Source organism: Pongo abelii, chromosome 6, assembly GCF_028885655.2.
Source record: "Pongo abelii isolate AG06213 chromosome 6, NHGRI_mPonAbe1-v2.0_pri, whole genome shotgun sequence".
NCBI lineage: Eukaryota > Metazoa > Chordata > Mammalia > Primates > Hominidae > Pongo > Pongo abelii.
The window spans coordinates 96685088-96757176 of NC_071991.2; positions in this window are offsets into that span (position 1 = coordinate 96685088).

Genomic DNA, 72089 nt, shown 5'->3' on the forward strand with positions numbered 1-72089 from the left:
CTATGTCTTTTGATTGGAGAATTTATTCCATTTACATTAAATGCTATTATTTATAAGTAAGAATTTACTCCTGCCATATTGTTATTTGTTTTCCAGTTGTTTTATGGCCTTCCCTTCCTTTGTTCTTTCCTTCCTGTCTTCTTCTAGTGAAGATGATTTTCTCTGATGATATAATTTAGATTTTCGCTTTATTTTCTGTGTATCCATGTATGTTTTCTGGTTTGAAATTAACTCGAGGCTTGCAAATACTATCTTATAACCCATTATTTTAACCTAATAACAACACTATTTGCATAAGTAAACAAACAAACAAAAAGCAAACTAATAAAACCTCACCTTAGCTTTGTCCCCCACTTTTTAATATTTTTTTGTTTCTATTTATGTCTTATTGTATTATGTCTTGAAGATGTTGTATTTTTTTTATTGGATCATCATTTAGTCTTTAGCCTTGTTTAGTTCATTTGGTGAAGTCATGATTTTCTGGATGGTTTTGATGCTAGTAGATGTTCTTCAGTGTCTGCACATTAAAGAGTTAGTTATTTATTAGCAGCCATCCTTATTGGGAAGGCTTTCCAGATACTTGAAATAACTTGGGTGTTGTGATTGAACATGTTTCTGCTTTAGTGGGAACCCCAAGCTCAGTAATACTGTGGTCTTGCAAACTAGTAGAGGTCCCAGCTTGACGGTCTTGAACAAGATCTGGGAGAATTTTCTGCATTACCAGGCAGAGACTCTTGTTCTCTTCCCTTAATTGTCTCAAACATATAGAGTTTCTCTCTTCATTCTGAGCCACATAAACCTGGGGGTGGAGTGACACAAGTACAACTTGTGGCCAGTGGCCACCACAACTATTACTTTACTGGGTCAGACCCAAAGCCAACATAGTACTACATCTTTCCCAAGGCCTTCTATAGCCATGCCCTGGCTACTGCTTATGTTCACTTTACAATCAGCAGGTGGTAAAGCCAGCCAGGCCTGTGTTCTTCCCTTCAGGGTGGCAAGGTCCCCTAGGCCCAGGGTGGGTACAGAAATGGACTGACAATTGAACACAATTGCTGTGTTCTCCCCCCCGCCCAGCACCCAGGGATGCTCTCAGCACCACGCTATTATTGCCAGGGGTGGGGAAGGGGTGGCATCAGTGTTTCAGGACTGTTCTCTTTTAATATCACTTAAGTGCCTCTTTCAGTGATATGATGTTAAAACCAGGTACTCTGAGTACTCACCTGATTTTTGATTGCAATGAAGTTGTTTTTTTCTGTGCCATTTGAGAATCAGGGACTAGAGTAAAAAACCTTAGAAGTCTACCTGGTATTCTATTGTATTATGGTTGAGTTGGCACTCAACCTGCAAGGTGCAGTCCTTCACACACTTCCCTTCCCTTTCCAAAGGCAGAGGAGCCTCACCTCATAGTCACTATCACCCCTGGCCACAAGGGGTACTGCCAGTCTACCACCAATGTTCCTGTAAGGCCCAAAGTCTCTCAAGTCAGCTTGTGGTGAATGTTGCATAGCCTGGAACTCACCCTTCAGGTAGTTAGCTTCCCTCTGGCCCAGGGAAGGTCCAGTATTTTGTCCAAGAGTCAAGTCCTAAAATTGGTGTATTAATCCTTTCTCACATTGCTAATAAAAACATACCTGAGACTGGGTAATTTATAAGGAAAGAGGTTTAATTGACTCAGTTCCACATGATTGGGGAGGCCTCACAATCATGGCAGAAAGCAAAGGAGGAGCAAAGTCCCATCTTACATGGCATCAGGCAAGCGAGTATGTGCAGAAGAGAACTCCCTTTTATAAAACCATCAAATCTTTTGAGACTTATTCACTATCAGGAGAACAGCATGGGAAAGACCCACTGTCATGATTCAATTACTTCCCACCAGGTTCTTCCCATGACATATGGGACTTATGGTAGCTACAATTTGAGATTTGGTTGGGTACACAGTCAAACTATATTATTCCGCCCCAGCCCTTCCTAAATCTCATGTCCTCACATTTCAATACTAATTATGCCTTCCCAAAAGTCCCCCAAAGTCTTAATTCATTTAAGCTTTAACTCAGAAGTCCACAGTCCAAAGTCTCATCTAAGACAAGGCAAGTCCCTTCTGCCTAGGAGCCTGTAAAATCAAAAGCAAGTTAGTGTTAGTTACTTCCTAGATACAATGGGGGTACAGGAATTGGGCAAATACAATCATTCTAAATGGGAGAAGTTATCCAAAACAAAAGGACTACAGGCACCATGCAAGTCTGAAATTCAGTAGGGAGTCATTAAACCTTAAAGTTCCAAAATGATCTCCTTTGACAACACATCTTACATCAAGGTCATGGTGATGCAAGAGGTGGGCTCCCACAGCCTTGGGCAGCTCTGCTTCTGTGACTTTGCATGGTACAGCCCCACTCCTGGCTGCTTTCATGGGCTGTCATTGAGTGTCTGCAGCTTTTCTAGGTGCAGGGTGCAAGCTGTTGGTGGATCTACCATTCTGGGGTCTGGAGCACAGTAGCCCTCTTTTCGCAGCTTCACTAGACCGTGCCCTAGTGGAGACTCTGTGTGGAGGCTCCCACCCCACATTTCCCTTCTGCACTGCCCTAGTAGAGGTTCTCCATGAGGGCCCTGCCCCTGAAGCACGCTTCTGCCTGGGCATCCAGGCATTCCATACATCCTCTGAAATCTAGGCAGAGGTTTCCAAACCTCAATTCTTGACTTCTGTGCACCTGCAGACTCAACCCCATGTGGAAGATGTCAAGGTGTGGGGCTTGCATCCTCTGGGGCCATGGCCTGAGCTGTATCTTGGCCCCTTTCAGCCATGGCCAGAGCAGCTGGGACACAGGGCACCAAGTTCCCAGGCTGTATACATGGGGCTGGGCGGGTGGGGCTGGGCCCATCCCATTACATCATTTTATACTCCTAGGCCCCAGGGCCTGTGATGGGAAGGGCTGTCACAAAGGTCTCTGACAAGCCCTAGAGATATTTTCCAAATTTTCTTGGTGATTAACACTGGCCTTCTCATTACTTATGCAAATTTCTGAAGTGGGCTTGAATGTCTCCCCAGAAAATGTTTTTCTTCTTTATTATTGCATTGTCAGGCCACAAATTTTCCAAACTTTTATCCTCTGCTTCCTCTTGAACACTTTGCCTCTTAGAAATTTCTTCCACCAGATACCCTAAATCATCTCTCTCAAGTTCAAAGTTCCATAGATCTCTAGGGCAGGGACAAAACCCTGCCAGTCTCTTTGTATAGCAAGAGTGACCTTTACTCCAGTTATCAACAAGTTTCTCATGTCCATTTGAGATCACCTCTAACCTGTACTTTATTGTCCATTGCACCATCAGCATTTCGGTCAAAGCCATTCAACAAGTCTCTAGGAAGTTCCAAAATTTCCCTCATCATCCTGTCTTCTTCTGAGCCCTCCAAACCCTTCCAACCTCTGCCTGTTACCCAGCTCTAAAGTTGCTTCCACATTTTCAGGTATCTTTACAGCAGTACCCCACTCTACTGCTACCAGTTTACTGTATTAGTCTGTTCTCACGCTGCTAATAAACACATACCAGAGACTGAGACTGGGTAGTTTATAAAGGAAAGAGGTTTAATTGACTCACAGTTCAGCATGGCTGGAGGTCTTACAATCATGGCAGAAGGCAAAAGAGGAGCAAACTTACATCTTACATGGCAACAGGCAACAGAGTGTGTGCAAGGAAACTCCCCTTTATAAAACCATCAGATCTTATGAGACTTATTTATAATTATGAGAACAGCATGGGAAAGACCCACACTGTGATTCAACTACCTCCCACTGGGTCACTCCCACAACATGTGGGAATTATGAGAGCTACAATTCAAGATTTGGGTGGGGACACAGCCAAGCCATATCAATTGGGGACCGTAAGAGCCTGCTTGGTGCTCCACCCACCTGTGGTGATGTTGGTACCTAAGGTTCAAGACAAAGTCTCCTTTCCTTTTCCCTCTGCTTTTCTCAAGAAGAAGGAATTTTGCCTTGTAATCATCACAGCTGGTCACATGCTGAGCCTCACCTGAAGTTAGCAAATCTCAGATGCTCACCCTAACCCCACAGTGTAGTACCTGGATATAGCTGCTCATTATTCAGGGCCCAAGGGCTCTTCAATTAGCAGGCGATGAATGCTGCCAGGGCTTGGTACTTTCCTTTAGGATAGTGGGTTCCCTTCTGGCCCTGGGTGTGGAAAATAACCGTTTAGAGCTATGTTTGTTCAATGTGATAGACACTATTCCCATGTGGCCATTTAATTTAAATTAAAGTTAAATAAAATTTAAACCTAGTTATCTTATTTCAAGAGCTCGATAGCTACATGGGTCTAGTGTCTGCCATGTGGGACAGCATGGATATAAACATATCTATCTTTGCAGAATGTTCTAACGGACAGTGGTGGTTTCAAGTATGGCAAAACTAGCATATATTTGTAACTTGCAAAGCCATGATATACTCTTAAAATTTTGTAATAGTTTATAACGAGTTTTGTAGTGATTAAATTAGTTGTTTGATATCATGAAGGAAGTAATAGCTACTTTCATTTTAGTCTCTTTCAGAAATTGCAACAGGATTTTCTTGAGTGGAGGCTGTGAAGAACTTCAACATTAGGAAAACATCAGGATTGGGGGGCAGTAGTGGGAGGAAAGAATATCAAAAACTTATAATATCAGAAACAAATTAGAAGCCACATAAAGATCTCTCACATGACATTGTTTCTTAAATTAGTTGGATTTCCTTTTGCTTATTTCTTCATTCATTTCTTCATTAACTCCGCAACTATTTATTGAGCCTCTATTAAGTATCAGACATTATTGTAAATCTTGAGGAAACTAGACATAAATGTTGTGGTCTGAATGTTTGTGTTCCCTCAAATTCCTGTTTAAATTCTAACACCCAAGGTGATGGTATTAGAGGGGGGCCCTTGGGAAGCAATTAGGTCAGGGAAGTAGAGCTCCTATGATTGGGATGAGTTAGTGCCCTTATAAAAGAGTTTCAAGAGCTGCTTTGCCCCTTCTGCCATGTGAGGACACAGTGAGAAAAGGACTGTATATGAACCAGGAAGTGGGCTCTCACCAGACACTGAATCTGTTGACACCTTGATCTGAGACTTACCTGACTCCAGAATTTTGAGAAATGAATTTCTGTTGTTATAAACCACCAGTTTATGTCATTTTGTTATAGCATTCTGAACAATAAACATAGAAAAACAATATGTATGGCATGTCAGATGGTAATGAATGCTAAAGCATGCCACAAACAAAAAGCAAAATGAAACAAATAGAAAAAAATACAAAAACACACTAAGGAAGAAGAATATACTTAGAATTGGGAGGAATTCCTATATTATTGATCAGATTGATCAAAAAAGTCTGTTTCAGTAAGGTGATATTGAAACAGGAGAGTTCCCTGGTGCCCCCACGCAGGGCATGCAACAGGAGTGTGGCTCTCTCTTCCTCCACCACCACTCAAATCCCTAATGGGAAGGAGAGCATGTAGATGGGCCCGCCCATGAGCCAGGGCGAGCCCTTCTGGGCTCTGGTTCTATGGCAGCATCTTGGGGTGGATGCCTGCGACTCCTGAAGCCCCAGTGTTACAGTGCTCTTTTAGCTCTGCTGTCCGCAGATGGCTTAAGTGTTAACCAGCTCAGTGTCCTCTTGGTCCCTGGGTCGTTGTCCAGTGTCCAGAAAGAATCAGACCACACATGGACTTGAAGTGTGAATGCAGGGATTTTATTGAGTGGTGGAGGTGGCTCTCAGTGGGATGGATGGGGAGCTGGAAGAAGGATGGAGTGGGAAGATGATCTTCCCCTGGAGTTTAGCCATCCAGTAGCTGATCTCCTCTCTGATCGTCCCTAGGCGAACTACTCTCAGCATTCAGATGCTCCTTCTCTTTTCTCCTTCCCTGCCACCTGCTTCTTGCTGCAAAAACTCAGGGTGTGATGGAGAGAGAGAAAGTGAGCCTCCCCCCTTTCTCTTCCATCTTCTTATCCCCAAGTTCCAGTGACCTTAGATAGATGACACCCATGAGTGCCATTGTGGCTTGCACCTGTGAAGCAGGGGGGACCTAGATAATAGGAATTATTCACCCTCACCTGTGACCATGCCTCCCTTACTGTTGGCAACCTTTAGGTTCCCTGGGCCTCATTTACGTCATGGAGCATGGCCTCCTTCCATGAAGTGAGGATTTAGTTTGCAGGAATTGGTCCTGCCCATTTACATTGTGCCTGTTGCTTGGCTTTGGATCCCTTAAATCTGATTTTCCTTTCTAAGGCTTCAGCCTGAAGTCTGGAATCGACTTTGGGACAAAAAGGTATTTCAGGGGCTGCATGTATCTGCTCAGATTAAGTCTCAAATAGGTGCAGCTGGTGGGAGGAACCAGCGAGCCAGCCACATGGGGTCCCAGCAGCAGCCATGGTTATCTCCTACCCCTCATGGCCATTTGATGTGGCTTGTGCATGCTGCAGACACACCCAGCTATCTGAGCCCTGAGGGGAGTGGGTAAGGAGGGGAGGCATGGCATGCTGGATCCTGCAGCTGTTGGGGTGGGGGTGGGGGTGGGGGTGGCACCTGTAAGAACAAATGAAAACCACATTGTTCTGAATTGCACCTCTGATGGCCGAGCCGAATGATCATTCTTTTTAATATCATTGCCGTGGTCTGTAGCAAAACCCTTAACATTATAAAGGAAGAGATGAGAGTTATTTCAAAACACGAAAGAAGAAAAGACACCACAGCCACCATAGCGAAGTCTGGAGGTCTTGGCCTTCAGAGTTCAGTCTCGGAGCCTTTTAGCAACAAAAGATACCTTCAGTTGCCCCCTCTGTGAAGAGAAACAGAGAAGGAAGGGGAGAGGTGGTAGGTTCTTGGAAAAGAGGCAGATCTGACAGTTTCACATCTGTACTCACCCTTCTTTGTATCTCAGATGGGACTCCAGATGAAACAGGAGAGTTCCCTGGCTTCCCCTTGCAGGAAGTGTGACAGGGGTGTGGCTCTGTTTGGCCACCACCACTCAAACCCCTTATGGGAGGGGGAGCATGCAGATGGGCAGGTGCAGGAGCCAGTGCCAGTGCTTTTGGGCTCCAACCCCATGACAGCGTCTAAGGGTGGCTGCCTGCAACTCCTGAAGTCCCAGTGTTAAAGTATTCTTTTAGCTCTGCTGTCTGCAGATGGCCTAAGTGTTAACCAGCTCAGTGCCCTCTTGGTCCCTGCGTCCTTGTCTGGTGTCCAGGAAGAACCAGGTCACACACGGACATGTAGAGTGAATGTGGGGGTTTTATTGAGTGGTGAAGTTGGCTCTCAGTGGGATGGATGCAGAGCTGGAAGAGGTGTGGAGTAGGAAGGTGATCTTCCCCTGGAGTCAGGCCACCCAGCAACCCATCTCCTCTCCGATCATCCCAGCCTAACTCCTCTCTCCATTTGGATGCTCCTTCTCTTCTCTCCTTCTCAGCCACCCAATTCTGCTGTTTATCTGCTCGTCTCCTTCTGGAGCCTGGGGTTCGGGATTTAAATGGTTACAGGATAGAGGGGACTGGTGGGCCAAAAGGCAGCAATTTGGGTACAAAAACAAAAATGCCTGTTCTCACACAGGGTCATGGGTTTCCAGGCTTTAGGGTGTGGCCTTTGCTGGGGAACTGCCCTCTTCTACACAGTATTTCCCTATCTGCTGTCCACATCAATATTTAAGTAGGGACACGAAGAAGAACTTATGTTCTTGGCATTGTATTGAACTCAAGACTGTTTTGTTTCAGGCATTATACTAGGCTTTGGAACTACAAAGAAGAAAAGAGCTTTTGTCTTATTCTCAGCAAGGACTGAGTAAGAAGATAAGAGGAAGAATAACCTATTACATACAATGTGCTAAGTGTTCTATTACAAGTATATGCATACGGTAATGTTTCCTCATTTACTAGTTAGTATTTTTCCCCCAAAAGAATGAGCCGAGATCATGCCACTGCACTCCAGCCTGGGCGACAGAGCAAGACTCCGTCTCAAAAAAAAAAAAAAGAATATTAAGCTTTATGAACAGTATTGAGAATAATAACTCATTTTTTATTCAAAATTAATTTTTTAACAGAAAAGAATTAATCTTAAGTGAAGAATTATAAAAAAATTAGCCAAAATTTGGAGCTTGCACTGAGCCGAGATTGCGCCACTGCACTCCAGCCTGGGCGACAGAGCGAGACTCCATCTCAAAAAAACAAAAAAAAGTCAAATTTAGTCCTATTCTGCACAGTATGAAAAGCTTTTAATGACTTTTCATTTTTTAACATTATATGATCTTTCCTTTCAGAGGGATGAGGTTACAGTTGATGAAGGTCATGAACATCAAATTTAAAATGAACATCAAATTTAAAATGAACAAATAAAATTTGTTTGTCGTCTTTTTTTGTCATGGATATCTTAAGAAATAAATGTGATAAACATGGAGACTTTTTATAGTAAATCTTATCTTACTAACAATGCATTATTTTTATAACTGTTTTAGAAAAAATTAATTACCATTTTTCTGATATTTTTTCTTTTTTTCAGGATTAAATTTTATTTCACATTGATAAAAACCATGAAAAATATTTACATTTTCCCATGTTACTGCACAACATTTCAACGGAATATTTCTTGCCATAAATAATATCTTGCTGATTTGTAGAACTGAAAGAACAGTTTATGTTCTTCAAGGTAAGGAAAAATGACATAGTAAATGATTGTTTAAAATTTCTAAATCCAGACATAAACATATGGTTTCATCATTAACATCCTATATAGTCCATTACTAAATTATTTCCATTATCACTTAGCACCCATTTATAAAGATGCATTCTTAATATTGTTCTGGTCAGCTGGAATACACAGATATAAGGCATCTAAAATCTATTTATGCTTTATAGAGAAACCAGACATTAAAACGTCGTGTACTACTTATTTGAAATTACTCTACCTTATCCAGATTATTTAGTTATTAGGTCTTCAAATTATTTAGTTATTAGGATCTTCAACCCAGTAACAGGAATAATTCTGTGGTTTTATTTTTCTGTAAACAACTGAAAGAACAGTTAGATCATGTTCTAGTATGGTCTGAAACATCTTTACGACTGATCATACAAACTAATTTCTAAGGTGATTTCATCTCCTCATAGCATACATAGAGTTTACTTTGTACACATGTCTGAAACCAACTACTGTAGAAGATGAGGAATCTATTGTAATTTTTTTGCTTTATTTTCATCAGCCAGTGGACTTATTTGAAATTTTCATTCCCGTCAAATTATTTTTTGTATTAGTTCTTCATGCAAACATAAAAATAGCAATGATTTTAAATTGTCAATATTTCCAGATTACTGGGAAAAATTATTTGAAAACCAACTTATGGGTAAGAAAGGCTAGTCAGAACCCTATACATAAAGTGTAGTTACCATACAGATTAATATGTAGCAATAATGTATGCTTGATATTTTTGCTATTTTTTCTAATCATTTTTTGATAACTCCAAAAATAAAGTATAATATCAGGAAATTCACTTTTTTGAGTTTTAGTTTTCTAAACTGAAAATTAACAATCTTGAAATTAAAACAGATGCAATTTTTCATGTACTTCATGATGGATGCATGGAAAGATTTACACGGAGAGAAATAAACACATCTATTAGTTATCTCCAATTAACCATGAAAGAAATAAAAGGCAGATAAGTGATTGATTACTAAAGAGCTCCAAGTAATTGGGTAATAAGGCAAAAATAATGTTATATGTTCCTATAGTATAATCTAAGAACATGATTTTGTTTGTATAAATTAATTACAAAGTAGGTGCAATTAACTGACTTACAGGTAAGGACAAAAATATAAGGAGTTTTGCAGATAGCATCCATTTGAAAATAAAACACTTCAATCATATTATATGACACCATAAGAGAATGTCTCATTCGACAGTATATAGATTCCATTCCTTGTTCTAAATGAGACTTATAAACAAAATGTATTTATTTAAAACTTATGTTTTAAGGAAAGCTTTCAATGCAAATTAATTTAGCCAACATTTCAGTTATCTGTAACATTATACAATTTTACTATTATTTCTATAATCCATTAGTTTAAAATGAATTCAATTTATGCTACAGTTGAGTGATTATATAATTTCTGAGGTAATTTTAACTATCATTATGACAGTTTTCTAGATTTGAAATAAAAAGATCTTACACACAAGTTGAAATAAAAATATAGTTATAAAAACTCAACTTATTGGAAAAGCCAGAATCCGCAGTGGGGACAAAATATATTTCTGTTCTAAATATTGTTACCTTCAGATCTCCTGATTCCTAAGTCCCATTTCGATGTTGGAGCAAGAAAGGGGACTTGAGGTGTCATCTATCTTATATCAATCATTTTGAACCTTGCCTTCCACAGGGCCTTTGCACAGTGTTGTCTCAGCCTCTTGTACTTTTTCCCTGAATATTTGTGTTTTGCTCACTCACTTGATTTGAGTCCTTGTTAAAATGCTTTTAAGAGCAGACTTTCTTGGCCACTTCTTCATCCTGCTCTATTTTTCTTTTTTAAAAATTTAGAAAATATGTAGCATAAATGTAGTATATACATATAATACATATGGTATAGACATGTGTGTATACATATTATATACTACGCATCTAGTGTGTATATATATATATATTTATATATATATTTATTTATTTATTGAGACAAGATCTCACTCTGTCACCCAGGCTGGAGTGCAATGGCATGATCACAGCTCAATGCATCCCCTCGTCCTCCCCAGGTTCAGGTGATCCTTCTGCTTCTGCCTCCTGAGTAGCTGGGACTACAGGCATGCCGCACCACTCCCAGTTAATTTTGTATTTTTTTGTAGAGATAGGGTTTCTTCATGTTGCCCACACTGGTTTCAAACTCCTGGGCTCAAGTGATCCACCCACTTCGGCCCTCCAAAGTGCTGGGATTACATGTGTGAGCCACTGTGCGTGGCCACTGCTCTGTTTTCCTTTAGAATTACACTTATCAACAACATAATGTTCCACATTTATTTTTGTAATATTCTGTCTCCCTATAACTTCGCCTCCATTAGCATGTGATAGCCACCTGAGTGGGGCATTTATTTTGTTTAAAGTACGTACCCAGTACATGGAAAAGGGTCAGGCAATATAGAAGATGCCTGTGAAATACCTAGGAATGCAGACACAGTCAGATGTTTTTCTATAGACACAACTGATTGAATTTCACTTCAAAACAAATAATAATCACAACCAAAAGCAACTGCCTAGTAAACCAAGTCTCTGTAGTTTCAGTAATCGAATATTGAATTTAGTTGCATTTTGCTTATGGTAATCAATTGATTCGGGATTGTCCACAATCTTAGATAATCATCATGTTATCTGATATCTAGATTATCAAAAAATGTCTTTTGTTTTCCCTTTAAATTTTTTTAAATCTATGTGTCCAGATTTGTCCAGGCCTTTGAAGATAAACTTCAATATATTGGTAATTTCTAAATTTGCTTATAAGTTAGGATTTTTGTTTGCTAGAGAAATAATTCTTCCTTGAAAGTTAGGATTTGAGTTTAAAGAGTTGCTTCCTAGTGAGTTCTGCAAATATTCACCTACCAGAAAAAGAGTATGCTTTACACAATATCTTTTGTAATGATGTACACTACATTTACTTTTTCGATAGGAAAGTGCTGTCTTTAGAGTCCATGATGATGTCATATTCAAAATGTTGACACTCTCATAGCTGAGTGAGAAAGAAGATATTTAATTAGAATAACCTGGTCTAAAATCTCAGCTCTTCTATGTTGTAACTTCTGAGTCTCAGTGTCCACATTTATATGAAGTGAGTGAAGGAATACTAAGCACATTCCAGCCTGTCATGAGACAAGGAAAAAAGTCTATGAAAGTTTCTGAAAACATATTCTGCTGCAAAGAACAGTGATACTTTTAAATTGCTTCTTTTTCTTATCTCCTCCCTTTCTTTAAAAGTGCAACAGGAAAAGAATTTTCTTGTTGTGGTCTTACTGTCTCCTAATTCAAAATCATTCTGGATTTCAAATGAATTAATGACAGGCAATAATTTTATAGTTGATTGCCTTTTAGATCTCTTAGCCTTAGAATAAAACTATTATATCAAATAAATTTACTTATCAAAAACATTTCTTTCCTAACATGAAAAAATATACTAGAAACTGTCACTATAAAACTACATACAAGGTATAGTACTAGTCCTTCAGAAATGACCTCAGACCACAGAATATGGAAGAGGAGACAGGAGAGGCCGAGGAGAAAAAATTGACACCAATATCAGATGAATTTTCTATAGATTAATAAAGTAGAGAATACGTAAATGACTTGACTTTTACAAAGTGTCATCTTGATTGTCTTTTAAAAAGACATTTTAAACTAACTGTGACTAGCGAGACACATAGCTAATTTTGGGGAAATATACAAACTTCTCCAACATAAGGTTATCATTTTGCTATTTGTCAGTGCTAAATAGTCATAAATGTGGAACTTATCTTCCCCTATCAAAATTCTAAGGATAAGTTTTATCAGTTTTCAATTTAAAGATATGGTCATCGAGTTTTTTTTTTCTTAAAGGCTCTATTACTTGCCTACAAATTGTTATGAGAGAGAAAGTCAATTAAATATGTGAGCTCAAACATGTTATGTTTAAAGACTAGCCCATTTTTTTCCCCCAAAAACTGAATTAAGTTGAACATTATGGAGAATATGTTAATATTTATAATATCACATTGTAAAAGTAAGGGTACTTTTACAGGTAAGTAATTTCCCTAAGGTGGAAGAAATTCATTTTTAATGTCAATTTTAAGATAAATGACATATTTCCTTACTTTAGTTTTAGAACTTCTAACATAGCCAAGGAGAGGTATACTACAGTTGTTAAGAGCATTGATGTTGATGTTGTACTATTTCAAAACACTTGTGTTTAGCAGGTTACCTGCCTCTGAAGGTACAAGGAATCCTTTAAACTAAGAAAGGTCACATGGAGAATAGGCTCCCTCTAATGAGTGCCTCAAACAACAAACCTGTTTATTTAAAGAGACCATGGAAAATTACATACTCGAATCTGGGTTTTTTTCCTCTTGGAAATCTCCACTTTATGGATAAAATACTGCTTATGGGTTTGTGCAGCCAGACACCTAGTGCATAAAAGAAGTGAACTAGTGTCAGATCTTTTTAGATTGATTGTTTTTTTTAATAACGACAATTTCTAGGGCCCCAATCACCAGGAAGACGAGGATTCAGTATCTCTGAGACAGATTGAGAGAGGCCAAATTCAGAGCCCCCATGAGCTGATTTGCTGAAGGAGAATTTAAGATTTTGAGGCAGTGTTTCTTATACCTGACTACAGAGATAATTAAACAAAAGGCCAGTTTTATCTCCAGACAATTGCAGAGGCTTTGATAGTGTTGGTTATTGGCTAGTTTCTCAGTCTCTATTATGAGAAGCACCCTGAGCCTTTAATTTAGAATGTCTTTATTTTACATATCTTACCTACATTAGACCTCTGGTCATCTTCACATTTATCATTATTAAATGATTTTGGGTCTCTTTTGTCTTTTCTCTAGGTATTACCTTACAACTGGACACTATTTACTGGTATTACCTAGGGTGTAAGAGGGTATTTGGATAATTCTTTCCGTAAAATTTCAGGCCATGAATCTAAAATGATTCATTAGCTAACATTTTACTAACATCATTCTAAACATTTTTACTTATAAAACGTCTATATAATTCCAAGACATTAAAAGTCAATATAGTATTTATAAAGCAGTTATATGCAGTCATGCAGGTGACTCTGTCTTATATCTAATATCCTTGATCTTATAAAGAAACCAAAATGTGATCAAATATTGGATCCACCACTTACTGTTCTTCTTTGGATGAGTTTCTTAAATCTTTATATCTCAATTTTCTCTCTATAGAACATTATGGAGAATATGTTAGTATTTATCATACCACATTGTAAAAGTAAGGGAATTTTACATGTACCCTTACTTCTAATGCCAACATAAGAGATTTTTGTGTTAGGGCTAAATCAAAAACAATATAGAATACTTATCACAGATTCTGGTATTTGATATGTAGTCTATAAACTACTGTTAACAAAGAAAACAAATCCTCAAACTTTCCTTATGTGTATATATAAATATTCATAGGTGTGTATAGATGTATGTATAAATACATGTGTGCCTAAAACTTCAAAAATGCACTTGGTTTGTCTTACCTACTGAGTTACTTTTATTGGATGTCTTTGTGTGGGTGTTTCTGTGGGTGAATTCTCTTATAGACTTGTTAAGTAGACACATAGAAGAAACCAAACACATCACAGTGACTAAGTGACTTTCCTTTTTGAGGACTGGCTCTAAAAAAATCACGTGTACAGGAGATCCACAAATTATACGCAATATATACACGTGTGTGTCATGCACATTTATGATTTCTAGAAATGATGTAGAAGTTCTACAATAATAAAGCACAGCAAAAATTCTTGTAGGAATTTAGAAATGAGATTTCACTTCAAATTAAGTGTATCCAACTTATACAGTGTAAAGTTAATTTTAGGTTGGTTTTTTGTGTAATATTCTTTCAGAAGTACCATCTCATAACAAATTTGAGAGAACTTGGATGAAAATAATTATACAAAAATTCCCTATGAAATATTCATTTTAATATGCATTCTGTGTGGATTCAATTTTTAAGATAGTTTCTTTAAATATATTCAGCTTTCATATTGCTTTGCTTTATACTGTCAAAACAATAGCAACATTTGCTTTACTGTCAAAGAGATCAATTTCAACAATTCCGTATAAAACACAAATTATACCATTTGCTGACATTAAAAAAAGGATTCATTGAATTTTCCACTTTTTAAGCCAGTTATATAATTGACAATTGTACATAATTTAAGTTTTTTAAGCACACACACACAATAAAGAAAAAAATGCATTTGTAGGTAAAATGAAATAAACATCAAGAAGAAAAATTACTTGCTGAGAAGTTGAGGTACATATGGGATGTTGCTATAAAACTGTTTTTTTCTTCATTTATGTATCAGATAAATGTTGGATTTGATTCTGTAAGTCATCAATACATGAACAATACAACTGTGTATTAAACTGGTGAGTATGATATGATCATCTGTTCTGATCCTGGAATTATAATATCATTGGCATTAGTTGGAGTTAGGCAACATAGGAAAATTACAAGAGATGTTAATATCCTGATGTTGACACATTGCTGCTAAGTTGCCTCTTGAAACAACAAGAAGGAAAATTCACTAAGCATACAAAGAAAATTCACTAAGGTAAAGTTACGTCAAGACTTGGTCACACAGTAAGTACCTGGTGGAGCTGGGATTCCTATCTGTGGCTGTATTTGTTAAAAGTTCTTCCAGGACAGGAGAAGGCCTGTCAGTGTGCACATTTAACCTGAAAACATTAATAAAATTAAATTTCCCATATGAGTGGTTATTTTTATTGGATGTTTAATAAGTAAGCTCTATAGATAAATTTCATAATCAAACATTTGACAATTTCAGATCTACAGAAAGGAATATAAATATAGTTATTGATCAAATAGCATGCAATCTGAAAATAAAACTGATGGTAAAACCTTTCAGCAACAAGTGTTTTGGAAACATTTTGACCCTTCCACATATTACCTTGATCCAAATATCTGTGGGGCAGCTGGTAAGGAGGCTGAGTTCATAAGATACTAGGTATTGACTTAGACATACTTCCAAGCAGTGACTTTGGTTTCTTCATTGCCATTTAAAAGAAGTTCAAAACCACGAGATATCATCTTCCACTTGTTAGAATGTCTATTACCAAAAAGGCAAAGATAACAAGAGTTGGGGAGCATGTAGAGAAAAAGGAACACTTGCACCCTATTGGTGGGTGTATAAATTAGTTCAGCTATTATGGAAAAGAGTATGAGGGCCTCTCAAAACAGAACTACCATATGATCTAGCAATCTCACTACTGGGAATATATCAAAGGAAATAAAATCAGTATGTCAAGGAGATATCTGCACTCCAATGTTTATTGAAGCATTATTTACAATAGACAAGATATGGAATTCATCTGTGTCCATCAACAGATAAATGGAAAAAGCTAATGGGGTATATATACACAATAGAATACTATTTGACCTTAAAAAAGAAAAAACTCTTAATGTAGGAATATCCTAACAAGAATTTTCATCAATTGTACACGTGCTTATGGACAAATTTTAAAAATTGAGTTTCTAGCTGTTCATAGTGACTGTATAAATACACAATCAATTTTATATATTAACATATCCAGCAAACTTGCTGAATGAACTTACTTACATGTTCTAGGAGATTTTTGTTAAGTTTTTTGGGATTTTTCTACTTACACAATTATGTCATCTGCAAATGAGATAATTTTATTTCTTTCTAATCTAAATCAGAATGTCTTTTTCTTTATCCTTATTGCACAATGGATAAGTCTTCTGGAATGATGTTGAGTAAGAGTTGTAAGACAATAGCCAAGCCTTTTTTTACATCACAATGTTGCGGGAAAGCATGTGGTATCTTACAATTAAGTATGATGTTATCTTTATATTTGACACCCTTTTTCAGTCAAAGGAGTGTTCTTCTATCCTTAGTTTTCTAATAGTTTTTTAAAATAAAAATCATAAATAAATGTTGATTTATCAATATTTTTGCTTTTGTTAAGATGTTAATGTGGTTTTTCTTTTTTAGTCTGATAATATTGTAAATTATATTGATTTACTATCAAATGTTAAACCACCCTTGCATTCCTGAGATAACCTTCACTTAGTCTTTATATGTTGTTGAATTTAGCTTGCTAATATTTAGCTGAGAATTTTTTTGCATATGATCATGAGAGATATGGTTCTATAGTTTTTGTTCCTTTTAATGTCGTTTGTTATTCACAGTATTACCTGATTATTCCTTTTATATCTGTAAGTTCCATGGTGATATCCTTCTTTTATTCCCAGTATTAGTAACCTATATGTTCTCTTTTTTATTCTAGATCAAAATGCCTAAAGTTCCTATCAATTTTATTGTATTTGTTAAAGAATCAACTTTCATGTCATTAATTTTCTCTATTGTTTTCTGTTTTCAATTTCATTTCTTTCTGTTCTTCTTTTAAACTTTTTCATACTGACTGAGGTATAATTGACAAATAAAAATTGTGTATACTCAAGGTGTACAATGTGATGTTTTCATATATGTATGCATTGTGAAATGATTGTCACTATCAACCTAATTAACACCTCCATCACCTTACATAGTTACCTTTTTAAACACTATTTTAATTGACAAATCATAATTGTATTGCATTATGTATTACATGTATAGAGTAGAAGCTGCTGCTCTAAAAAACTCACAATGAAATAAGAGTTGAATCTAGAGCAAGCAGAAGAAAGCAATTATAAAAAGAACACAGTGCAATGTGATGTTTTGATACTTTGTTCTTTTTATAATTTCTTTCTTCTGCTTGCTTTAGATTTAATTCTTATTTTATTGGTACTTCTTTAAAGGAGCAGCTTAGATAACTGATTTAATACTTTTTTTCTTTACTAATATAAACGTTTCATGTTTTTTAACGTTCTCTAAGCACTTCTGTAGCTATATCCCGCTAAAGTATTATGTGGTATTTATTTTCATTTGGTTAAAGTATTATTTAATTTACCTTGAGTCATCTTCATTGACCAATGGGCTATTGAAAGTGAGTTGTTGATTTTCCAAATATTTGGGGAGAATATTACAGATATCTTTCCATTGCAGATTTCTAATTTAATTTTTTTATGTTATAGATCATGAACATACTTTATATTATTTCTGTTCTCTTAAATTTGTTAAGGTTTATATTATGGTCCAGAATATGGACTGTCATGGTGAATGTTCCATATACACTTTGAAAAAAATGTGTATTCAGTTGTTGTTGGGTAGGATGTTATAAAAATGTCAATTAGGTCAAGTTGGTTGATAGTGTTTTCAGGTATTCTATATTTTCAATAGTTGTTATGTCAATTACTGCTTAAGGAATGTTGAAGGCTTCAACTGTATTTGGGGATTTAACTATTTCTGTTCTAAGAGTTTTCCCTTCATGTATGTTGAAGCTCGACTGTTAGATGCACACATGTTTGAGACTTATCTCTTCTTGGAAAATTGAGCAATTTTATCTTTAAGTAATGTTCCACTTTATTATAATATTCTTTGGTTTAGGTATATCTTGTCTAATAACAGTATTTTGGTTAGTTTGTGCTGCACGGTATAACTTTTGTGCATGGCATATATTTTTATGTCTTTTTATTATTAACCTGTGTCTTTATGTTTAAAATGAATTTCTTGCAGACAGCATATGACTGGGTTGTACCATTATTATTCAGTCTTACAGTATCTGTCTCTCAACTGGTATATTTGGATTGTTCACATTCAGTATGATTTGATTTAAATTTTATTTAATATGGTTGGATTAAAATCTTTTTAGCTGTTTTCTATTTTTTCCACCTATTGTTTTATACTTTTTTTCTGACTTCTCATGTTGAGCACTTTTATGATTTCATTTTATTTATATTGATTTATTATCTTTTTTAAAAATCAGAATCGGCATTGAAATAATATCAACACTTTACATGTATTGCAAGGAACTCTCAGCAGTCTCCTCCCAATTCCTCTTTTCCATTTTTTGTCCTATTGTTACAAACATTTATTTCACATATGCACAATACTTTGATAGTTTTATATTTTTAGTTATTTAAAGCCATTAAAATAATAAATCAATTTTATTATATTTTCATTTATTTCACTTCTGGGGCTCTTCAATTTTTTTTTTACATAGATTGAAGTTTCTCTCTGATATAAAATTATTTTGCCTAAAGAACTTTGTTTATATTTTGTGTAGACTAGTTCTGCAGCCAATAAATGCCCTTAGATTTTGTTTATCTAAGATAGTCTTTATACTTTTTTCTTTTTTGAAGTATATTTCCCCTGGGCATAGAAGTATAGGTTGATATTTTTTTCTTTTAGTACTTCAAAAATGTCTCTCTTTTGTATTCTAGCTTCTTGTGTTCTGAGACAAGTCTGGTATAATTATTATCTTTGTTCTTCCATGTGACTACATTTGAAAAAACATCTCTGGCTGCCTTTAATATTTTCTCTTTGTCTTTTGATTTCAGCAGTATGAATATGACATACGTTGGTTTTGTTTGTATTTTTTCCCTGCTTGGTGTTCTCTGAATTCTTGGATCTGAGATTTGTTCTTTGTCAGTAAATTTGGAAAATTCTCAGAGGTTGCTTTTCAAATCTTTCTTTTTCTTTTTGTTGTCTCTTTTTCTCCTTTTGGAAAATCAATTATACATATATTAGTCTACTTGGTATTGTTCCTCAGCTCTTAAATTCTTGGTTCTGCTTTTTCCTCTAAAAGATTATTTTTCTAATTGCGTTTAAATTTGGGTAATTTCTATTGACCTATTTCAAGTTTCCTGATTATTTTCTTGGCTTTGCTATCCCTACTGATGACATTCTCCACTTGACATTGAACACATTCTTCATCTCTGTAAGATCTTTTCAATTTCTAGCAATTTCACTCTTTTCTATAATTTCCATCACTTCACAGAAATAATTATGTGATCTTGCATATTGTCTAACTTTTTCATTGGATTTTTAAATATATTAATTATGTCATTTTCAATTTCCTGCCAAATGGTTTGTCATCTGAGTCTGGGTCTGATAATCTCTTTTTCTTTTGAGAGAGTTTTTACATTTTTTTCCTATTTTGTATTCCTCATATATTTTTATCAACTAGTCATTTTTTTTTTTTTTTTTTGGTAAAGTAGTACAGACTAAGATAAACAGCTTCATCCAGGAAATTTGCAAACCTTTTCTTCTGCTAGGCTTTTAGTGTAGGGATTTGAGTTAATCTTGTTAGAAATTGGGCTGCCTTTAAAATTCCTTATTGCTATGGTTACCTTCATTGCATTATAATTCCTCAAGTTTCTTTAGCAATACCTGTGATTTAACATGGAGGATAGCTTGCCAGTGTGTGCGTGTGTGTGTGTGTGTTGTCATTATTTGTTTTTATCTTTATCTCATCTTTAGTTTTGCCCCGGCTGTATCTTTTTGTATACTCTTCACTCTTCCCTTCACCAGCATGCTGTTACTTGTTATTAAATGCTTATTAGACTGTCACTGGGTACCGAGTGCAGTGGGGAGGTGCCATGGTCCTGGTTAATCCTCAGTTTTAGGCAGGAACCCTATTTCTAGGACACAGGGGTGTGGCCTCTTTGATGCTCCTCTTCCTACTCTGGCTGGAGCTCTGGCCCTGACATGTATCACTACCGTTTTCCCAGAGCAATGTTTTTATTCTATTTTCTTTCTCCTTTTGCATTGGGCTTAAACCCAGCCCAATTTCTAATAAGGTTAATTCAAATCCCCACACTAAAAACCTAGCAGAAGAAAAGGTTTGCAAATTTCCTGGATAAAAATGTTTACCTTGGTCTGTATCCCTGTAGTCTTTAGTGCCACAAAGGTTAAATTGTTGGTTACCTTGCAGTTAAGGCTTTTGTTCCATCAAGAAGCCAGTTTTGTTGGGTTAGCTATCAAACTAATAATTTTGCCTCTTGTTGGAAAACTTTGTGTAGAATTGATATTACTTTTTTTTGTTTGTTTTTTTTTGAGACAGAGTCTCGCTCTGTTGCCCAGGCTGGAGTGCAGTGGCAGGATCTGGGCTCACTGCAAGCTCCACCTCCCGGGTTCACCCATTCTCCTGCCTCAGACTCCCGACTAGCTGGGACTACAGGCGCCCGCCACCATGCCAGGCTAATTTTTCGTGTTTTTAGTAGAGACAGGTTTTCACCATGTTAGCCAGGATGGTCTTGATATCCTGACCTTGTGGTCTGCCTGCCTGGGCCTCCCAAAGTGCTGGGATTACAGGTGCGAGCCACCGTGCCCGGCCGATATTACTTCCTTTCTTAAATATTTAGGAAAATTCAGTAATGAAGCCATCTGACCCTGAAATTGTCTTTGTGGGAGGTTTCCAAGTACAATTGTAGTTTCCTTAATAGTTATATGAACTACTAAGGTTATCTATTTCTTCTTGATTGAGCTTTGATAATTTGTAGTTTTCAGGGAATCCATCTATTTCATCTAACTTATCAAAGGTATTATGATAAAATTTTCATAATCTCTTGCTTTTTCAATTATGTGTAGAAAGTTTATATCAATTGTCATATTCCCCTTTGATATCTTTATGGCTCACAAATGATTTAGAAATGTTTTATTTAGTTAAATATTTGGGATTTTCCAGATATTTCTCTAGTTACTAAAACACCAGGGGTCTGGCCTCGGTCGTGCTGTTCACCATACAGAAAGCCAATGACTGAGAGGACGAGTATTGCCAAGGAAGAAGACTTTCTTTGGGTGCTATGGCCAAGGAGATGGGAACTCAGTCTCAAATCCGTTTATCTGGCTAAAACTAGGGGTTTACACAGCAGGGAGGAAGTGTGATAATATGTAAGAAAACAAGAACTAGGGAGGAGCAATGAAGCAATCGTGATGAATGAAGGGTGGCATCTGCTGTGGTGATCTGGTGAGTTTCAGTTCTTTGATACTTTTTTGAGAGGCCTGTATGTCCTGTCCTGAGGAAGGAACTCTGATAAAACAAATATAAGTTTCAAGCTCTAAGACTAGAAGAGTCAATTTCTGTGTTTATCAAAAAGAATAGTCTATGGGACTACTGGGTTGGTTTCACTCTTAAATATTTTTTGATCTTTAACAGCATAGCAGTTCTCACACACATATAGAGACACTTTTTGTTCAAGCCATAGTTTATTTAAGGAATTGGGCTAACCATCCTGTAGCATATTCCCACAATCTATATTTGGCAGATTGCATTTTATTGCTGTTATTCAATATGTTTCCCTTGTCTTTATATTTCTTGTAATTGAGTCTAAAACTTGCATAGTTGCATTCAAATTTTAGCAAGAATAATTTGTAGGTGGCATGGTAGATTTCTTTAATATTGAATCAAGAGCCCATATAGTCTGGTTTTCTAAGAGAGATCAGTGTTTTCAGTTGTTGTCAGTCCATCTACCCATTATAAGGCTTATTAGGAACATTTCATGTATTTTTAAAACATCTAGTATGAACTGTTCTCCAGATCCATTGTTAAATTAGGGCTTATAAAATATTGATTTTACATGCTGCTATAAAGACATATGCACACGTATGTTTATTGTGGCATTATTCACAATAGCAAAGACTTGGAACCAAGCCAAATGACCAACAATGATAGATTGAATTAAGAAAATGTGGCACATATACACCATGGAATACTATGCAACCATAAAAAAGGATGAGTTCATGTCTTTGTCATGCATGAAGCTGGAAACCATCATTCTCAGCAAACTATTGCAAGGACAGAAAACCAAGCACCGCATGTTCTCACTCATAGGTGGAAATTGAACAATGAGAACACATGGATACAGGAAGGGGAACATCACACACTGGGGCCTGTTGTGGGGTGGGGGGAGGGGGGAGGGATAGCATTAGGAGATATACCTAATGTTAAATGACGAGTTGATGGGTGCAGCACACCAACATGGCACATGTATACATATGTAACTAATCTGCACGTTGTGCACATGTACCCTAAAACTTAAAGTATAATAAAAAATAAATAAATAAAAAATAAAAAAATAAAATAATGATTTTATAGTTCTATGATTATTTTTGCTTCATGAGTTGAACTACTTCTATAGAAGAAATTAACCTTATCAAGTACTTGGCTACCTTGAAACAGCTTTATAAGGTATTATAATTTCTTTTTTCCTTTTATTTGCCAATTTGCAGAATGAGTTATCACACCAGCACTCTACAATGGTAGGGTAATCATATAACTTAACCTCCAAACTGTGACACTTATGAGTAAAATGAAGTTATATTAATAATTATCCTAAGAAAACAATTGTAACCTGGGATTATTCCAGAAAAAGTTATCTAAAGGTGATCTATGTGTATTTTTAGAAGTTGATTATGAACTTGTGGTTTTTTTTGTATTTTATGTTTCATTTCATTGCAATCATAATTCTCATTAATATCCTAATTGTTTTATAATTGGCTGTTGAGAGCTGCTTCACGTTAGTTTCCATGTCCTTTTCAGATAATCTCAGTAGTCTTTGATACCTCATGCTCATTTTATATATTTCTTTCCTCCAGATCTGGAAACAGTTATTTCTCAAAGGAACCTGTTTATTTTAGTAAGGAATGGTATGCAGATACCAAAATATTGGTTTTAGAGCTGATTACTTCTGTGTTACATTGCTTTTAGGCCTTTTCAATGAAGAGAACTAAGAAATGTGATTTTTTTAAAGAAAAATTAATCATGAGTATCTACTGATATTTCTAAATTAAAATAAAGATTACTGGGATTTAATCTTTTATATTTTATGTTTATGTTTATTTTCTTTTACTCTTCAAATATTGATTACATGACTTTTAATGTTACCAGTATTTTCTACTTTAATATATATATTCACTCAAAATCAATATTTTTACTAACAATGACTAGTTCAATTTCAAATTTCTGTGATGCTAGTTTTATCGTTTAGGCATAAACCACTAACAAGTCCAGTTAAAATCCTGTATTTTAAAATCATGTTAAAAATTTTTGTTTAAGTGTTGTGCCACCAAATTGATGAATGATTTTGTTTTTAAAAATTTGTTTTTATAGTTTATGTAAAAAAATCAAAACTATAAAACAAGGTAAAAAGATCTGTAGCTTCTTTGTTACTTAACTCTTCCTACTTTTGTCATTCTCCAAAAGATAGCATTAATGAAACCACATTAAAGTCTCTATATTGAAACTAGTTTGACTATATTTACTGATATATCATCATATTATATTTACTGACATATCGACATACTAAGGTAAGTCTTAATCAAGCCTCTATTATGAAATGGCTGTTTTGGTATCTCTGATTTTATTCTAATCATAAGGAGCTTTTTTCCCCACTGTCTCTGTTACATATTTATGTATCTTATGCTAGTTCACATAAACTGGTCATTTGCAGTGTCTATTTTGGTATACTAATTGTACTGAAATCTCAATAGTTGTTCAGAGATCAGCACTTACATTTAGATTGTTTCATCACATTTCTTGTTGCAACGACTGAATTAAGCAAGTGCATTTTTATTTATTTTGTTATGTCCTATTCTGACTCTATTACTATTGTGCAGATTTGTAGAAAGCAGCAACTACTAGATATATGACTCTCCTGTGAGATTGGGTGAATACTAGGGATGCTGGGAATGCCATTTTTAGAGATGTTTCATGAGAAGGGTCATATACTCTTAAAATAATGTCTCCCAAGAAACCCTTATCCTGAAAGGTTCTGCTGCATACTTCAAAACACCCATCCTTGTCTTCTATGTTTATGGCTACAAATGCCTTCAATGAAACTCCAGAAGTATAAGAAAGTATCTGTCCCTATGGCATAGCTTAACTTAGCTGTTGAAACTTCATTTTGTAATGTAGTTATTCTAGTTAATTTTGGGTAATAACTGGGAAAATAATGTGTCTTTAAAAGTGTTAATACAATACTCATTCATATAGAAACATATAATATCCTTGAAAAGATAGCAAATTTAAGTTCAACACTGTGGTGAAGAAAACTATTAAGTTTTATTTAAACCATAACACATTAACACTCAGACTTATTTGACCACAGAATTGTTGCTTCCTACATAATATATTAAAATGCAGAAGAATTAGTGTTCTATAGAACACACCTGAGTTTTGTAAAGGCTGCGTTAAATAAAGTTTAACAAATGCATTTACTGTACAATATTTGAGAGTTTTTTATTTGCTACTGTGAATGATGAATCCTCAAGGTGGAGGATAGTATATGGAATATTTCTCAAATTTATTTATGTCAGAACTACTTTACTGCATGACACGAACTGTGAATTATTGTTTAGGACATATAAACATCCTTATTTTTTACAATATATTTCTCCCTTTCTTACTCAGAGAAGCTCATATAATCTCTATGTCATAAAATGCTAAGAAATGTGATTTCATTACTACTCTTATTACTATTAGTATGTCTACCTTTAATTGATGCATTATATAATAAAGAATCCTGAATATGTCATAAATCTAAAGCTCAATGAATTTCAACAAACTGAGCCCAATTGTGTAACCAACATCTAGCTCAAGAAACAGAATATTTTACCTACCTGTAAAGAAAAGGGAAACAAAAATTTCCCCAGACCTTCCAGGACCACCTTATTTTCTTTAAAAGAAAAGGAAGCAGTAAGGTCAGAAGAACAGTCTATAAAAATACTGTCCAAGTACACTAGATGAACTTACTATAGGTTGCAGACGTTGTAGTAGAGGTTTTGCACACCAGTTATACTGACACAGAAACTGCAGATCTATCCCCTTCCTCACAGCTTTAGAGCTTAGCAATTGACCAATAAAAATGTAGAGGGAATTATTTAAGGCAAATCTATTTAACTTGTCTTTCAGCAAACATTGCATTGACTAAATCCTCTGTTCTTTGATCTTTTGAACATTGGTGGTAGAGTTAAAAATTTAATAAAAAAGCCAATGAGTTTGTCCATAGAAGTTAACTGATAAGAGAAAGAGGAATTCTGATTGACAGTTACAGACAATATTCATGGACAGTGGTGGAAGCGGCAGGCTGGGACAGTTTTCTTTCTGGAATAAAATCTACATCACTGGAAGATGCTGCTACTTAGTTTCTTTTTTTTTTTTTTTTTTAAAGTTAACTTAGCTTAATTTTTAAAAATTGACAGGCCAGGCACTGTGGCTCACGCCTGTAATCCCAGCACTTTGGGAGGCCGAGGCGGGCAGATCACCTGAGGTTAGGAGTTCGAGACCAGCCTGACCAACATGGAGAACCCCCCCCCCCCCTTCACTAAAAATACAAAATTAGCCAGGCATGGTGGCACATGCCTGTAATCCCAGGTACTCGGGAGGCTGAGGCAGGAGAATTGCTTGAACCTGGGAGGCGGAGGTTGCAGTAAGCTGAGATTGCACCATTGCATTCCAGCCTGGGCAACAAGAGCAAAACTCCGTCTCAAAAAAAAAAAAAAAAGTTGACAGATAAAATTGTTTATATTTATTGTGTACAACATGATGTTTTGTTTTATATGTACGTCTGTGTGTGTATATATACACACATGCATACATATATACATATATTGTGGAATGGCTAAATCAAGCTAATTAACATATATATTATCTTACTTAGTTGTTATTTTTGTGGTGAAAACTTGAGATCTACTCTCAGCATTTTTCAAAAATATAATATATTGCTATTAACCATAGTCACCAAGTTGTACAATAGATCTCTTGAACATATTCCTCTTATCTAATTGATATTTTCTATCCTTTGACCAATGTCTCCCTAGCCACCTCCTGCCCCGACCATCACCCCAACCCCTGGTAACCACCATACTACTCTTTACTTATATGAGATAAACTTTTTAAAATTCCACATGTGAGTGCAATGATGAGGTATTTGTCTTTCTGTGCCTGCTTATTTTACTTAACATAATATCTGTTGCAAATAACAGGATTTTCTTCTTTTTTATGGCTAAGGAAAAACCAGATTTATATACCAGATTTTCTTTATCCATTTATATTGATATACACTTAGGTTAATTCATTTTCTTGTCTATTGGGAATAATGCTTTAATAAACATGGGAGTGCAGATATCCCTTTAACATACTGATTTAATTTCGTTTGGATACATACCCAGTAGTGGGATTGCTGGATCATATGATGGTTCTATTTTTAATTATTTTTAGGATCTCCATACTGTTTTCAATAGTGGCTATACTAATTTGTATTTGCACCAACAGTGTGTAAGTGTTCCCTTTTCTGCACAACCTGGCCAACGCTTATCTTTTGACTTTCTGATTATAGTCTTACTGCTCCTTAGTTTCTTGTGTCATTTGTAATTGTCTTTTATGGCTGTCTGCTTGGTCATTTAATATTTATTTGGGAAAAGATACTATCTTAACTCACAGCTTCTAATAGACATAAATATGATGCTTATGGCCAAGCGCGGTGGCTCATGCCTGTAATCCCAGCACTTTGGGAGGCCGAGGTGGGTGGATCACCCGAGATCGGGCATTCAAGACCAGCCTGACCAACAGGGAGAAACCCTGTCTCTACTAAAAATACAAAAAATTAGCCGAGTGTGGTGGCACATGCCTGTAGTCCCAGCTACTCGGGAGGCTGAGGCAGGAGAATAGCGTGAACCTGGGAGGTGGAGGTTACTGTGAGCAGAGATCACGCCATTGCACCCCAGCCTGGGCCACAGAGTGAGACTCCATCTCAAAAACATAAATAAATAAAATAAAGATGCTTATTATGTTTCTACTGCTATACTTATGTTTCAAACTATTAATGTATCATCCCTAATTTTCACCTTAACATTGTGAAGTAGCTACTATTAATCATATTTTACTAATAAGTAAAATCAACAGAGAGACTAAGTACTTGCCCTAGGTCATACCAATGTTAAGCTGAGAAAACAAGTTTTAACCTTAGACATCCAGCTCAAAAGCAAAGTGCTTTGCACTTCAGCATACATCCTATCATTTCCTTTAGGTTCTCTGTTCCTGAAAATAACCCTGGGAGATAGATAATGCGTTCTTTTCTCGGAGTTGTAATCACTGAGGCCTGGGGTATGAACCCAGATCAGAAAACTGTGGGTGCATTATTCTTTCCTCTAACCCAATAGAGTATATATATATATATATGTTTTTCTTTTTAAACTCAACTTTATAACACTTCTTTCTACTGAGAAGTTCAAAGACTTACTATATCAGAGAAAAGGAAACACACTACTGATTTTTAATAAGAAATAAAAATTTGCAGTTTGAAACAGGGAAAGAACACTAACATGTTTCTGATTTTTAAGGTGCAATCCAAAAAATGGCTTCACATTCAAGGATACAGAATTAGGCTGGATTTCCATCACTCATCTTTGTTTATGTGACTAAGAACATTGGTATTTCTATGCTGCAGTTGGATAATGTTTCTTTTTTATATATGAATATTTATTTAGGTTAATATCAAATATAAATACGTTAAAATAAACTGATAAAAATCATTAAATAACTTGCAACAGTGGGCCTTAGGTATCCAAAGATAGATATATTTACAAACAATTGAAACATCTTTTAGTGCAATGAGAGGGAGACATTATAAATTATACCACTTTGTGATGGATATGTTCCTTTGCTTGGCTACAGCAATCATTTCACAATGTATATGTAAATCAAAACATTACATTGTATAACTTAAATATACACCATAAAAATAAAATATATCACTTCTGGCTTGTTTTACATTTAATTTTCTCAGACTTCTCTGGAGAATTGGTCCTGTATTTACTTAATTGACTTTACACTTAATAAAATACAACAGCAAAGAAAAACCGTCAAAATGTTACTGATTTTAGTCATGAGAAAGTAATGCATAATTGAAGTATATATACAAATAACAATTATCTTCTTTCTATGAGGTTACTATTACAGTGTGTATTGGTGGACAACTGTTTTTCTAAAAATAAAACATAGCTTAATTAAAAATTCTACAGACAGAATCGTTAGTCAGTGGTGTTAAATGTTTCACAGTTTTATCAACTTTACTGAGGTATATTTACATTCAAGTAATTGTATCCAGCTAATGTCTGTGATTTGATTCATTGCGATAGATGGGTACAGTGCCAAACCACTGCTCAAATCAACACACAACATTTTTCTCACCTCTCACGGTTTCTTTAAGCCTCTATGGAGCACATTCCTACCTCTGCATCCTGCCCCAGGTAATCATTGATATATTTTTGTTCACTATAGATTAGTTAGCATTTTCTAGATTTTAACATAATTGGAATCAACCAAAAAATATAAACCTTTTTGCAAAAGGCTCCTCTTAGCACAATGGCTTAAAGAGTCACATATGTTATTGTGTGGATTCATTTTCATTGTTGAGCAGTGTTCAGTTGTAAAGATACCCATATTTTGTTTACCCATGCATTTGTTGATGAATATTTGGGTTATTTGAATTTTGGAGCTACTTTGAAAAAAAGCTTCTACGAATACATGCGTATAAATCCTCTGTGTGGATATATATTATCAATTATCTCAGGTAAATACCTGTGGTGGAATAACTAGGCTACTTGGTGGATATATATTGAATTTTTAAAGAAATATCTGTAGAGTTTTCCAAAGTAATTGTACCATTTCCTGTTCCCACAGGCAGTGCATGAGAGTTTCAGTTGCTCCACATCTGGACACTTAAAATTTTCAGCAGTTACTCTTAGCTCTTCTGATGGGTACACAACAGTAACTTTTATTTGTTTTAATAGTATTTTCTCAGATAAATAACAATGTTGACATCTTTTCATGTGCTTATCTGCCACAAAAATCTTTTTTGTGAGGTATGTGTTGAAATATTTTGCTCAGTTTTTTACTGGATTTAATTTGAAGGGCAAGACCGCCCTGCATCCTTCAGGACCAACAGTTCCCCTAAGGCTAAAATACCCCATGGGAGCAAGTCAACCCTAGGGAAATGGCCGACCCTGGCTGTGCTCCACTACAGACACTGCCACACCAAACCCTCTGGTTCCAGGTTGTTCCTTGCCACCTTTACTCACCCATTCCCCCAAAGGCTCTGGGGGCCAGGAACGAGTCCAGGTGCACAGTAGCACTGTGTGAGGTTCCCAGGTATCTCCTGATGTTTCAGTTGTTTTTATATATTGGCTTTCTAACTATAACTGTTTGCATTTTAATGGTTTCTTTAAAGTTATGTCATGTATCCTTAACTTTTCACATTACTTAAGGTTAACATTGTATACATAAATGAAAAGACCTTACAACCATCTGAGTCCATTTACCTCTCGAGACCTGTTATGCTAGAATTTTCATGTGTATTATATCAATATACATTATACACTCCAAAAGAAAGCATCATAGTCTTTGATTGAAATAGCCATGTATATTTTAATGAAATGAAGAATAAAAAATAGACTATCTGTCTCCAACTACGTATCATTTTGTATTCCCTTCTTGAATGTCTGTTTCCCTCTACTACCACTCACTTTCACCCGGAAGAATTTCCATTAGCATTTCTTGCAATACATGTCTTTTCAAGACAAATTCTCTTAGTTTTCTGTTATCTGAAAACATCTCCACTTTGCTTTTTTATTGAAGAATATTGTCACTGTACATGGAACTCTGGGTTGTTAGTTTTATTTCCATCATTACTTTAATGATGTTATTCCACTTCTTCTGATTCATAGTTTCTGATGGAAGACTACAATCATTTGGAACATTGTTTGACTGTATATAATGTGCCATTATTCTCTTGTTTCTTTCAATATTTTCTTCTTTTCTTTGGGTTTCTGTAATTTTTCTATGATGTGCCCAAGTAAGGTGTACTCATTGTATATGTCGTTTTGGTTTTACTGAATATATTGCATTTTGAATCAATGTATTTCGCAAAATTTGAAAAGCATTTGAACACTAATTCTTCAAATATTTTTACTGCCGCATTCTCTCCTCTGCTTCTGGGACACTAATTACACGTATGTTTGACCATTTGATATAATCTAACACTCTCTGAAGTTCTGTTTGCTTTTTCTTTAGTTGGTTTTTCCTCTGCCTCTTAGCTTGGATAATTTCTATTATATGATTTTCAAGTTCATTTATTTTTTGTCAGCTCCTTTCTACTATTAATCTGATCAGTTTACATTTTATTTCAAATATTTTGTTTTTAATTTCTTTAATTTCTATTTTCTATTTAAGATTTTTAATTAGTATATCTAGCATTTTCTATTTTTCTGCTGAGATTTTCAATTTTTGTCTTTTCATTCCAAGTGTATTTTCCTTTACCTCATTATAAAAGCATTTTATAGTCTTGTCTGACATGATAAAAAACTCTCAAAGGAATGTGCCTCAGCATAATAAAGACTATATGTGTCAAGACCACAGCTAACCTATTAAATAGTAAACAACTAAAACATATCCTCTAAGACTAGGAATAAGACAAAGGTGCCCACCGTCACTGCTTTTATTCCTTACAGTGCTGGAAGTCCTAGTAAGAGCAATTAGACTAGAAAAAGAAATTAAAGCCATTCTAACCAGAAAGGAAAAAGTTAAATTGTCTTCTTTGCAGGGGACATGATCTTATATGTAAAAAATCCTATAGACTCCACCAAAACCTCTTAGAGCTAATAGACAGATTCAGCAAAGTTGCAGCATTAAAATCATACAAAAATCAGTTGTGTTTCTATGCATTAATGATGAACTATCTGAAAAAGAAATTTAGGAAACAATTTCATTTAAAATGGCATAAAAAGATGATACTGAGGAATAAATGTAACTAAAGAGGTGAAAGATGAGAAAAAGTTGAAAACACAAATAAACAGAAAAATATCTCATGTTCACATATTAGAAGAATTAATAATGTTTAAAATTCCTATACTACTCAAAGTGACCTACAGATTCAATGTAATACAAATAAAAACTTCAATAAAGTTTTTCACACACACACACACAAATACAATCCTAAAATTAATATGGGACCACAAAAGACCCCAAATAGCCAAAGCAATCTTGAGAAGAATCTAGCTGGAAGCATCACACTTGATGATTTCAAACAATATGATAAAGTTATAGTAATCAAAATAGGATAAAACTGGTATAAACACAGATACATAGACCAACGAAATAGAATAGAAAACCCAGAAATAAACTCACACATCAACCAATCTTTGAAAAGGCTGCCAAACATACAAAATGGGGAAATTATAGTCTCTTGAATAAATAGTGTTGAGATAACTGGATATCCACATGTTAAAGACTGAAATGGAACCCTTATCTTACACCATACATCAAAATTAATTCACAATGGATTAAAGACTTTAATGTAAGATGGAAAACTTAAAACTCCGAGAAGAAAACATGGGAAAACTCCTTGACATTGGTCTCGGCACTGACTTTTTAAATATGACACCAAAAGCACAGGCAGCAAAAGCAAAAGTAAACAAATGGGATTACCTAAAACTAAAAATATTCTACACAGCAAAGGAAACAATGAACAAAATGAAATGACAGCATATGGAATGGGACACAAAAATTACAAACCAAATATCTGACAGGGGATTAATATCTAAAATATATAAATAACTCTTTCAAGTCAATAGCAAAAAACTAAATAATCAAATTAAAGAATGGCAGGAGATCTAAATAGACATTTTTCAGAAGAGGGTATACAGAAGGCCAACAGGTATACTAAAGCTGCTCAATATCACTAATCATCAAGGAAACATATATCAAAACCACAATGAAATATCAGTCTACATCTGTTAGAATGGCTATTATCAAAAAGAAAAGAAAATACAAGTATTGGCAAGGTTGTGGAGAAAAGGAAACCCTTGTACACTTTTGGTGAAATATAAATTGGTATGACTATTATGGAAACAAAGCTCAGAAAATTAAAAATAGAGCTGCCGTATGATCCAGCAACCCCACTACTGAGTAGTTATCCAAAGGATATAGAATCAACATGTCTAAAAGATATAGATATGTTTAGACTCCCATGTCCATATGGAATTATTCACAATAGCCAAGATAGGAAATCAACCTAAGTGTTCCTTGTTGGGAGAATGAATAAAAAATTATGGTGTGTGTGTGTGTGTGTGTGTGTGTGTGTAATGAAATGCAACACATCCATAAAAAAGAAGAAAATCTTGATGTTTGCAACACATGGATAAACTTGGGAGGCATTATGCTAAGTGAAACAAGCCAGATACAGAAAAACAAATACTCTATGACTTCACTTCTATGTGGAATCTAAAAATGTCAAACTCACAGAATCAAGGAGGAGAATAGTGGTTACCAGGGGCTGGAAGGTGGGGGAAATTGGAATATGTTGGTCAAGGGGTACAAGCTTTCAGTTATAAGATGAGTAAATTCTGGTGATCTAATGTAGAGCATTATGACATTAATTAATACTGTACTGTATATTTGAAATTTTCTAAGAGTAGATCTTGCATGTTCTCACCACACACACACACACACACACACATACAATGGTAACTATACAAGGTGATGAATGAATTAACTTGATTGTGGTAATCAGTTTTACAAAGTACACATATTAAAATTTTTCACATTTTATACCTTAAGTATTTACAGTATTTATTGGTCAATTATACCTCAATAAATCTGGAAACAAGAAGTTTGTGTTTGACAACCTAACATCTGGATCATCTTGAGTCTAGCCTCTGCTTATTTTATTTGCCTTTAAGAAAGTCATATTTTCTTGGTTCTGTTTATGTGAGTAATTTTCCAATGTATCCGGAACATTGTTACAGTTATATTGTTGAGGCTGTACATTCTGTTATATTCCTATAAAGGATGTTTAAATTTTTTTAGAAAACCAAAAACTACCTTGCTTATCCTCAAACCTCAACATTTTTCTTGTGTGTTTAAGGCAGCAACTCAACTCTCAGTTTTTTCCATGTAGCTTTAGCTGCCAGCTGCTTTGAGTTTTCCCCATGCTTGCATAATTCAGTGGTTAGCCACGGATTTGGACAGAGTTCATATACATAACTTGATGATTTCTTCCATGCTTTCTTTTCCCAGAATTCCCTCTTCATTTTTAGAGCATGATTGCCCCAGGCTCTGTGTTCTGATTCTCTAGGTTAGAAAGAATGTGGGTTTCTACCAGAGTTTAAACTTCCCTGGGCCACAGTGGGACTGTGGTCGGTCTTCAAACTAAATTCATAAAAATGAGAAACACTCCTTGCTATAACCATCTCCAGAGTTTTAACCAACGCCCCCAACCCCACAAAAAATATTAAAGTTTTTTTAAACTTTCAAGTTTTTAAAAATTGTATCCAGATTTTATGGTTGTTTTGAGATGATTCAATTGTTAGGAGATTACTTTGCCATACTTGAAGAGAAACTCCTTAGGGTAGAACAATGTAATCCTTTTCTCAGAAGACAGAAATATCTCTCCTGGATAGATTCCAAAACATATGTTACTGTGTAAAAAGATTCTTTGAGAAATTAGACCCATATCAAACACAAGATTTCCAAAATTCGGCATCCAGAAATACAAAAAATTACGTCAATGAATGAAAAGAGCAGAGGTAGGTACAATCTCAAAAAATCCCAAGGAGGCATTGATGTTTTTTCCTATCGAATATACGGTTTTGAACTGGATTTTGTTTTGGTTTTGCCTGTCTTCCTTCCAGATGGCACAATATAAATTGTCTTAGAGATAAGCAAAGAGAGACAGACTGAACACATGGCTCTCAAGAATGAAATTTCTCATCACTGATAACATGTACAAACAGAAATTCTCATCAGTTAACATTGATGTTCATAAATTATCTTTTAAACATTAATTTGTTATTGATAATACTTGCACATCTAGCCCTAAAAATTAAGAACTGAATCAATAAGATATCTTCTTTCAATTACAAAATATTTTCTGTGCTTGTGAATAACTTATTTTATTCTTGCAAAAGAAAAAACTTCATAGGATATATGTTCAGAACTTTAACCCAGTCTTTATTTTTAGAATCAAGAATGGGTAAGTTACAGGGTAAACTGTATAATGCTTTCTATTGACTAATTGATTTATCTTTTATTCTATTATTTTTAAAACTAAGAGTAAAATCAACATCTTTATTAGCTTATATTTTTAACAATGAAGGTCTACTTGTTGGATAACACTGGCATCTGAGTGTTTCAGGCAATTAATTTTGAATTAGGACTGGTGAGAATGCTAATACTATGAAGCCACATAGAATGGCTGATGACCAAGATATCCACAGTTAAGCAGCATGCATACTATACATTTGGTTTCCATGTGAAATATTGTAACTTTGAAAAGTTATCTTGTATTTCTGTTCTTTCATTTACTTAATTTACTAAAAATGATAGATCTATTAATTAATATCAAGGTTAACTTTTTTGAAATTTAGTGCTTGAATGAAATTCTAACCACATAGTTGTGAGTCTTTTAGCTAATAAATACAAATTTCTAGTCGGTCTTCTATTTAATAGCAGAGAAGCAGTTCAAATACTTCTGGTAATAAAATATACTTCAAAGACTGGCTTTCAAAATTATGGATATTATCTACAATATTTTACCTACTCTGGAAAATTAAAGTGGTATTGATTTTTTTTTATGTATAGTAAATGTATTGCTTAATCTTTGTTGATGAATGCTGAGCATCATGAGTATGATATACCAAAGCATAAAGTTACATTTTCCTATTCATGTTTGTATTGTGTAGTAATGGAAGAAATATTGTTGCATACTGGACTCATAGTTCATTTCATTTCTGACAATAGCTTGAAAAGATGATGTTTTTTGGGAGATTACAATGAAGATATTTATACTGAAATCTTTTGAGCTAATTATTGCTTCAAACATTACCAATTATTATTCTGTTTTTTCTCTTTATGTTAAGGTTCTAGATGTAATGTAATACTTTAGAAGAAAAATATTTAAAATGATTTGTAACAAATAATTTTTCCATGACATTACAGCCAAAATAATTTGTTTAAAATCTCTCCAATACCTGTAAATGTTTTTTACTTCTACAGAGGATTTTGATTTTCATCAACAGTCATGAGAGCATTAACAGCCAGACAAAGAGAAGGGGGCTTAGATATTGTGGGATAAACAGAACATTTATGTTAATTAAATGCCTAACATTTCAAGCTTATTAATCCAGAAATTTCAGGCAACGCTTCCACAGATTTATGTATCTCTTTATTAATTAAAATGTTTTCCTTGGCCAAGCACGATGGCTCACGCCTGTAATTCCAAAACTTTGGAAGGCCAAGGCAGGCGGATCACCTGAGGTCAGGAGTTCAAGACCAGCCTGGCCAACATGGTGAAATCCCATTTTAAAAATACAAAAATTAGCCAGGCGAGGTGGTGGGTGCCTGTAATCCCAGCTATTCAGGAGGCTGAGGGAAGAGAATCGCTTGAACCTGGGAAGTGGAGGTTGCAGTGAGTCGAGATCACACCATTGCACTCCAGCCTAGGTGACAGAGAGAGACTCTTATACAAAAAAAAAAAAAAAAAAAAGGTTTTCCTTATAAATTTTTTTATTTATTGTTTATATTTATAAACCTTCAGTTTAAAAAGCTTATATTCTTATATATGTATCACTTGCATTGTAGCCTGTTGTGTGTGTTTTGCTAAACATATACATTTTTCTTCCAACTTCTAGTTTAAAAAATAGTGTATTTTTTTTCTTTTATGCTAGAACATCATTCACTTGAATGGAGTTTTGCAGTCTAATATGCTTTTGAGGTTGCAGTGCTCAGTACTCCCTGCGCAAATCAGAAATGCGAGGACCATGCTAGAGACAAGCACCTGGCCAAAGGCCAGGACACTGCCTTTGTCAGCCAGCTCTGCAGAAGGCAGGGCAAGTACTCCTCTCTGAGGCTGGGAAAATGCTTGGAAACTGCCAGAATCAGCTGAATTGTAAAATATTTCAGATGTGTTCGAAGAAAACAATAAATCATCAACATAAACAAGACATCATTAGGGTGCTTGATGGGCATTTCTTGAATGAGAAGTTTCTGAGCCATGATTACTGTGTGTTTACCTTTACCCACAGGACATAAATGAATTCTGTAATTTGGTAAAAAAGAATATTGCTTTACTCTCCAGCTGGTTTCCTGGGGAAAAAATAATAATATTTCAAAGGGGAAATACTTTGTTAAGCATATTCCTTTACCAGCAACCTAGCATATTATTCAACACTTAAACTCACACATTGCATTTTATTCTGATATCTTGAGGCTAGTATTTCTGAAAAGGTATTAATAAAAACAGGCTTTCCCTTACATCCTTCTCAATAATAATCTGTCAGTTGGAGCACTTTCCCCACAAGGTTAGTATACTGTAACAAAAGAAATGTTTGGAGGCACATTAAATTTAAACAGGCTAATTCAGTTTTCCTAATATATTCTGCTTTTGTTTCCTAGCAAATTAATGACGATCATGGTGTCTATTAGAAATAGTAAGTAAATATTTTAAAAATATTTTTAGAATAAGATGACTAACCATATCACCAAAGAAAGAGACAGTTAAAAAGAAACATCGAACAAATTGTGCATTGACACAAAATAGACCATATTAGCATCCCAGAGACAAGAAACAACTATGAGGAATTAAATTGAAAATCCATGTGAAGGGAAGGTATGCATCTGGTTCTTCATGTCTTGCAACTTTTAAAATAGCATTTGAAAGCTAACCAGAAAAAAGACTTCAAAGACATTATTTCCAAAATTATGCAGAGTTCACAATGAGTGGATCTTAGAGCTTCTGTCTGTGTACCAATTTTTCATGTTTCATACTCATATGGAAAAATACATCAGAAATTAAGGAGTAATAACACAAATATATATTTGGTAGGACAATTATCATAATCTCAGTGTTCTGTTTTTTTTAACATTCCACACTTCATAATGAGGAGAATTTGGGTGTTCTTTCTTTCCATTTTTGAGATTTACATATGAATTCTGTACAATAATTTGAAAAAAATGAAAGAAACTTTTGTGAAAAGTATTAAAACTGGAAAAATATATGAAAAGAGTGCAGAGTTTTCCTTTACTCCTTTTTAAAAACAGTTATTTAAATAAGATTGAAAACAATACAAAATAATATGTATTGAAATACATTTGAAAAATTTTGAACTTGCATGGGTTATTTACATTTATTTGTCTCATTTCTCTTGAAGAATAATATAAACTTGAAAAAAGTAAAACAAATTTCTCACTTTACTCATCTTTGGATTTTTAAATGCTTATCACATGATGGAGAAATCTTATTTAAAAAATAATGTTACTGGTATGAATTTCCATATGTTTTAAGAACTCTAATCAAAATAATATCTTATAGATTCATATAATACAGATGACATCATAAAAAAGATTATCTTTGCACCTTTGCGACCACTTCATACCTAGCCCAATGTAAGAAACATAATCTAGTAATTATTTCTTTTTTTTTTACATTATCATCATACATATTCTCCATTTCTTGATTTATAGACTGTGTTACCTATTAACTGTCCACTGCGGAAGCTGAAAATTTTGATTACACAGGGAATTCTCCACTTCTCATCATTGTCTTCATCAAATATTTTTGATCATTATTTAAATTATTGCTTAGCTGTATATCTTTGTTTAATGTACTTATATATTTATTTTTTCAATTATAATCACCAAATTCCCTTCTATATCATATCTTACTCCTAATCTTTTTATTTTTTCTTTTCCTTATTATAATTTTTCTATCCTCAGCACATCATTTTGACATGCTCAAAATTAATAAAATTAACAATTGCTCTGTGATCATAAGTAAGTCTGCTTTGCAAGATGAGCTAAAAGTGGAAAACTATCATGAACCTTATTTTTATTGTTATTATTTTGCAGAGACATTAACTGCAAGTCCAAGTTGTATTTCACAATAATATTTTCTTTTTTAGTGTTTCAATATCATGACCTCTGAATCACTCAAAGTATAACACAGCCCACATTAATACATAATTAAATATTATTTTTCATCTGTCTATCAGTTGGTTTAAAATTGTGCCCACATTTTAGTTTGCTTCATATTTGGAAAATAAAATTTTTGTGTAGTTTTTAATTTTCCTGGAGTTTCTTGTTTCTCCCTCTCCCACTTTTTAAAATGACACAATAATGTACTTTTAATGTAGCAGTTATGTGATGAATCTTTTCTAAGTCTGTGAATTCAAAAAAAGTCATTATTCTACCTTCACACTTGATTTAAGATTTGTCTAGAGACAGCATCCATCCAAAGTCATTTTCCCTAATAAATGACTTTGGAACCATTGTTTGGAAACCATTGTTTGATACTTTTCTGGCATCCAAAGCTATTAATGAAAAATCTGATGTTAGTATGAATCTTACACAGTTGTAATTATCTGTTTTTGTCTGAAGAAGCTTGTGTTTATTTTGTGATTTTTAAAATTTATTGGTTAAAATCAACCAGAATTTATTGGACTTTCTAAGTAACAGAAATTAAATCAGTATAAATCATTGTTTAGGCTCACTTTGGTTTTCTTTGATTCTTCATGTTTTCTTGATAATCATTTTATCTTGCACCCCATACTTTCCTTCTGTGGTCATTTTCTTTCCCCTTGAAGTTCATATTTTGAAGTTACTTCAATGAGAGTCTAATGATGCTGAACTATCACACATTTTATTGCTGTAAAACGTTTTACTTCATTTTCCTTTTTATAAAGATAGTTTTGCTGGGATACATTTATTTCCTATATTTGGGGGTTTATTTTTTTATCATTTCTGAAAAATCTTTGGTTATTATCTCATTTTCTTCTCTTTACATTTTAAGATCAGGGATACATGTGCAGGTTTGTTACATAGGTAAACTTATGTCATGAGGGTTTGTTGTACAGATTATTTCATCACCCAGGTATTAAGTCTAGTACCCATTAGTTATTTTCCCTGATCCTCTCCCTCCTCCCTCCCTACACCTTCTGATAGACCCTAGTGTACATTGATCCCCTCTGTGGATCTATGTGTTCTCAACATTTAGCTCCCACTTATAAGTGAGAACATGAAGTATTTGGTTTTCTGTTCCTGTGTTAATTTGCTAAAGAAAATGGCTTTCAGCTTCATCCATGTCCCTGCAAAGGACATAATCTTGTTCATTTTTATGGCTGTGTAGTATTTCAAGGTGTATATGTACCACATTTTTCTAACCAGTCTATAATTGATGGACATTTAGGTTGATTCCATGTCTTTGCTATTGTAAACAGTGTTGCAATGAACATAACTCATGCATGTGTCTTCATAATAGAATAATTTATACTCCTTCGGGCATATCCCCAGTTAACAGATTGCTGGGTCAAATAGTATTTCTGTCTTTAGGTCTTTGAGCAATTACCACACTGTCTTCTACAATGGTTGGACTAATTTACACTGGCAGCAACAGTGTATAAGCATTGCTTTTATCCACAACCTCGCCACCATCTGTTATGTTTTGACTTTTTAGTAATAGCCATTCTGACAGATGTGAGAAGGTATCTCATTGTGGTTTTGATTAGCATTTCTATAATGATCAGTGATGCTGAGCTTTTTCTACATACTCGTTAGCTGCATGTAGGTCTTCTTTTTTTGAAAAGTATCTGTTTATGTCCTTTGCCCACTTTTTTATGGGGTCGTATTTTTTCTTGTAAATTTGTTTAGGTTCCTTATAGGTGGTGGATATTAGACCTTTGTCAGATGCATAGTTTGCAAAAATTTTCTCTCACTCTGTAGGCTGTCTGCTTACCCTGCTGATAGTTTCTCTTGCCATGCAGAAGCCCTTTAATTTGATCCCATTTGTCAATTTTTGCTTTTGTTGCAATTGTTTTTGGTGTCTTCATCATGAAATCTTTGCCCATGCCTATGTCCTGAATGGTATTGCCCAGGTTTTCTTCCAGTGTTTTTACAGTCTTGGAATCTACATTTAAGTCTTTAATCCATCTGGAGTTAATTTTTGTATGTGGTGAAAGGAAGTGGTCCAGTTTCAATCTTCTGCATATGGCTAGCCAGTTATCCCAGCACTGTGTATTGAATAGGGAGTTCTTTCCTCATTCCATGTTTTTGTCAGGTTTGTTGAAGATCAGATAGTTATAGATGTGCAGTATTATTTCTGAGTTCTCTATTCTGTTTAATTGGTCTATGTGTCTGTTTTTGTACCAGTACCATGCTGTTTTGGTTACTGTAGCCCTGTAGTATAGCTTGAAGTTGGGTAGCGTGATTCCTCCAGTTTTGTTCTTTTTGCTTAGGATTGCCTTGGCTATTTGGGCTTTTTTTTTATTATTCCATATGAATTTTAAAATAGTTTTTGTCTAGTTCTGTGAAGAATGCCATTTGTAGTTTAATAGTCATAGCATTGAATCTAAAAATTACTTTGGGCAGTATGGCCATTTTAATGAATTGATTCTTCCTATTCATGAGCGTGAGATGTTTTGCCATTTGTTTGTGTCATCTCTGGCTTCGTTGAGCAGTGTTTTGTAGTTCTCCTTGTAGAGATCTTTCACTTCTGTATTCAGCTGTATTCCTAGACATTTTATTCATTTTTTGGCGGTTGGGAATGGTAGTTTGTTTCTAATTTGTCTTTGGTGAGAAAATAACAGATGCTGGCAAGGTTGTGGATAAAATGTTTATACACTATTGGTGGGAGTGTAAATTAGTCCAACCATTGTGGAGGACAGTGTGGCAATTCCTCAAAGATCTGAAGACAGAAATACCATTTGAACCAGCAATCCCATTACTGGGTATATACCCAAAATAGTAGTAATTATTCTGTTATAAAGACACATGCCTGAGTACATTCATTGCAAAACTATTTACAATAACGAATACATGGAATCAACCTAAATGTCTATCAATGATAGACTGGATAAAAAAATGTGGTGTATATACACCATGAAATACTATGCAGCCATAAAAATGAACAAGATCATGTCCTTTGCAGGGACATGGATAGAACCGAAGGCCATTATTCTTAGCAAACTAACACAGAAACAGAAAACCAAATACTGCATGTTCTCATGCATAAGTGGGAGATAAATGATGAGAGAACACATGAACATACAGAGGGAAACAGCACACATTGTGTTCTATTGAGGGTGGAGAGTGAGAGGAGGGAAAGGATCAGGAAAAATAACAAATGGGTACTAGGGTTATTGCCTGAGTGATGAAATGATCTGTATGACAAATGCCCATGACACAAGATTACCTATATAACAAACCTGAACATGTACCCCTGAACTTTAAATGTTAAAAAGATTTTAGTTAAAAGCCTATTTATTATTTTCTCTCCACAGTTTCTTCTCATTGGTTTCTTAATGTTGTTGGACATAATTTAATACTAGATCTTGACATTGTATTCTAGTTCATACCAGATACATCATTCTAAGTTTCTGGTTCAGCAATGTTAATTTTCACACTTTGAAAAATTTCTGAATGCTTTAAAGACAGTATTTGATTCAACAGCTAATTGGGTCAGTGCATGACTTTTTCTCACATAAATTTGAATGTACTTTGTATCTTATTAAAATAAGTTATTCACGTGGTTTATAATTCATAAGGCTATTCAGTTTACTTGTGGAAAAATACGCTAAATACTCTTAAAAATTATGGTAGTTGGGTTATATACATAAGAGCATTTTATTATCATTGTTGGCCTGTGATCCTAAGAAATATATGAGGCAAAATATTTTCAGAATACAAAGAATGTGCTAATCAGTGTTCTTATATCAATATGCAAATACATTTATTAAAGATTGCTACGATGACTTACAGTGGGTTGAATAGTGTTCCTTCAGAGGATATGTTTGCTCAAAACCTCAAAAAGGAACCTTATTTGGAGTAGGTTTCTTTGCAGATGTAATTAAGGTATGAATATTGAGATTAGCTAATCCTGGATTAGTATGGGTCCTAAATCCAATGACAGGTGTCCTTACAAAAGAAAAAAAAAAGGCACAAACAAAAGCAGAAGGGAAGGTCATAGGAAGATGGAGGTAGGGAACTGGAGTGATTCATTTACAAGCCAAAGATTGCCAAGGATTGCCTGTGGGCTAGTTGAGAAGCATGGAATGGATTCTCCCCTAGAATCTTTGGAAGAAAGCAACCCAGCCAACACCTTGATTCTGGACTTCAACCTTTAAAGTTATGAGAGAATAAAATTGTGTTGTTTTAGGCTATCACATTTGTGATAATTCATTGCAGCATCCCTAGAAACTAGAATAAGGCTTTTGATTATTTACTATAGTATATTGATATTAGGCATTTAAAAGTGTTTCAAATATATTTTAAAATTTTCAAACGGTGATAACTGCTTCTTCTAGAGTGAATTTTGGCAAAATAATATAGTTTTGTAACCACTTCTACAATCAAACCACCAAAGAGTTCCAGTCACATCCCCTCCACACACACTTGAATCCCTCATGCCAGATATTTGAAGGCAAATTCTCCCCCTCACCTATAACACTCGACAATCAAGGATATAATCTATAATCTTGTCTTTTCCAGAATGTTATATAAATTAGACATGCAATATATAGCTTTATGAGTTTGGCTTTGTTCATTAAGCATAATGCATTTGAGATTTATTCATGTTGCCGAGTGTATCAAGAGTTTCTTCTTTTTATTACTAAGTAATAAAAGAAGAGTAAGAACAAAAGAACTGTGGTTTTTACATGACCCAGTTGAGAAACATGGTTGTTTGCAGAATTTTATGAAGAAAACTTCTATAAATATCCAGACTTCTGTATGAACATAAATTTTATTATGCTTGTGTGAAAATCTAGGTAATATGGTATGTGTGTGTTTAACTTATTAGAAACTAATAAATGGTTTTCCATAGTGGCTGTATCATTTTGCATGTTCATGAGTAATGTAGGAAAGTTCCAGTTACTTCACATCCCCATCAGAACTTGATTGTCACAAGAGTTGTATAAATTCATGCTTGCACACACCTATTCATAACAGCAGCAGCATCATCAGTTTAGGGGACCACTCTACTACCATGCAACCTCATCTTAACTAATCACATCTGCAATGACTTTATTTCCAAATAACGTAACAATCTGAAGTAGTGAGATTATGACTTAAACATTTCTCTTTTAGAGGGACACAATTCAACCCACAGGAAATACAAATCCACGCAATTTTCTTTCAAAACCCGTCCAAGGTATAACAATCCTAATTGCTATATTCTGTTGTCTCTGTCTTATTGAAGTATACCCACAATCATTCCTCTTTTCTAATGCCCAATCCACAGTTACTGGGTCAACCTTGTGCTTGGTTCTTTGGTTCTCTAACATTATATAGAAGACAATGGGGAAAGCAATGTGGTCCAAACACACAACTCTCTGATGGTCTTGTATAATGAAAGGATTAAATTGGCCAACATGGTGGCTCACACCTGCAATCCCAGTACTTTGGGAGGTTGAAGGTGGATGGCTTGAGCTCAGAAGTTCAAGACCAGCTTGCACAACATGGCAAAACCCCATCTCTACAAAAAATACAAAAATTAGCCAGGCATGGTGGTGCACACCTGTAGCTCCAGCTACTTGGGATGCTGAGGTGTGAGGATGCCTTGAGCCAGGGAGGTTGATGCTGCAGTGAGCCGAGATCTTGTAGCCTGGGTAATAGAATGAAACTCTAACTAAAAAAAGAGAAAAATAAAGAAGGAAAGAAAGGATTAAATTAGTAGAAGTTATACTCTTAAAGCTCATATAATGGGAGGCAAGACTCTTTCTGGATTCCCATTGCTATATCCAGGACATGTCTATCCCTCTTTTGCAAAAACCTCTACTCCTCCATGTTTGGAACACTCTACCCCTTCTAATTTTTGTCGTTTACTATTGCACAATTTATATACTTTTCACCTTCATTTACTGAATATACTGATATCAAGTTCAAAGTTTTCCTGTTTGTTTCAACTCCTATTCTCAATCTAGTTGATTTCAAAATCCACATAGAAAACTAGCTTTGACTTCACCATCAACAGTGATCTTCAATTCTAGTCCTTTTTCCTGATCCACTTTATAGTAAGGCCCTAAGAAGTTACCCTGAAATCCTGTATCACTCAAACTCTCTGACCACCATCTCCTGTTTCTTGCTTTCTTATTTAATTACTTATGCAATGAGTGGCTGTGAATCACATCAGGACCTCTAGTTTCCTGACCTCTCTTCTTTCTCTTCCTCCCTTTCCCCTGTCCTTAGTTTATTCCCTGTTCACTTAGATTCCATGCACAATCATTTCAGTCATTCTCTTGGCAATCTCTTAAACCCCCTTATTATGATATGTTTTAAATGCACATGTTCTGGAAAAATCTGAATAAAATCATTCATCTGCCTTCTGCATAGTCTCCCACATATCAGTGTATGTGGCAGGAGAAGAGTCTCATGGGACAGACGAACTGTACAGTCATTATTAACCCAAACTACTCCCTCAATACCATGTTTCTCTATGACATTTTAAAATCTTCTTCATATTAATTTACTTTTCTTTATCTAAATAACTTTTTCTTTTTCTAAAGGATTCTCCACATTAACTCATTCTCTAAAAATAATAAATATTTTGAAATGATATTAATTACATTGTAGAATTTAAAAATACCTTACAGTGTTGAACTTTCAGGCCAATTTTTGTTTAAAAGTTTGTAATAGAGGAAAGTACACTCTTGGAGCAAAAAATTTTGAAGGTATTGGCCAAGATATTACACTCACATTTTGGTTCACCAGCTGTACTGGAGGGGGTCAAAACTCAGGTTCTGCCCAATATGCAGTCTTAGACAGAACCTCCCTACATTAGTGGGAAGTAAGGGTTATAGCCTTAGTAAAAGATCAAACCAGATCTAAACATGCCTATTGTCCAAACCCTAGGAGACCACAGGAAAGTCTGCCTGGGACTGAGTAGTGCAGAAAAAGTGAAATAAAAGAGAAAAGAATTATGTTTCTGAGACATTATGACCATAGAACAATGGTGTAATGACCTTTCACTCCAGCTATGTTATTTGGTCCATTCAAAGAACTTCAATCAATGTGACTTCTCAATTCTGGCTCCTTCCATGTTAAAGTTACTGCCCAAGTAAGGTAGGCATGGGATTCCAGTAACTAAATTAGGATGTTGTACTGGCCATCCCTGGGAAACTTGAATCTACATTTCCCTGATCGCTGCAGGCCAGATGGAGTAGCTAATGTTTCTTTGTTAGAGGCAGGCAGTCAAAAAGTTATATTTAATTTTGCTGGGAAATACATGGAATTAAAAAAAAAACAGTTAAATGTGGTTATATATTTAAAAAGACATCACATAGTCTGGCAGAAGAAATTTAAGTACTGTAACATCACAACCAGCATGCCAGAAATCCACAAAAGATCTACGTCATGTGAGCTTGACCGTAGTTCTCTGAGGCGGACAGAAATCAAGGTGATGTGCGACTCTTATGTTTAAGTTTTTCCCCTTCTAATCTTGTACACACACACATATATATATACACACACACACAGTCTAAATCTGTAGGAAATGAGTCATATATATCTGAAACTATCTCACCAGAAAAGCTGATAGGTTCAAGGTCAAGGTCTTCCCTTCTTTCAGGGCTATGTTTAGTCATGTCCAGGAAAGAACAAAGAGTTCATAGTTTTATTTTGTTTTGTTTTCAGAAATTTGTTAGAAAAAGAGAGTAGAAAGGCTAAATGTTATACTGCATGACAGTAGTACACAGAAGAAAGACTAAACCAAGGAGTTGATGATGATGTTTACACTTTTTAAAATTCCTAGCAATTCCGTCTGTAACTAACTTTAAGTGAAATATAATTACATGTAAGGGAACAGTCATAAGGGTTTAAATCGATCTTTTGAAACAAACTGATCACCCAAATCAGACTGTACTCTCTTCTCAATAGAGATTGATTACATTCTAGATTTGGGATTATGACACAACCAGAATAACTATAAAAGCTATGTGTGATTGTGTTACAATGATCAGGTAGAATTCTTTGACCTTGAAGATGTCATTCAAGGTCTTTGGAACCCAGTTTGCCCAAGTATAAAATGATTATTTTGTCAAAATGATTTATAAAATCCTTTCAAGCTCCAATATTTTAGGTTTTTTTAAAACTCTGATTCAAAATATATTTTATTATTAAAATCAAAAAGGAAAGAGCAAGTTGCAACATTATTGTGAAAATATATTTAGAAATAATTTTTATGCTTTTCATGATCTACACCATAAACTTTAAACTCACTTAAGTCCCACATGCTGTAGTTCCAACTCATTTTTGCCTCCTCCAAGCCTCAGATGGTTATATATTAGAGAATGGTCGCTCTCCATTCTGCAGATGTGGCGGTATCCTGCACTGTTTCTTTCTTCAAATTTCTTATTTTCTCTCTCTGTCTTTTGAATGACTTTTATCCCATACTCACGTGAATGTTGAAAATCTTTTCTTTAAAGTTTAGGCCAAATGTCAACTTCTTCATGAAACCTGCCCTGGAGACTCAGGCAGAAATGGTGTTTCTTTAATCAGTGCTGAGTGACTACTACTAATCTTCATTTAAAATGTAATCATCATGTTGTCCTGCAGTATTTGTATGTTAGCCTCTCAACGAAAAAGAAAATTCTCTTCAGAACAATATCATGCATTGGGCATGTGATATTCACCCTAACGTCAGTCTTCTCACCCCCTAATGCCTAGAAACTAGAGGACATTCTCCTAGAATTTGACTGGTAGTGATCTTCAGGGAGAAAAAGAAAGCTGAGAAAGCTCGATATAGTTTTATCTAATGTACACTTATGACGTAAATTCCAGGACCAGTTACATGATGATAGATTTAACTCAATCTTTTACTGGATTGCATGATCAGCTCTCAACTGCTTCCAGGTGGTGCCTCACTGGACGACTCATAACTAGCCATTTTTCCAACCCAGAGTTATGTCTATATTCCTTTGGGTGTCTTCAGAAAGTCACATTTTCAGGTAAATTAATATGACATGCACTTAACTAACCTAAAATATCTTGGGAAAGAAGAGCAAAGAGCATGCATAAAATAGAATTTGTAGTAAAGGAAATTCTGGCTTCATTAAAGACAAAACGGAATTCTAAGACATGAACACTCCAAAGCAACGGCTTTTTAAACTATAAGGGATACATAGTGATACTTTATTTTGTATACTTGCTATCGTCATCCCCTTATAATACAAAATTAAGACAACACAGGAGCGCATCGAACATAGAAAGTATCAAAAGAGATGTTAGGATTTGTAGTTATTTTCAAAATAATTAAAAAGTTATACATTGCTTTATAATATTTGGATAGATAATTATTTGAAACATAAAAAAATTACAATGCAGAATCCTTTTGTGGGAAAAAATATATCAATTTTTGTTGTTTCCTCTTGATGTTAAAAACGAAGATGAATTTTATTTTTTATTCATAGGAGGTTTTCGTTTCAAGTACTAATTCTGTAATTTGCTTGTGACTAATATGAATTATTGAATCATTATGATCAATGATATATGTTAACTAACAATATGGAGCATTAGTTATAAAGCTAATTTCTACAAAACAGCTGCTTATGTAGATATATTTCTCTGTAGAGTTATTAAATATAGCATTTTTAAATATTGCAATATATCCAAACATCAATTTTATTACACAGCATTATTTTAAATGTAGGCAATAGAAGTTAATGCTACATAAAATCATATAACTACTGTCGTGCGCATTTAAATGTTTAGGCGTTTACATCAAGTGAAATATTTTCTTATATTTATACCAAGTATATATTTCATTTATACCAAGTGAAATATCTCCTAGCAGAAGAGGCTGAAAGAAAAGGCAGGAAATTCTGGTTTAAAATGTGTGTAACCATCATCTGTAAAATTGTGTACAATTTTCTTGTATGCGTAAATGCTATAAAGTAAAATAAATCTCATATTTAATTTTAAGGACATCTATAAAGACTTATTTTTAGAAATCACTTGGCCCTAGTGGTGTGCAAGGTCTCTTCTCGATGCCAGAACACAAGCTAATAAAAGACTTGATATCTAATTAGAAATGGGCTAGCAATTTAAGAAAACCAAAAATAACACAAAATAGTTTTTTAGACACTCTTAATAAAATTATTTTTGCTGCTATTATTATAATAGGTACTAAAAAAGATGTTTTAAGAAGTTGGATCTTGAATTAGTCTTTCAGAATGGATTAGGTTTGTGTAAACAAACAAGTAAGTAGAGGGCATTTTTAGCAAGTAAACCATGTTAGCCAGACACAGGAACTAAAATGTGCATAGTGATTCAGGGGATATGGGGGAAAAAAAGCATAGTATAGGTGATTAGTGGTAAATAAATTTTGAGGGGAGAGTGTAATACTTTCAAATTTAATCAATGTTATCATCTAATAATATTGAAGTAAGTGTGTTTTTGAAGCCCTTATGAATAGAGAAGTAACATGGTCATGCTGAGTAGAGCTTCTCAAACTTTTATGTGCACACTCATCATCTGGGGATCCTGCTAAATTGCACATGCTGATTCAATTCTCCAGCAAAGCCTGAGATTACACCTTACGGAAATGAATTCCCAGATAATACTATTACTGCTAATTCCCAGACTATACTTTAAATAACAATGCCCAATAGACAGACTCAGCTGCAAAATCTGGAAATAAAGAAGCTAATTTGAAGACTAATGCAGGAATCCTGAGGCAAAGCAAGAAAGGTTATTGTCAGTGAAAAGAGAGACAAAGAATATTTGTCAGAAATGTTACAGAGTAATTAATAAGTATGTTTTCTGGATTTGAGAAAAAAGATGGATCTATTTGTTTTTCTGTTTGTAAAGTTGATAGCACAATGTTAGTTTGGAAATCAATATAAATTCTGAGGTGTGACATGTCTTGGAGGGAACAATTGGTATTCTTCTAGACATTACACTTACATTTATGGTCAGGCATCTGGGTGTAAATGTCCACAGGCCTTGCAAAATGAGGATATGAAGCTCGGGGGAAATCTGAGCGATTAAGCCATGGAAACCGTTAAAATCATCTAGGAAAAGTAGGTAACAAAGAAATAGAAGAGAAACTAAAGATAATGCCTATTTTTAAGAGGTAGAGAAAGCAAAAGGAACAATGAAAGAGATAGGTGGAAGGTGCAAACAGTAGTATGGACTAAGAATCAACAAATAAAGCAGATAAACTCGGAGAAGGAGAAGCAGTCTGAAATGTAAATAAAAAGTCATGGAGGTTAGGAATGTTGAACTTAAGAACCAGCATGGCACATGTATACATATGTAACTTACCTGCACATTGGGCACATGTACCATAAAACCTAAAGTATAATAATAATAATAATAATAAAAGAAAAAAAAAAAGAACCAGAATGTCATCAGTGAACTGAGATCCTCAGGGCAAATATCTTTTAGTAAGGATGAGTTTTATTAAGGATGAAACTGTGGGCAACCATGAAAGGGCAAAGTTTAATTGAATTTGACTGAGCTACGTTACATAAACATTTTCATTTGCCTACATTTTGTTACTGAGCACAATAGTCCTCTATTTAGTCTTTCTTGCATGACCTACCTGGAGTACTCTCTCCACCTCCTTATATGTAATAATTAAAATCTGCGATATTATCTGTCCCATAACTTGGAACTTGTACAATTCTAGCTCATGATTAGCACATAAAGCTGGTCAAGGGTGAAGTGCTCAACACTATTTCTTTCCTTCTTCTCTTGAGTCTCAGACTTTGGGAATTCCCTCAGAGTTTTACAGCCTTCACTCACATATAAATTTGAAGTAGTGCCAGGAATAGCTTACATATGTTTTCTCTCATTCCGTGGTGATGAAGAACTCAGCTTTTCTTTAACAATATTACTTCATAAACGTAGGTACTATAAATCCATTCTCAACTTCAGTTTTTAAAACAATCTTTAGAATCTTTGTGCTTCTTCTCTAACATCCTATTTTACTTTTTTCTTTCTTTTTTTTTGGACAGAGTCTCACTGTCACGCAGGCTGGGTGTAATGGCACAATCTCAGCTCACTGCAACCTCTGCCTCCCGAGTTCAAGTGATTCTCCTTCCTCAGGCTCCTTAGTAGCTGTGATTACAGGCATATGCCACAACACCTGGCTAATTTTTGTATTTTTAGTAGAGACAGGGTTTCGCCATGTTGGTCAGGATGGTCTCGAACTCCTGACTCCAGGTGATAAACTTGCCTCGGCCTCCCAAAGTGCTGGGATTACAGTCGCGAGCCTCTGCATCTGGCCAACATCTTATTTTTCAACTATTCTTCATCATCGTATTGATTTGAATAAGTTGTGTGTTTTATTATTCTGAACACTTATATTTTAATTTTGAAGACTAATGTAGGATTAAACCTAACACAGAACAGTGTCCAGGAAGTACAATAAGGCCTTATCTGGATAGATGTAAGGGAATTAAATCACAAGTGTATACATTTTTCCTATCTCTATTGTTTTTTATGGATTATCTGTGTAACCTAAAACTTATACTTTAAGATTTAAACTTTTTTGTTGTTGTTTTATTTTTCCAATGATAAAATTCACCCAGTAATGTTTAAATACTCATGGACCAGAAACATTTATGACCAAAGACATGCACATTTCTTTCGGGAAATATTCACAGACTTGTGTAACATTCATCAGTATAATATTGCCTTAAAAATTACCAATTCTGCATTACCTAATTAGATATTGATGAAGTGATTAGAGATTTTTGGTGATGTTCCAATTGCCTTTCCTTCTGAGTCATATTGGTGGTGACTAGTGGGTTTAAACCAGGTTAGTGTCTTCTGAACTGAGATATGAGAATAAAGCAGAGCTGGCTCATGTTAATGGTGCACAAAATCAAATACTATCCTATAGGCAATATTCAGAAGTAAAGAGTCAAAAAGTAAAGAGCTTGTACAAATAGATTGTCAAGAAAACTACTTTCAACCAAAGCAGTAACAAGTATGGCAGCTAAGCATTCACTTATCATCTCCAAACAGTAACTTCACTGGCCCCATTTTCATTTTTAACAACTCAATGCAAGAAAGAAATATAAAAAATTCCTATTCACAAAGCAATTCAATAATTAGAAATATAGTATAGTACAACTGCCTGATCTATGAATATGCTCTATGAATCAAGGGGATTGTGACTATCTAAATAAAGAAGTGTTATTGATAAGAAGTATATTATCTAATGCATCTTAATCCCTAATAGGGGAGTTTAAATTGGTTTGATTTCCCCCTTTTTACAGTTTTTTAAAAATACATGCTTTATTTTTTAAAGACCATTTTTAGGTTCATAACAAAACTTAGCATAAAGTAGAGTTCTCTCATACTTACTGCCCCCACATACTCACACCTTCCCCTCTATCAACATCCCACATCACAGTGGTACATTTACTACACTGGATGAAGCCACACTGATGCAACATTATCACCCAAGGTCCAGAGTGTACATTAAGATTCATTATTGGTGCTGTACATTACATGTGTTTGGACAAATGTATAATGACACTTATTCACCACTATAGTATCATACACAACATTCTTCATACCCTAAAACTCCTCTATGGTCTCCTATTCATCCCTCTCCCTGACAACCCCTGAAAAACACAGATCTTTTTGCTGTCTCCATAGTTTTGCGTTTTCTAGAATGTCATATAGTTTGAATCATACAGTATGTGGCCTTTTCAGATTGTGACTGGTGTTATATTATATGAAACCCATCTATATGCTATCTTCTATGTCTTCCACTATGACGTTAAATCTTTTTAGAATTTGCACACCGTAATCAGCACTGGGATTTTTAATACTTGTAGTAAATTATGACATTATACGAGTCACTTGCTCTTCTTTCATGATTGCAGTGCCTTTTCAGACATGTTTTATTATTCTAAAATTCTGTAATGAACTATCAAATAAAATCCATAGATATCAACAACCAGAGTATCAAGTATTTTTAACAGAAGTTAAGGCAAATGTAGCAGTAACTAAAAATTATTTCTCTGCAGTCTGAGATAAATTATTTAAATTACATTTTAATCATTCACAGAAAAGTTGGCATACTAGCTGGGTATCAACTAGGTAAAACGGAACCATGGAAAATGAATGCAGTATTATCAACAATTCATGGCAAATGACATCTCATTTCATGCTCCCAAGTTAGTCAACAGCTTATTCATCATTCACTGATGTTCAAGACAGAATATCCTCATTTTAAACTCAGAAACACTTCAAGATGTTGTTAGGTTTTAATACTTCCCTACGAGACAGATAACTGTTTATCTCTGAATGTTTCAGTATGCTTAGAGGAATTAACTCTGTCTGCAAAGTTAAAACAAGAGAGAGAGAATCAAACATAAATGAATGCAAATTCCAGAAGAGATAGGAGAGCAAAAGGGGGCATAATGTGTATAATGGTGAAAAAATGGAAGAAAAAGAAAGGAAAGTGTCAAAGGGGGTTTACTAAAGAAGGAAGTTACAGGATATTTTGAAAGATTAATTTCCATCACACTAATTGATTCATTATTCCTTTATTCATTCCTTCAATGTATACCGATGCCTATCATGTGCCAGTCATTCCTCCAGGCACTAGAAGTAAAGAAGGAAACAAACACAAAACCCTTGCTCTTATCAAGCTTAAATTCTAATGGAGGGAGGCACAATAACAAAATGGAATAGGCTGGTTTTTGAGAAGAAAGAAATAGCAGGGTTAGAAGACAGAATGAGAGGTGCTACTCTTCTAGAAATCTTGGCCCAGAGGGCCTTCCCCGATGATGGTATTTGAACATACTCTTAGATTCAGACACTGAGGGTAAGAACTTTCCAGGGAAAGGGAATAGTGGGGCAAGAAGGGGAGTGCCTAAAATATCCCACAGTTTCAGTGGTGCTGGAGAGAAAGGAAGGGTTAGAGAGTAGAAGGGAATGAGCCAAGATTCAGATCATACTGGTCCCATGATCCAACTGCTTCTCATTCTGAGTGAGATGAGAAGCCATTGGAGGGCATTGATCAGAAAAGCAATTTGATCTGACTTGCTAATAAAAACAATCATGCTTGTTATGTATAGCATACATATATATGTATGTTAATATATGTAAAATATAAAACATATATTTTATATATGTATATAGCAGCAGAGAATATGTGTAAAAGCAGAGACACAAATGTGGGACTTTTATAATACAGGGAAAAGACTATGGTATCATTCTTATGGAAGAACATTTAATATGTCTAACATATGGAAAAAAAGAAGTTAGAAATAAAGGCTGAATGGCTTAGAGAATGAAAACTGGCTGCATTATAGTACACAAAGTAGACTAAATCCAAAGTGGGAAATTTATACAGAGAAGCTGAACATAGGGTTTCTAACTTGTTGGGCAAGAAAAAAAATTGAGATTTTATTTTTTAATATAAGAACTCTGATATGAACATTTGAAAATGATTCAATGTTAATGTTGAAAGATATGTAGTCATAACTGCCCACCAAGTACAGAAAAATGCAAATTTCAGGTGTATAAAATGTTCCTTTAGAATGAATGTGGAAGAGAAAGTTATTAGGAGATACAGAACAGCATTAATCACTTCTTGTCTTCTTCTGAAGCCTCCAAACTGTTTCAACCTCTGCCTATTACCCAGTCCCAAAGCTGCTTCCATATTTTCAGGTATATTTATATCAATGCTCCACTTCTCTGGTACCAATTGGTTTACAGTTCCACAGGCTGTACAGGAAGCATGGCTGGGGAGGCCTCAGGAAACTTACAATTATGTTGGAAGGTCAAGGAGAAGCCAGGACATCCTACATGACTGGAGCAGGAGGGGGAGAGAGAGAGAGAGAGAGAGAGAGAGAGAGAGAGAAAGAGGATGGGCAAGTAAAGGGGGAGGTGGTACACACTTTTAAACAACCAGATTTCATGAGGACTCACTCACTACTACAAGAACAGCAAGTTCACTTGCATGATCCAATCACCTTCTAAAAGAACCCTCCTCCAACCAACATTGAGGATTACAATCCGACATGAAATTTGGTTGGGGACACAAAGCCAAACCATATCACCTGCCCAATAATACCTCTGTATATTGTATAAAATTCTAAATATATCAAAGATAGCAAACGTATTTTTAGATTCCTTTTATGCCATCTAGACCAATTATAGTGTTCAATATGAATATAAACTCAATGACTCCTTGTATTAGTTTTATGCGGTTGCTACAACAAATTGTCATTAATTTGGTAGCATAAAGTAACAATAATTTATTCTGGAGGCCAGGCGTCCAAAATCAGTGTCACTGGACCAAAATGAAGGTATTGGCAGATTCCAGCTCCCTCTGGAGGTTCTAGGGAAGAATGTATTTCTCATCTTTTCCACATCTTTTGAACGTGGCTGCATCACCCTAATTGCTGCTTCCATGGAGGCATTGTTTTCTCCTCTTATGTCTGTATAGTGAAATCTCCCCCTGCCTCTCTCTTATAAATATGCATTTGAGGATCACATTTAGGGCCCCTCCTGATAATCCAGGATAATCTCCTCATTTCAAGACCCTTAATTTAAATAATCACATCTGTAAAGTCTTTTTTTTTCTTTTTTCTTTTTTTTGCCATGTAAGTTAACATATTTACAGGTTCATGGATTAGTACATGGGCATCCTTTAGAGGGTGGTGCGCATAAAATGTTTTCAAAGTTACAAGATAATTACAACTGCACACTAGAAAATAGAGAAATAATCACTCAATTTTATAGCTCTAAGTAGGAAGCAATTTTTTTCTTCTCATTAATACGTGTCTAGAAGTATTTTTAAGGCCATACACATATTTTGATAAAAGAGAATACCACACAATCTGAAATAGAAAGCAGAAGTACTTTCTTAATAGCTACTGAGATTTGCGGTATGCTTTTATAGAAACTTGAAACTAAAATTTACTGGAATGTACAAAATATTTATTTTTATAGACCTCCATATAATTTGAAATGCTGGTTAAAAGAATCAAAATTGTTCATTTTTTTCCTTTTTATAGGTCAAAAAATAAGCAACACATTTTTGTAGCATGTATTTTGGTAGAACACCGCTGTGACAGATAGAAAAAAAGAAAAGAAAACAGAATAATTTATAGATTTTTAGTGGTTTACAACCTTTAGATTAGGGAATCTAACAAACACTGGTCTCTTCAATACCTGTATTTAGGATTTAGTTACCTTTTACATCTACTTAGTGTAGAAACTAAGGAATAAATAACGGCAAAAACATCTTTATAGACTAAGGAACTTTTTTCTTCCTTCCCTTTCTAGAAACACAGGTCATACACACATATGTGTTCCTAAATCTGATTGTTAAAACCACAAATTAGAATTAATGGTTTAGTTTACCCTAATAACTGTTATTTTTAAATTCCCTATGTAGTTTTTCACACATCAATTTCAGACAACTCTCTTAAGCTATTTCTGGCTTCTTTAAATTTCCTAATTCACAAGAAATAAACTTTTGTATTTGTTATTTCCTCTGCTTGAGAGGTCAGAATTTAATCTCTTTTACTATGAACAAAAATTAACTAAATGATGTGTGTCCAGATCTTTGTAATTTAAGTGATAGCTACTGGAATCAGCTAATGTACCACCTTCCTTTGGCAGTACTTTCCATATGGTCAACTTGGTGTAAGGAGGACTCTAGAACAGGTGCAGTGAACAATGATTCAGGGACCAAATCTGGTCCCAGCTGTCTTTGTAGATTTTGATGTAACCCAGATATACTCAAACATTTACATATAGTCCATAATTCCCTCACCTCTACAGCGACAGATTTAAGAAGATGCAACAGAGGCTATATGGCCCACAGAGTTTAAAATATTTACTTTCTCACTCTCCTTGGCCATATTTGCTGATATTTGCTTTAAAATAAGGAAAATAAAACATAGTCTGTTTATTAAATATACATCAGACAAAGAAATCTGGAACCAGCTGAAACCTAGAATCAGATTTAAAAAGACATTACTAAAAGGCTAAGGAATAATTTAAAAAGACGGAAATAAAAATCAAATCAGATTTTAAAAGATATTACTAAAAGCCTATTGAGTTTAAAATAACAAGAGTAAATAAAAATAATACAAAGTCCTGAATTCAGAGTCCCAAATTTAACTGCACAGATTAAACAAGATTTTGCTTGGCCCTCAACTTCATATGGTTAACCACAGATATAACATGAGACAGTATGATGTGGCTAGCAAAACATATAGGACAATTCTCTGAATTAATGGAAGTATGTTTCTAGAGTAACACTACTATTAATAATAACTAACAATTATTAAGTATGTACTATGTGGATACACTTTTTGAAGACTAATTGTACATATGTATGCATATGTATGTGAATTAAATTAATCCCATGACAATTCATTTAGATAGATATAATATCCTATTTTATATATGAGAAAATTGAGGTGCACAGAGTTTCTTGCCCAAGATCACACAGCTAATAAGGTCTGGAGGCAGAATTCATACTTGGTTGTCTGTCACCAAAGCCCCTACTCTTAAGGCCCCTAGCCCAGAGAACAAATTACTTAGAAAGGTATAACAACTATATCCAAATGTTTGAAAGGGTTTCATGTGTAAGAAAACATAAATTTATTTGGAGTTATTTTAGAAGTCAGCATTAAAACAGTAACATCAACAATAGAGTTGACGTTTCTTCAAAATATAAAGAACAGTTTTGTTTATAATTGGAATTATTATTATAACCGTAATAGGTTGCATCTCTTTTCTGAACTCATAACAAGTGAATTTCTTCAGGGGTTGTGGGTGATTTTTTTTTAGAAATGGTCTGGTGGAGATTTTTGTATGAAGTGAAAGAAAGTGATAGAGAAGAAGGAAACCAGAGAATCGTGGATATGCTGTGGCATCTTATTCTATCACTATTGCCATATAGGAAGATGACTTGCCTGAAGCAGGATAGAGTCCAGGATTAGCTTAAGAGTAGATTGTAAGAACACTTCACATTCACATGGAGTTTTAACTAGCACCCTAGAGCACAGTTAATGAGTTACATTTTTGATCCCTCTGAAATTTTTTCAATTAGGCTTAAACATGAAAGCTATGGAAAGTTAAAACATTTTATTCTATAAAGTTCAAAGTGGCAAAGATGCATTGGAAATGCAAAGTTCCCCATGATGTTTTATCAATGTTACTCAACTTTCTATTGGGGATTAAAGAATAATTCTTATTCTGTGACTAATCTTGAGCCTCATTCTTCACAGATCTAGGCTTCTCCAGGTGTTACTCTGAAATACTTTCTGTGCTTCAGCACAGAAATAGATATTTTAAAATGACTTTCCAACGTTTGGCCATTCAATACACTAAGTAGAATCCAAAACCACGACATGAAATGAGGAAATTTCAAGGGAGATGATCATTATAAATTTAACTAAATAAAAGTACAATATTTTGTCTTAAAATTAACTTTGGATCCCCACAGCAGCACAGTAGTCACAGAGATGTGTGTTTAAAATATAGCAACAAGAATGTGTATTAAATAATGTTTATACCTAGACACACAAGCAATAGTTTATTATTAAAATCTTTATACAATCTCAGTTACTATTCACTTTTAAAAGAACACATTGCTGGTTTTAATCGCCTACTTTGATTTAAAAAATATTGTGTACTTAGTGACAATACCTCTCTAATTAATTTTAATTATTGCATAAAGATCTATTTTAAGAGTCTTTGGTCTCTTGGAAAATTAGTCTACATTTCTGGTACCTTAATGACAATATATAGTACCAAATTCCTATTGTTGAAAAAAGCACATTCCCAACAAGGCAAATTCCTTTACCAGTAATCTTTAAATTCCATGAGTGCAGAGATATGCTTTTACAGAGAAACTTTTGATAATAAATAAGGAAGGTAGATTAAAATGCAAAATTCCAGCCCAGCTAGAAACAAAACAAGTGAATACTTGAATGAAAACATTATGAGAAAGAGGACTTCATTCATCTTATTCTCTGTTGTATTATTGGTGCCTCGGAGAGGACAAGACACATAATAGGCACCCAGGGACTGCTAAAGTGAACGAATAAATGAGTGAACAAAGGTGATGGAATATTGGGGGAAACCGCCAATATTTCAACGTAGGTTCTTTCTATTTTCCCTAAGTGTCGGCCAGCTGAGAAATAAAGAGTACAAAGAGAGGAATTTTACAGCTGGGTCTCCGGGGATGACATCACATATCGGCAGGACCGTGATACCCACCTGAGCCACAAAACCAGCAGGTTTTTATTAAGGACTTCAAAAGGGGAGGGGGTGTATGAACAGGGAGTAGGTCACAAAGATCACATGCTTCAAAGGGCAAAAGGGAGAACAAAGATCACATGCTTCTGAGGACACAGGGCAAGGACAAGAGCAAAGATCACAAGGCAAAGAGCAAAATTAGAATTACTGATGAGGGTCTATGTTCAGCTGTTCACGTATTGTCTTGATAAACATATTAAACAACAGAAAACAGGGTTCGAGAGCAGAGAACTGGTTCAAATTTACCAGGGTGGGATTTCTTCCCCACCCTAATAAGCCTGAGGGTACTGCAGGAGACCAGGGCGTATTTCAGTCGTTATCTCAACCGCATAAGACAGACACTCCCAGAGTGGCTGTTTATAGATCTCCCCCCAGGAATGCATTCCTTTCCCAGGGTCTTAATTATTAATATTCCTTGCTAGGAAAAGAATTCAGTGATATCTTCCCTACTTGCACATCCATTTATAGGCTCTCTGCAAGAAGAAAAATATGGCTCTATTCTGCCCGACCTCGCAGGCAGTCAGACCTTATGGTTGTCTTCCCTTGTTCCCTGAAAATCATTTTGTTCTTTTTCAAGGTGCATTGATTTCATATTGTTCAAACACACAAGTTTTACAATCAATGTGTACAATAGTGGTCCTGAGGTGACGTACATTCTCAGCTTAGGAAGATAACAAGATTAAGAGATTAAAGTGAAGATAGGCAGAAGAAATTATAAGAGTATTATCTGGGAACTGATAAATGTCCATGAAATCTTCACAATTTATGTTCAGAGACTGCAGTAAAGACAGGTGTAAGAAATTAGAAGTATTAATTTTGGGAACTGATAAATGTCCATGAAATCTTCACAATTTATGTTCCTCTGCAGTGGCTCCAGCCAGTCCCTCCATTCAGGGTCCCTGACATCCCACAACAATGGAAAATAATTACTATGGTGTGAATGAGTCTCCCAAAACGTATGTGTTGGAAACTTAATCCCCAGTGTAGCAGTGTTGGGAGTTGGAGTCTAAGGAGAGGTGATTAGAAAAGGAGGGCTCTGCCCTTATTGGATTAATGTCATAATTTCAGGAGTTGGTTTGTTAATTGTGGGAGTGGGCTCTTTATAAAAGAGCAAGTTTGGCTTTCTCATACTCTCTCCCTTGCTTGCTCTTCTCCCTTCTGCCATGGATGACAGCAAGAAGGCTCTCACAAGATGCTAACACCTTGATCATGGATATTCCAGCCTTCAGAACCATGAGCAATAAATTTCTGTTCTTTATAAATTACCCAGTCTGTGATATTCTGTTATAGCAGCATAAAATGGACTGATACAGAAAGCTGGTACCAGCAATATGGGGTGTTGCTGTAACAAATATCTAAAAAGGTGGAAGTAGCTTTGGAACTGAGTAATGGCAAATGCTGAAAGAGTTAGGAGAAGCAGACTAGAAAAACATCTATTGATGGAAATTCTGGAGAGGGCTCAGATGAGAACTGCAGAGAAAGTGCACACTTTCTTCGAAATAAGGTAAGTAGTCAGGAACAAAATGTTAGTAAAAATATGGCAAGTAAAGGCCATTCTCATGAGGTCCCAGATAAAAATGAGAAATATTTTATTGGAAACAGGAGTTAAAGGCCATCCATGTCATAAAGTTGTAAAGAACTTGGCAGAATTATATTTATGTCTTAGGGCTTTATGGAAGACACATTTTAAGAGCAATGAACTAGGATATCTGGCAGAATAAATTTCTTTTATTTTCTTTTTCTTTCTTTTTTTTTTTTTTTTTTTGAGACAGAGTATAGCTCTGTCACCAGGCTGGAGTGCAGTGGCATGATCTCGGCTGACTACGACCTCTGACTCCTGGTTCACGCGATTCTCCTGCCTCAGCCTCCCAAGTAGCTGGGATTACAGGCATGCACCACCATGCCCAGCTAATTTTTGTGTATATATATATATATATATATATATATATATATATATTTTTTTTTTTTTTTTAAGTAGAGACGGGATTTACCATGTTGGCCAGGATGGTCTCAATCTCCTGACCTCATGATCTGCCCTCCTCAGCCTCCCAAAGTGCTGGGATTATGGGCATAAGCCACCCCATGCACAGACAGAATAAATTTCTAAGCAAAATATTGAAGAAGCTGAGGAGTTTCTTGTTTTTTTGTTTTGTTTTGTTTTGTTTTGTTTTTTGAGATGGAGTCTCACTCTGTTGCCAGGCTGGAGTGCAATGGCGTGATCTCGGCTCACTGCAACCTCCACCTGCCAGGTTCAAGCAATTCTCCTGCCTCAGCTTCCCGAGTAGCCGGGACTACAGGTGTGCACCACCACACCAGGCTAACTTTTGAAGCTGGGGGATTTCTTTTAACTGCATACAGTAAAGTAAGAGAGCAGAACATGATTTAAAGATGGAATTTATAATTAAAAGCAAAGCAGAATGTAAAGATTTGAAGAATTCACAGCCTGGCCATGTAAAGAATGAAAAAGTGTGCAAGGATGTGGCCAAGCAACTGTTTGATAAGATTAGCATGGATAGAAGGAAGCCAGGTGAAATTCTTCAGGACAGTGGAAGAATGACCCCAAAGGCATTGCAGAAATCTTCAAGGCTACTCCTCCAATCTAGGACTTTGAGGACAAGGTTTCTAGAGAGGCATCCACTAGACCTCAGCATTCAGTGCTCTGTGATGTCTCAAGTTTCTTCTCCCTGCATTTTAGCACAGGACTCCTTGGCCTCTTAATTTCTAGCTATGTGGGCCTGGGTATGCTTCCAGCCACCATTACAGCTACTACTCTGGAAAGTATAGGCTATAAACCTTGATATAAATCAGTATTGTAGTGCTGAATGTGCAGACGTGCAGAGTGCGTGAGCTGTGGAGGTGTAGCTGTCTCCAGCAAGATTTTAAAGGAAGCTGTAGATACCTACTGCAGGAGTGGAGAAGAGTCCCCAGTAGGACAATACCTAATGAGACCTTGATGGTGGAGCACCCCTGAGACCCGAGTACTGTAGAGTCATTAACATGTAGCCTCAGCCCAGAAGTGCTGCAGGCACAAGACTCCAAGCTGTGGGAGTTGCTGTGTGAGCTGACTTCAGCAAAACCATGGGAGTGGAGCTGCCTGAGGCTTTGGGGTTCCAAACCCTATCCCATTATATTCTGAAGGTGACACATGGAGTCAAATATTATTCTGGAGCATTAAGATTTAATATTGTTGATCACATTGTCTTTTGGACTAACCTGGAAGTTGTTAACTCCTTTCTTCTTCCCTATCCCTCCCTTTTGGAATGGTACTATTTATCCTATGCATGTTTCACCACTGAATTTTGGAAGTAGGTAGCTTATTTAATTTCACAGCCTCACAACAGGAGGGAAATTTACCTCATGATAAATCCTTCCTGAGTCTCATCCATATCTGATGATAAGACTCTGGACTTTTGAATCGGTTCTGGAATTTGTTAAGGTCCTGAAACAAGTTAAGATTTTGAGGCTATTAGAATGGAATGAATATATTTTGCATATAAAAAAGACTTGAATTGGGTAACTGTGGATGGAATGCTATGATTTAAATGTGCCCCTCCAAAGAAAGCATGTGTTGGAAAATTAATCCCCAGTTCAATAGTGTGGGGAGATGGGGCCTAAGGAGAGATTACCAGACCATGAGGGCTCTGCTCTAATAAATAGATTAATGCTAATATTGCAGGAGTGTATTTGTTATCATGGAAGTGGGTTTCTTTTAAACAGACAAATCCAGGTCTCTTCTCATATCTCTCACCATTCTTTCTGTAGCTCTTGCATGCCCTTCCACCTTCTGTCATGGGATAACACAGCAAGAAGGCCCTGAGAACATGCTGGCACATTGACCATAGACTTGCCAACCTCTAGAACTGTACGCTAATAAATTCTACTTTTTAAAGAATTACCCAGTCTGTGGTACTTTGTTATCTCTTTGATTTCTGTTCTATCTTTCATTTTCTCCATAGAACTGCTTGCTCAGAGAAATGAAGAATTCAGGAATAATAACACTGTGCATGTTGCATGTGCCACTTTACAGGACACATAATTAAAATCATAGTACAATAGGATTTTATAGGGGATTTTCTGCACTGAAACAATAAAAATTTTTATTGAAATTGAAATGGTATTAATTTATTGGCACTGTTTCAGGTCTTATACAAGGATTTGATATTAGGAGCACATTTGTGAAAAACTAATCTGTGTCAGATTTAGGGAATAATTTTAGAGACTTTTCTATGGTGGAATTCCGTAATTCACTTGTAGCAAAACAAAGCAAAGACAAAAGAAAAATGACTTTCTCCTTTTCCTTGAATAACTTAAGTTTTGCTTTGAATTACATTCCTTTTGAAGCTAACAGTATCAACTTATAATTTATTATAGGAAAGGTGAATTTAGGGTACGCCTAAATAGTACTGTTAAATTTCGGAGTTTCTGCACTTTCAGAAAGTATCCTTGACTGAAAAGTGAAATTCTTTGAAATAACACTGTATGAAATGACAGAAACCAAAGCATCAACTCCAAGGTAAACGTGGTGTCATGTGCTCAAAACTGAGTAAAGTATTTTAATAAAATTTCCACTAATTTTAGCTGAGTTTTGTTTAGTGGCTGTAGGGAGAAGAGATTCAGTCCAAAGGTTAGAAATAACTCCAATTCAGATGTGAAATTATATTGCGTTTTTAGGAATCAAAATGGAGCTGAAGTAAATAGTCAATGACTGGATATTAACATTGGATTGCCCAGTAACAAAAATGGGACAAGAAGCCAAAGGGTTTGGTCTATAGTTGGCACTAGCTTAACAATAGGCAAACAAATGAGAATAATTAGAAATAAAACAATTGCTTATACCTTAAATAAGCTGAAGAAATACATGCACATAAGACTTTGTATTTCCAGACTGTCCATCTGATATGGTTAGGCTTTGTGTCCTCACCCAAATATCATCTTGAATTGTAATCACCATAATCCCCACATGTTTAGGGAGATACCTGGTAAGAGATGATTGGATCAAGGAGGTGGTTTCCCCCATGCTGCTGTCATGATAGTGAGTGAGTTCTCATAAGATCTGACAGTTTTATAAGGTATTCTTATGTCTTCTCTCTCCTGCTGCCATGTGAGATCCAAGCTTGCTTCCCCTTTGGCTTCTACCATGATTGTATGTTTCCTGAGGCCTCCCCAGCCACACAGAATTGTTAGTCAATTAAACCTCTTTCCTTTATAAGTTACCCAGTCTTGGGTTGTATAGCAGTGTGAAAACGGACTAATACACCATCTGATTCCAATTTGCATGAGTACACCCTAGTGGAGACAATGTGAGGGATGTTGCTCTGTTCATTTATCAACTCACTTAACACATGTTTTTATCTTGAAATGAATTAAATTTTAAGAAGTTTTTAAAATAGGAAAGTTTCTCTTCCTCTTAACCCAGCTTTCCACAACGAAAATATCTTTTTTCATAATCCATAATCTATTGCCATAAATAGAAAATTGACATTAATTAATTACTTCAAATACAGACATTATTTGGATTTTACATGCACTCTTTCTTGTGGTGTACATTTCTATAACATATTATTACATGTATTGATTAAACATCACTACAATCAGGACATGGGACTATTCCAACGCTACAAAGAAACTATGTTGTGTTGCCTCTTAATAATGTGTTTCTCCAATCCTAAGCCCTGGGAACCACTTATTTGTTTTCTATCTGTAGTTTTGTCATTTTAAGAAGATGATATTAATGTAATCTTATAGTATGTAACCATTTTTAAGTTTTTTTTTCTTTTTGGGCCTGTTTTTTTTGTTTGTTTGCTTGTTTCAATCAACTGTATGTTTTTTGAGATCAGGTCAAGTTGCTACATGGATCAAAAGTTGATTTCCTTTTGTGGCTGAACAGTATTCTGCTCTATAGACATATCATAGTTTACTCACCCAGTTGAAAGACATTGTGGTTATTTTTGGACTTTAGTTATTACAAATAAAGCAGCTATGCCCATTCATTTATAATAGAGTTTTTCATTTTTAACTATGAGAAACTTTCAAACTGCTTTCCAGAGTGACGACACCATTTTACACTTGTACCAGCAATGCATGAAGAGTTCCTGTTGCTCTACATCCTCATGCATCAACACGTACTTACAAGCAGGAGACTACGCCAGTATCCAACATTTTAGACAAAGTAGACATGGTGTTGCTGTTTAGATTTTATGACTGAGTAAGGAAGACAAACTTTATCAAATAGTTTACAAACATGCAGTTATAAATTTACAAATTCTAACAAGTGCTGCAAAGGAAAAGTACAGGATTCTCTATGATCATAACATTGGTTGACCCAATCTAGTCTGCAGTGTCAAGAATACTTACCTGGGGAAGTGTTAAGCCAAATTAAGGTATGAACACCTCAAAATGCACACAATGCAGGTATAAAAAAATCTTTCGTGAGGAAACATGCAAATGGAAGCTAATCAATATATTTTCTCCCTTAATTCTCGTCAACCTTAAGGTGAGATTGGTTTGTGCTCCAGGAGAAGAAACCACTCCCTTTCCACATTATATATGTATGAGTAATTTGGGAAGATTCGGAGAGTACAAAACTGATTGTATTTTGTTAGGGAAGTTTCTGATTGGAGATATGGCCTTGCTGCAAAAAGGAGCATCCTGAGCTTGACATATAATTATATTTCAATGTATATTTTAAGGAATTTTTGGTCCCCAAACAAAACACATATGCTTGCTACATTTATAAAATCAGTTTAATTAAATTGAACTGCTTGTTAAATGAGAAATGTGGAAATGTCCCCTTTTTTCAAGGTTACAATAATTCCAACATGTAATATGATCTGCAACAAATTATTTGGATGTAAGAAATAAACATGAAATCCCAAGCCCCCAACTGACTGAATAGACCCCATCTTGGCCAAGGGGTTCCCAGAGTAACCTTGAAAACAGTTATTGGCAATGATGGGATGAGAGGTTAGATCTACCTCATAATATTTCCTTTCTCACTAACTGCCATTGGGTTTTCTTCCCTAAGGGCTAAACAGAAACCAGTCCTTTTAAAAGACTGTCACTGATATTAACCAACCACAGAAGCCAACCTTCCTTTTTTGCCTTAAAAGACCACTGAACAGAGAGTGGATCTGGCCAGCCTAGTAATATACAGTAAGAGTTTTCATGTCCTCTGCCTCACCTTTTAATGTCGGAGGCCAAAAACTCTACCCTCAGATCATGCTAACTCTGCCCTTTTTTGAACATGGAATCCATGAAGGGGCATGGAGCTCAATTGAGTATGCACACGTTTCTCCTTTTATGAATATTCATGACTGTTCCTACAGCTTATTAAATATGTATATTCAGCCACCCTGCTCAGCATAAATTTCTGTTCTCTTTACCCCTTCAGTCTTCTGGCCAGAAGCGACATTTCCCAGCCTGTTACAATGGCCATTATTCAGGCTGTAATGCTTTATGAGAAATAAAGCTCTCCTTTCCAAGTTTATGAACCTTGTCATTCATTAGTTGACAGTTAGATACTTATGAAAAATGCTGGGTAAATAATGATTGCAAAGCACTGATTAAATAGAATTCTATCATTTTACAGATGATAAAACTATGGATTAGGGAACCGGTGTCTTCATCACAGTCGTAAAACTAGACATGACAGATATTCGTATTGGAACCCCAGGTATTTTGTCGTTATTTTCGTATTTTCTCACTATATTACAGGGCCACTAATACATATTTTTATTATTTTTAAGTGATATACATAAAAATATTCCCAGGCTTTAAGAAAATCTGGCATTACACAAACATGCCATTTTACACTGCCAAACAAGGGATAGAATAGTTTAAAATAAAAATTAACACCTATTACAAAGAAAGCAATTAAGAAAATAATATGACAATTTGAATGTCTCCCTTGAAATAAAACAGTATTAAAATATTGAGTGTAAATAGCAATTAAAAAAAATAAAAAGTAGGCTCAACAGAAGCTTTTCTTTTCCAGGTTGTGAGAAAATAGAAATAGGAATTAAATGTGTTCAGTTAGTTGGCACTTTATGAACACTCTCTCAAGGAGACTGGAGTCTCTGAATTCACATCTCTCTTTTACAGGTTTCAATGAGTTATTTTACCTTTTCAGTAGTATTTGATTTTAATATTTTAACAATTATTGGTAAATGTAAGAATTGTATCTGACTGAAATCAGTCCATGTTCTCAACAATTAATTCAAGTATAAATGAGACAGCAATATTTCTTAGACAAAAGTAATTGGTTATTATCATTGAATCATTGTTAGAATATGCTCATTATATTTTTGGAATCTGACAAAATGGAAACATCATCAAATTGTTTATGTTTTGTTTTTGTTTTCCTAAATCCAGACAAATTGATACAAAATATCTTACAGAGAATTAACTATAAAAATCAGAAATATAAATTTAATATTTGAAATTATGCAAGTAGTAGCAGGAAACATAGGTGAAATCCTTTATAACCTGGATTGTAGAGGAATGCTTTCTAGGTAGAGCACAAAATCTGATGAAATTTAAAAAATGATTGATGAAATGTTGTACATAGAAATAATTTTTAGAGTTTTGTATGTAAACAAAACCTAATAAAAACGACAACAAAAACACCATAAACAAAGTCAAAAAATTGATGTCAAAGTTGAAGAAAATAGTGACAAAATATATTCCTTGTTCAGAGTCATATCCTAAATACAAATAGAACTTTTTCAAATTTTAGAATTTCCTAAAATTTTTTGAAAAGTGGGCAAAAATAAGCAAACAAGTCACAAAAATAAAGATAGCCATAAATGCATGAAGATATATTTAACTTCATGTATAAAAAGAATTACGTAAATTAAAACTGTGTTTACATACCATTTCTCACATACAAATGGCAAAAACTTAGAAACCTGACAATATACTTTACTCATGAGGCTGTGGAGAAACTGTAATTTGTGGGGAGGGGACACAAAATAGCACAACCTCTTTGGAAGGGAATTTGGCAATATTTAGCAGAAATGCCTATGCATTTGTCCGTTGACACAGTCATCTTACATCTGTGAATTTACCATGAAAGTATTTTAATACTACAAAAAATACACATACACGATTGTTCATTGTAGCATTATTTGTAATTGCAAAATGTTGGGAACTATGTAAATAACCAACATAGCAAATTGGTGGAATTAACTATTGTATATACACACAATGAAACACTATGCAGCTGTTTAAAATAATACAAGAATATATAAATTGATATAGAGAAATTTCTAGAATATATCACTAAGTTTAAAAAAAAGCAAATAGCCAAAGAGTGTATATAATACGCTATTTCCATATAAGTCACAAGGGAAAATAAGAAAACATTTAAATATTTGCTAATTTTACAGTAAGGAATACAGCAAGAATATAAAAAGAATAATGATATTAGTTGACCTACAAGTGTGAGTTGAGAAAGGGGTAAAAAACATAATAGAGAAAGTAACATTTCACTGAGTATAACATTTACTACAGTTTTAAATCATATTAATACTGTACATATTCAAAAATAAACAATGCAAAAACAAAAAAAGAACCAATTATATATCTAATTTCAAAATAATCCTCCACTAAAATAAAATAAAATAAAATAAAATAAAAAACACTAATCCAGTCGATGTTGAAATGCAGTTGTTTGACTACATATCCTTAGGACAAAACAAAAAAAGAACTGCAAACATATCTGAAACTTATCTTAATAGATTTGTTTTTATTTTTTAAAGATTTAACAATTATGACTATTATGTGTATAGTAATTATAGTGCAAATGATTAAATATAATGATATTATTGGGATTCAGTTTTCTCACTGTGGAAATGGAAGCATACAAATATGAATTGGGAAAGGCAAAAATGAATTTTTTTGAGTATCTATTCATCTATCTCTGCCTCCTCACTTCCCCGCCCAACTCCAGCCAGCTGTGTCCTTGAAAGGGCCTCGAAGCAATCAATACTCCATTAGCAATAAGCACATTTAGCATGCAGAAATCTGGATCTTTCTTTATAAATACCATTTCTCACTACAAGACATTAGAGATTCTTGGAGAAATAGCTAATTCTAGTGCTAGAGTAAAAATGGTTAGGATGAACCTGAATCATTTTTGGTGCGGGCAAATTGGGAAGTGAACAAAAAGAAATGTTAGTATGCCAAAATATTAGCATACTAAAAATACTCAGGGATGAGATTGAAGGGGGCTCTCTTTGGCCAAATCTGGAACAACTTGAATATCTAATTAAATACGAACAGTCGTGGATTATGATCCATGGACTGAAGTAAAAATCCATGATTTCATACTAATGACACAAATATGTAAATGTGAAGAAAATAATAAAAAATCTTTTTTTTAACAATATAATTCTCACCTATGAACATAAAAGGGATGATAGGGTAAAAAATTATCATTTTGTACCATTATAGTAAAAATTTTGCAGGCAAGAAACAACAGCTGTTAACTTTAGAGGTAAAAATTTTGATGAGGAAGAGAATAATTACATTGCCTCAAAATATCTCTCTCTAAACTAAATATTTAAAGAAAAATAATAACTATATAGTCAATAAACCAGACAACATCTCAACCAAGTAATCAAAATTGCCATGGTCGCTAACAGGGAGCAAACATCCTGTGTGTCTGAATAAGACATCCTAAGCAGGACACAGCATTACTTACATAGATTTCCACCCCACAAAAAAAGCCTAACCTGAATCTAAACATAAGAAAACACCATCAAAACCTATTTAAAGGAAATTCAACTAAGATAACAAACCTATGTTCTTAAAAACTAAAAAAAAAGTCAACGTACTGTAAGTTAAAGAAAGGCTAAAACATGTTCTAGATTTAATCTTTAAAGATTAAAAGACAATTTAAGAGATACATCAAGTAAATGCATACATAATCCTAGATATGTTCAAGGAATGAGAAAAATGGCTAGAAAGGCTGTTATTAGGAAAGTTGAAGAAATTGGAATGAGAAACATAAATAAAATATTATACTAATGTTAGATTACATGAATTTGATTATTTTACGATAGTTATATAAGAGTATCTTAGTCTTAGAGAACTAACACTGACTTTCAAGTGGGAAATGGGGCACAATGTATGCAATTTCATTTCAAATTGTTCAGAAAAAGCATGAGATGTAGAGAAATAATGACAAGTAGAACAGAATGTTAAAAATTGGTGAATCCAGGTAAAGGATATTTGGGAATTATTTAATTTTTTTCTAGGTTTAATTTTTTGGGGGAATAAAATGTATAAGAAATAGACATTTTCCAACATTTGAGGAGTTTTATAAATATCCTTCTGAAACTTATTTATTTTATTTATTGTTTACTTTTGTAGAGACAGGGTCTCACAAAAGAGAGATCAGGCTGATCTCAAACTCCTGGGCTCAAGTGATCCTCCCACCCTAGCCTCTCAAAGTGCTGGGATTACAAGTGTGAGCCACCAAGCCCGGCCTGCGAAACCGATTTTTATTTAAGTTCCATTGTGTTTAGATAATGTACTTTGACTATTTTTAGTTTTAAAAATTTATTTAGACTTGCTTCAATGTCAATTACACAGTTTACTTTGGCAAAAGATCCAAGGGTATATGAAAATAATGTGTATTTTGTTACTTAATTCTGAATTGAGTCTCTCTCTCTCTGTGTGTGTGTGTAATTTCACGTTTCTGTTAAAATCCAACATTCTTTTCTTTACTTTCTTGAATATATTAATCACACAGTTATATTTAAGCCCTTGTATGACAATTCTAATACCAGCTCTAGGTCTTCTATTACCTGCCTTTTGTTTGTTTGTTTTCATTTTTGGTCATTTTGTCCTATGTTTTGATATACTTGGTAATTTTTCACCGAATTCTCAACACTTTGGATGAAAATTTATAATAACTCTGGAATATGTTATTTTTCTCCAAGGAGGGTTAGATTTTCTTTGACAGCAAATACTGTATTAGTACTTCCCTTGAGTTTGTTATGTGCTGATTTCAAGCTCTGTAGAACTATTCTATATCACTTTCACTGTTACTTTCAGATGGTAGTCCTTACTCTTAAGCATGTTCCTTATACCTAGGAGGTGGCCTTAGTCCTAGGTTGTGGTTTTTCTGGGGCCTTAACAAAAGACTTGGAGTATTTGAGAAAATATTTGCATCATTCCAGATCTTCAACATCTGCCTCCCTGGTATTATATAACTGATAAAATTTCTGTTTAGTTGTTTCATTTCAGCTAATATTCATTTCTAGTCTTTTTCTTTTCTTCCTTCCTTCCTTCCCTACTTCCTACCTTTTTTCCTTCCTTCCTTTTCTTCCTCCCCTCCTTCCTTCCTCTCTCCCTCCCTCCTTCCCTTCCTCCTTCCATCCCTCCCTCCTTCCCTCCTTCCCTTCCTTCCTTCCTTCCTTCCTCTTCCTTTGCTCCTTTCATCATTCTTTTTTCAGTTTCATTTTTCATGTGCAAGGATGGGTAATTAAACAATAACTAGAAGGGGATTTGCCTATAGATTTTTTTTACTCATTATAGTAGTTTCCTCATTTCAAAGATTTTTGCTTCTTGAGTCTTATCCAATTTGGCAGCTTTAAATTCCAGTCACTGACTTTCAGCCAAGTGAGACGCTGGGTTCTGCTTGGGTTCTGCTCTATGATGCAGTGAATTGAAAAATGTCTTCAAGGAAAAAGATGGATGAATGTGGAAATCATCTTATGCTCTTCCATTCTCTCAAGGATTACAGATCCTCAAATCCTGCCTCAGTTGGTTTATCTCTAATGCTTTCAAATAGTTGTTTTATAGATTTTGTCATTCATAATTTTTTTTGTACGAGGATTTTCTCAAAACAAATTACTTTGTTGTAGTCAGAAAAAAAGTTTTGGAAGTTATTATTTGAGCTCATATTTATTATCTCTATTTTAGAGACTCTTCCATAATACAAAACTAATACTGGAAGAAGTATAAGTTAAATTCAGATCTTTTAATGACAAGTCCATTGATCTTTCAGTAATACATTAAGAAGTATATATATTTATTATAAAAATACTTTCAATATGTGGAATCTTCTGTGTACAATTTGTATTAAAATCTATGTTATTTGTGATAGGCTTCCTAATATTCGTATATGCTACATATATGTATGTTAATATGTGTATAT